Source organism: Humulus lupulus, chromosome 2 (assembly GCF_963169125.1).
Source record: "Humulus lupulus chromosome 2, drHumLupu1.1, whole genome shotgun sequence".
In the NCBI taxonomy this organism is placed as follows: domain Eukaryota; kingdom Viridiplantae; phylum Streptophyta; class Magnoliopsida; order Rosales; family Cannabaceae; genus Humulus; species Humulus lupulus.
Window position 1 is genome coordinate 3321919 of NC_084794.1, and position 72089 is coordinate 3394007.

The following is a 72089-nucleotide window of genomic DNA, read 5'->3' on the forward strand; positions in this document are numbered from 1 at the left end:
GGACGAAAAGCTCTATCGCGGGGATTTTTCCATGCCTTACCTCAGGTGTGTGTCCGGAACTGAACTAAGCGCCATCATGCACGAAGTGCACGAAGGTTTTTGTGGAGATCACACCGCCGGGCCCAGCCTGTCCAAGAAGATCTTGCGCCAAGGATACTTCTGGCCAACCATGAAGAAAGACTGTATTGACTACGTTCGCAAATGCGAACAGTGCCAGAGGTACGCAAAGGTCCCGCAGGCCCCCCCGACAGAAATAACCTTGATGACTAGCCCCTGGCCCTTTGCAGTATGGGGGATCGATCTCGTCGGATCCCTCCCGACCGGGAAGGGAGGGGTGAGGTATGCCATCGTGGTTGTGGACTATTACACGAAGTGGGTTGAGGCGGAGCCCATGAATACAATCACTTCCAAAAAGGCCTTAGATTTTGTCATCAATAACATAGTGTGTCGGTACGGCCTCCCCCACAAAATCGTGTCTGACAAAGGGAAGCAGTTCGACAGCATCCACTTCACGGATTTTTGTGAGAGGCACGGTATCATCAAGAGCTTCTCCACGGTTTCCAGGCCCCAGGCAAACGGGCAGGCAAAAGCCGTGAACAAAATCCTGAAGGGGACGCTGAAGAAAAAACTTCAGGCCTGTAAGAGAAAATGGCCCGAGGAACTGCCCCGCGTACTATGGGCTTACCGGACGACCGAGAGGATGTCAACCGGACATACCCCCTACTCCATGGTCTATGGATGCGAAGCCATCATCCCGATCGAAACGACCATCTTGTCCCACCGACGAGACACGTATGACCCCACCCAGAACCACGCCTTACTCCAAGAATCACTAGATCTCATCGAAGAGATCTGGGAAGAGTCACAGGTGCATCTGAAGATGTACCAAGGCAAGATCGCGCGGCACTTCAACTCCAAATTCAAAAGCCATAAGTTTGGAGCCAGCGACTTGGTCTTGCGAAGAGTCTTCCCTGTTACTCAAGATCCGGGAATGGGGGTTCTGGGCCCAAATTGGGAGGGCCGTACAAGATCCAGCACGAGGTGTGCCCCGGGACATACCGCTTAAAATGGCTCGATGGCTCGGAAGTCCCACGAGCCTGGAACGCGGAGCATCTCCGTAAATACTATCAGTAGTCGGGAGACCGCGTTTCAATTTAAGATTTTCGTTGTAAACAATGTACGCCTCAGGGCGACCACTTTTTCAAACAATGAAAATGGCGTGTGCAAAACGTCATAAAGGAATATTTTAAAACAATGGTAATATTTCTCAAGTGACCCCAGACCAGTCTCCGCCCACTTGCGGGGGGTATACCGGGTATAAGGGATTACCAGCGGGGCGCAAGCTCAGGCTAGCCCCGGTTCATAAGAAGACCGAGCCTAAGGTCGGTCCCACCCCGGACGAACGATGTCCGGGGGTATAAATATAAAGAGGACCGAGCCCAAGGCCGGTCCCACCCCGGACGAATGATGTCTGTGGCTATAATCTAAAGAGGACCGAGCACAATGCCGGTCCCACCCCGGATGAACAATGTCCGGGGGTATAAATATAAAGAGGATCGAGCCCAAGGCTGGTCCCACCCCGGATGAACGATGTCTGGGGGTATAATCTAAATAGGACCGAGCCCAAGGCCGGTCCCACCCCGGACGAACGATGTCTGGGGGTGTAATATAAATAGGACCGAGCCCAAGGCCAGTCCCACCCCGGACGAACGATGTCCGGGGGTGAAATCTAAATAGGACCAAGCCCAAGGCCGGTCCCACCCCGGACGAACAATGTCCGGGATATAATCTAAAGAGGATCGAGCCCAAGGCCGGTCCCACCCCTGATGAACGATGTCCGGGGGTATAATCTAAATAGGACCGAGCCCAAGGCCGGTCCCACCCAGGACGAACGATGTCCGGGGGGTATAATATAAATAGGACAGAGCCCAAGGCCGGTCCCACCTTGGACGAACGATGTCCGGGGGTATAAATATAAAGAGGACCGAGCCCAAGGCCGGTCCCACCCCGGACGAACGATGTTCGGGGGTATAAATATAAAGAGGACCGAGCCCAAGGCCGATCCCACCCTGGACGAGCAATGGCTGGGGGTATAATATAAATAGGACTGAGCCCAAGGCCGGTCCCACCCCGGACGAACGATGTCCGGGGGTATAATCTAAATAGGATCGAGCCCAAGGCCGGTCCCACCCCGGAAGAACGATGTCCGGGGATATAATATAAATAGGACCGAGCCCAAAGCCAGTCCCACCCCGGACGAACGATGTTCAGGGGTATAATCTAAAGATGACCGAGCCCAAGGCCGGTCCCACCCCGGACGAACGATGTTCGGGGGTATAATCTAAATAGGACCGAGCCCAAGGTCGGTCCCACCCCGGACGAACGATGTCCGAGGGTATAATCTAAAGAGGACCGAGCCCAAGGCCGGTCCCACCCCGGACGAATGATGTCTGGGGGTATAATCTAAATAGGACCGAGCCCAAGGCCGGCCCCACCCCGGATGAACGATGTTCAGGGGTATAATATAAATAGGACTGAGCTCAAGGCCGGTCCCGCCTCGGACGAGCGATGTCCGGGGATAAAAATATAAAGAGGATCGAGCCCAAGGCCGGTCCCACCCCGGACGAACGATGTCCGGGGGTATAATCTAAAGAGGACCGAGCCCAAGGCTCGTCCGTTCCAGACAATTGATATCCGGGAGATAGAAGCATACGGTCTGCCCCAGGGCAAAGCCATGGCCTAAAGCTGATAAAAGGAGAACAAAGCTCCAAGTTAAACTAAGCCCCGATGGCCCTGCCTTGGTGCCTGGATTAAAAACTCGGTGAGTTAAGTCGTTGGGTCTAGTCCAGGCCGTTGGAACCGGAACTAAACCCTCACAATCAATTAACCGAGGCAACAAAATGAAATTTCTACTCGAAATAACGAAAGGAAGCCTATATAAAAACCAAAGAAGGTAGCAGTGTTTTGAATTTAATTACAAGCCAAAAGTACTAATAAAAAATAAAAAGAAAAGGGGACAAGGCCGGGATTCGGGCCTACAACTCGTCCGCCCGGAGGTCCGCGTCCTCCTTCTCCTTGGCCTCGAACTTGGCCCGCTTCGACTCCGGATCAGGGAAGACAAGGAGGTTCATACTCTTGTCCTTGCACCAGGCCATGTAAATGGCCTCATCAAAGGTGACCTCCAGCAAGCCCTCGGCCTCCTCCTTTTCGCGGCGGGATATTTCGTGCGCCGCCTTCTCCTCAAGGAGAGAGTCGCCTAGTTCGCAAACCCGGTCCTTCAAGGCATGGATCTCCTCCTTATCCAAGACGGACTGAGCCGCGGCCGCCTCCAAGAGTGTCACCCGCTCATCGGCCTCCTTTGATTTCTGGGACAACTGCTCTCCAAATCCGGCCTTGGCGCGGTCGAACTCCTCGCGCTCCGTCTGAGCACGGGCCATCTCCCAGCCAAGGGCCTCCCTGGCGGCCTCTCTTTGATTCACGGCCGCCTCCAGCTCCAACTTGGCCGTCTCCATCTTCATGGCCAGCTCGGCCACCAGATCGGCACTCCGATGGGACAACAGGTCAACCTGGAACAAAGAAAAGTTAGAAAATAAAGTCCTCATCAGCAAGTAAGGGAAAGATTATAAGAAGACAAGTAAAAGTTACCGCAGTGGCCTGGTGGCGGAGAGCCTGGGAGATGAACAGTACGTCCGGGTTGGCTATCGTGGCGTACCTCTTGAGCTGGAGGTTGGACATGGTGTTCCCCACCTGGTCTCGCAGGTCAGCCACCAGGGGGGCCGTGTCTTGTCCAAGTTTGGGGCAGAAGACCGCTTCGGTGGCTGGCCAATCCATGATCGGCTGAGGAGTGCTGAACTCGCCAGGACGCTCCGCGAATTCAACCTGACGGCGAATCGTCAGGGCTCTGTAAGTTTCGTCCCTCCAGCCCCGACCGTTCTCCCAAGTCCGGTTGATCAGCCGGGACTACTCATCCCGTAAAGCAGACTCCACCTCCTCGAGAAGAGTCGGACGTACGGGGAGAACGGGTAGTGCAGGGACCTCCTTCGCCGCCAGCCGACTCTCACCATGTGACTCTTCAACCGAGCAAGTTTGCCTCGTCCGGGGCCTCTTCCCGGTGTTGCCCTCTTCGGCGCCAACGTCCGGGCCCCTTTTCCCAAAGCTTCTGATTACCGCTGCGCCCGCCTCCAAGTCAATTACGGGGTGCTGGGCGGGGGCGGAGACTGTAGGAGGCTCCACGGCTTGGATGGGGACCGCGGCCAAGGCTCCCCCACCAGGACGAGGCTCCACCCCGGATGCCTCCTTGTTGAGACTGGGCTCCGAGCCCATCGCCTCGCTATTCTTCCTGGCCGCCCTGTCCTTGAGGAGCCGCCTCATTTCGCTGGCAGGGGTTGACATATCGGAGTCCCCTGTAAAAGTACAGAAAAGGGAGTTAGGATGGTAAACCAAACAGAAACAAAAACACACATGTCAAAGCTAAAAATGACCCGGGACGAAGCCTCATCTATGCCCCGGGCGCGACTCAATTCCTCTAAAGCAAATGAATGGACTCGATCCCCCATGTCGTCCGGGTTCAGGAAATTCCCGTACTGGAGGAACCCGGATAGGAACATAAGGATCTCCGAGCCTACGAGGACGGGGGCTGAAGATAACTTGATGGCTCAGTACAAGGCCTTGTGTGGGCGGATTCCCCATGCAGCCGTACAGTGGGGTTATCTGCCAAGTCAGTAGAGTCATCGTGTTTTAGCGGAGTGTACCCCTTTGGTACGGGAGGTGAGGTTGCTCTGGGCCGTGGAGGCCACACTGGGATTAAAACCCCACAGATAACACGATGGCTCAGTTATATGTTTTCAGTATGTTACGCAACACTTTGACTTATGTGAATATGCTAGACGTGTTGCTCAGTTTGCATTTTCTAGATATGCATTTCTGTTATGAAAAGTTTGTTTTGAATAGTAGAATCATGAGTTGTAGCTAGCTTCCTTATTGAGCGTTATAGCTCATCAGTTACTCTGTGTGTGTAGGTAAGGGCAAGGCTTAAGGAGCAGTGCAATGAGCTGGAGGGGATTCTGTCTGAAGTATGCATACTGTGAAACAACCGACCTGCAGGGTTGTCAGGGTTCTCTTAAGTTTTCCGCTAAGTCTAGTAACAGTTTTATCAATTTCATGTTTACTAGTTCTACCTAAAGAAGGCCCTATGGCCACAAACTATTTCTTAAGTTACGTTTAAACTACATTTTGTTTTTAAAACTATGGGATCCCATCCAAATAATATTTTATTTCAAAGTACTTCAATGTAAAATTTTCTAAGGTTTACTCTAAAGTTTATTTAGTTTCTAACGTCCGATTTTTACCAAAGTTGACCGTAAGGGTCCAGTTGACCCCGGATAGTCATAGTCGTGTTCAGTGGGTCTAGTTAAGAAAAGTCGGGTCGTTACATATGACTTGCCTCCCGCTAAAAAATAAGGGAAGGTCATAAGTCAGAAAACTCAAACTTAAATAAGAAGACGATAGTAATAGATCTGAATCCAAAAACGGTAGTGATAGATTTCTGAAGCCATAGAAATAAGTAAGTACCTGATAGCCGTGTAGAGATGGAGCGATGGCAGAGAGAGAGAGACAGAGAATTTAAGGGTTTAAAGGGTTTTTGAGTGAGTTTGAGAAAGAAAGAACAACTGGAGAATAAGAAGACGAAACACTGTTTGGCTACGGCTTTGAGGAAATGATTGTTGAAGAAAGTGAAGACAATGGCGGCACTTAGGCCAACTCTAACCATCAAAGCTATCTTGATGGCCAAATAATGAATTTTGGCACTATTTTTTTTTCAATTCTAACCACAACAACAAAATTTACACCAAAAACATATTCTATATTATTATATTAATTTATTTTATAAATAAAATAATATACATAAAAATTTATTTATAAAAAATATTAATATAAAAATTAAAAAATAAATAAAAATTTGCGGAGTATGATGGGACAATGTAGCACTTAAGCAAAATGAGGTAATATTTGGAGTTTGATTGGGTTTTGGCCCAATTTTTCAATAATAACACTTTTTAAACAATGTTATTTTTTAATGTATAATAGAAACTCTAAATTGTTATAATCATGTGTTGTAGAAAGGGTTTTTTGTTGTAGTGCATACTTGTAGAAGACCACGTCAATTATGGTGTAGGTGACTTTTGGTGTGTTGCAACGCAAGTCGATTGTCCTACAAGCGACTTGTGGCATAACGATTGTTAATATTTATTTGACATAATTTTAAGTTTAAAAATATATTGATTTTTTCTATAAAAAATTATATTTGTTATAAGTTAATGTAAATGATAAATATATGTAATTTGTTTGTTTTATAAATTACCTTATAATTTTTTTTAAATATAAAATAAATTAAATATTTGTAATTTATAAAAAGATAATTTAATTTGATATATTCATATTTTATAACTAAGAAAATATATCAATTTAAAATTATTTACAATGTATTAACTTAATTTTACTAATGTATATAATTTTTTTGTGTATAATTAGTTTTAAAAAAATTGCAAAAACTCTGCCCACTAAGGACTTCGTGCCAAAGTCCCTAGCCTCCACAAATTAAAATTGTCGACGTTACTTGTTTCCATGACCTTAATTAACGCAATAAAAAAAAAATCATTTCTCTATATCTATCTTTATATTTTAATTAACTCTCATAATTTAATAACAAATATATGTGTACCATCGTTTAATTTATGTTTCGAGTGAAGGACAGCTAATTTGTAATATTATAAAATTTTCACTTTATGCTTGGATTAAGAAGGTAGAAAATCTAATAAGCTTGGCTCGGAAGGCTATTATAATAAATAATTTACAATATGTTGTATGTATACAAATTATTTAACTAACTTTAGGTAATAATAATTAATAAATTACACATTAATTAATTAATAATGTTAATTAAATCCCCACAACGTACTAAAAGCAATTGTATATATATTAGTTGTGTGAACCATACTAACAACACAAGAAGATTATAATATATTAATGATTGAAAGTAATTACAATCAACATTTATTGATAACACCAAACTGTATTTTTTTATTTATTTTTTTGAAGAGAACACCGACCAAACTGTATATAAGTGTATAAATATCACCCTTTTGGGGATTTATTTCGTACAAAATAAGGATTAAAAAAAGTTATATGGTAAATGAAAATGAACAGTAATAAATCTTCTTGAAAAGAATCATAGCTGCTAGAGGGTAATGACTTTATTAGCAGACCTTATTGCATTGCGAAATTGCTTCTCATCCCAAAGTAGTTTAGCAAACCTGAAAATTATTTTATAAGTATTTTATTGTATAAATATGTCGATCGAAGCAACTCTTAATAATTAATTAATAATGATCATAATCATCCTCATACATATTATTATTATTATTATTATTATTATAAAAACTCCAATAGATATAGGATTTTGTTGTAAATTTAAAAACAAATTGAAATATTCAAAATTTTATAAAAATATGGATATAAGATTTTGTAATAATTATGTTACTACTTGTTACAATTTTTTATTTAGTTTGTAAATATTGTTTATAAAATCGTAACATATGATTACAAACTTATAAACTTTGGTTACAAAATAATTGTATTATTACAAATTTGTAAACTTTGTTTACAAAAACAAAACTCTATATTTTTTATTATGCTTTTCTGTATTTTTACAATTTTTTCCTGATTTTGTATTTTTAGTATTTTCTAAAAAAAAAATCTTAAGTATTTTTGTAAACTTCCCTAATACAAATTTTATATGTATTTTGATTCTCTATATACTTAATTAGATTTGATGTAATTTATAATTTTTGTAGTGGATTAATATAATTATTCATCAGATGATTCAGAGTCAAACACAATTAACATGTATATATATAAGTATTTATGTATATATACAGAAACATATACCTTTTAAGAGCCTCTTTATTAGTCTCATGGACCTGCTTACAAATCTCATAGCGGCCTGTCTCTAAATTAACCCTAGAAACTGGTTTTTCCAATAATTCGTCCCCAACTTTGACAAGATCTTCCAAATTCTTCTTCGTTGCTATATCAACTGATGATACGTCATCATTCAGAGTATCATCCTACAAATATATATAATCTCATCTTAATTATATATAATACACATTAATCTCAAATAATTTAATTGAAAAAATCAGTATATATGCACTAATTATTTTACCACCAGTAGAAGATTAACCTGAATTCGAAGATAGTGCTCCTCTGAATTCAAGGCTTTGAAAACCACAGAGAGATGAAGATCGACCATATCAACACTTGCATGAGAAAACACATCAATAATTGGGGTAGAACAGCCATTGTTTAACCAACCAAGAAAACCCCACTTAGCAGCATCTGGGGCACTATATTTCATTTCAGCTTTTGCAGAGCCAGTTCCTAAAGATATCACCAGAAATCGAGCATAGTCCAATGGATTCATTGGAAAGAAAGCCTCACTCCCACGTATTATCTCCTTCGACACTTCACCAATTGCCACTAGAGTCTAATTAAATACAATTAATTAATTAAAAACAAAACTTAATTATACATATATATGATCGAGCTAGTAAAATTAATGATGTTTAGATTAATTAATACCGGATTATTTGCAGCAACACCACCATCAATATGGTGAAATTTTCTAATAACTTGGCCATTAGAATCCTTTGTTTCGAAGTAATGGGCTGGAAGATAAGTTGGAGCAGCTGAAGTTGCAATGCAAATGTCTGAGAGAAAGACATCGAGATCTGAGGATGGATTATTCTTAACCTGTTTGTTTCATCATATATATTAATATTATGTTCTATATATATGTACGTACGTAATATTCATTTGAATTAATTAAAATGATTGATTATTACGTACCTCGTAGCTGGAAAATATAGTTGGCTGGAGTTCTTTGATGTCAAAGGTTGGAATAACAACATTGGTCAAAGTCTGGCTCAACTTTGTGTCACGAAGCTTTTCTTTCACGAGTTTACGTAGATGCTTACCATCGTATTTGGGTCCTACTAAAGCTTTGATCAACTTCTTAAACCTCGGGAATACTGGACAACTGCATATATATATATAAATTCTAATTTTTTAATGTCACGGTATGTATTATCGTCGTCATTTAGAATATTTTACAAATTTTCAAAATATTCTAAATAATTTATGGTGCTGAAAATGAGGTTTAATCAGTCAAGTTTTACACGCGTATCTGTTTTTGAGTGCACGTATGCAACAAGTTATTATTATTTGAAATTTCTTGAAATTTTGTGGGTTATTCTAAATGACTACAATATATAATGATATAATGAAAAATTCAAATACTGATAATAACCGTAAACACCAATCGTTTCCATATATATTATATAAACTAACCTATTTTGTGGGAAGATTTTAGGACACTCGTTGAGATAGAATTCCTTAATATCTTTAGCAGCAAAGAGAGGACGGTTGTTTTCATTAGGGGCAGTTAACATGGCAGTAACAAGACCACCTGTGCTTGTTCCAGTAATCACATCAAAATAATCTGCAAGTCTTGCATCCTCATTTTTTTCCAGTTTCTGCAACAACATATATATATGTGTCCAATAACCATGTCACAACACAGTTATATAAAACGAATTTTTTCCTGAAATTCTAAATTTGGCGTACATGTGATGATGTATTGAAGAATTATTTTATATAGTATTACGTATACGTCTTTTAATTTTTTGAAGCAATTGGGTTTTCATGATGTGCAGCCTTTTGCCTTGAAAAATTAGGTAACTTTTTGGAGTGAGTAATGAATTATTTTTTCCAATTAGCTAAAAAGAAAACTACACCAAATGTGTGTACAAAATAAGAATACTATGGTATATATATACACGCGTGTATATATTACGTACGTATTATTAGTTATATATAATTTGTCATTGAAAACCGCTAAATCATTATCATTAAAAGTTTTTTTAGAAGATACACATATTTGAAATATATGACTTTGATAATTATTGTGATTCAAAATTTCTTTCTTTTATGTAAATGTAAATCAATGCTAAAAAAATGACATGCAACCAATATATATATATTTAAATTATTTAATTTTCTCAAAATAAAAATATACTATTTCTTAATATATTCCCATATATATAAATATATATATATATATATTTAAAAAAAAAAACAAATAAAAAGCATTCTTTTATATATATATAACAAGAGACTGGCCCCCATAATATATATTTGAGCATTCCCATATGAAAAATGGTCACTAGGGTTTCGGAAATAAATCTAGTAGTTTATATTATATATATGTAATATACATGTATAAATATATATATGTATATATTCGAACCTGTAATTCTTTTTCTAAGAAACCAAGACTGATTCCAGGGATAAGACCTCTGATTCCACCCCCATCAATGCTGAGAACGGTGATTAGATTTCTACTACAGGTAGCAGTGGTCGATGAAGTCTGCAAACTTGTTGGAATATTGGCATAGCTTCCTTCCATAACAAATATTTCTTAATTATACTTAATTATTAGTAAAGAGAAGTATTAATAATGGGGCTATTTAAAAGAGTTTCGAGAGCTCGATCTACAGCTAGAAAAACCTTTGGGATGATAAGTTTATATAACCCAACAAAGAAATGAATGATCTTGTTTCTTGAATTTCATGGTGAGGAAACTAATTAGGGTATATTTATAACCATGTGAAATTATATGAAGAAATAAGTGAAATTTTTTTCAATTAATGAATGAAATATTAATTTAATATTGAGGACCAGACCATGTTTTGCCTTCTTTACTTGACCCCAACTATATATAATTGACAATATTACTTGGTGAAACCATGAAGACCACGTGTGTTTTATATAGCTAGTTAGGTGAAAACCCTAATTAAGATCATAATTAACTTTGTGACTTCTTCTTCAAGTGGGGCCTGTGTATACAGTCTCTTTATTATGTTAATTAATTAATTAATTAATTAATAATCGAAACTTGTATAAGGCGACATAATAAACTGAAATGACATGATGAAAGAGATGCCTAACTTAACTCTAATTTTAGAAGATAAACAATGTATACACAATATTATAGTAGTTAATAATTTGATTCGTGGGAGGTTTGCATCTTATCTAAGGTATGAATAATGAAGAAGTAATTGTATAGGTCAATTAAGGTGACATTACTATCAAGTTTAAGAATATAATTATCAATATAAATCATGTAATTGGTATTAAGGTACAAAAATGCGCAAAAATTCAAAGCTAGGCCAATGTTGAATGTTTGATATATAATATTTGAATATTATTAAATAGGGCACCAATAATGTCAAATATCACTTAAATATATATGGGATTCAATATTAAACTGCACCAATTTATTAAAATAGTATTGGACATGATATGGTAACTCATAGAAATACTCGTAATGTAAGAGACATACAAATCACAAATATATATATATATACAAAACAACTTTGCACTATTATTTTTAATTTTGGGTTATACTAATAATTTATAGTTAAATTATTGACATCATTATGTATCATTCATCAATGATTTCTTCGGCAATTAGATGAAATTAACCATATATATGTGTAACTAATAACAATAATAATATATTTATATATATGAACTTGAGGCCAGCTCAAGTGGCAGGGTGTAAGTGTCTCAGAGAGTGAGTATTGTATAAAAAATACAAGTTTGGCTCCTGTGTTTTTTTTCTGAAAACGCAATCGTCTTTTGTCTTTTGTTAAATAATAAGCAAAATGGATCAAAATAGTATCATAGACTCAATTTCGATCAAAATATTTTCAAATATAGTTTTTACTTCTCAACTCCTCGATCACCTTCTCTGTTTCTCTAAACCTAAGAATTGATCTTATAATTGAAGATATTTTGACTAAAATTTGATTTAGGATATTATTTTTATCCATTTTGTAAAACACTATATTTGAATTGTCATTTAATAATAAAATACAAGGGATACATATTCGAAAAAAAATACTGATATTTTTCCAAATATATATATATATATGTTTTGTCAAATAATAATAAATAGTTGTGTTAGTTTATAATGATGTTAGATGTCTAAATTATATTCCTTTAAAAAATAATCCGGTGGTTAGGTTTGTTCAAAAGATGAGTAATAAATCTCTAGATATGGGGATCAAATGAATACAAAACGTTTTACAGCTTTCATTTGATTATAGCATACTCAAACGAAAGAGTAAGGACAAAGAAAACTAATAAGATATAATTCTTTAATAATCAATTCTCATTTGTCAGCCAATAAAAATGCAGAAGGAAACAAAAACACTTAAAATATGTTATACATAGTGATGAGAAGATAATCAAGAGTCCTTAGTATGATTTTCAAAAAGAAAAAGTCCTTACTTGAGCAACGTACTTTGTGTAATTTACTATAATATTATGAGGAAATTACATTTGTATTATAATATCAAAAAGGAAACATTTTACACCGTAAGAAGTTACTGCTCGAATGTAATTGTCTGTTAAAAGAAAAAGTTGTCCGTGCAACAATAAAAATAATTGTCTTGACATCATGAACCGTGGTTCACGTGTCTTAAATTGCAAAAATAAAAGTGCAGAGAAAAATAATTATGAGGCAGGAGGGTCTTGAGGATTTTCTTGGTCGACGGTGGCTTCAGCTTCATTCTCCACGCCTTCAACACCCGTGGCCAAAGAGATCTCGGGGGAGGCTGGGATTCTTGCTCTCTCCTCTTCCTCTAAACGAGCAATGCATCGGGCTATTTCAATTCGCCTCATGTGCTCTGAGAGATAGTTGAAATTGGCCCCTTGGTTATGTTTCCAGAAGTCATAGAAGCACTTGGAGGTGGCACCCTTGTACCTCTCCAAATTGCTGGCGTTGGTCTCTTCGAGCTCCTTGACGTGAGCCTCCAACCCATCAGCCTCTTTCCTGCTCGTGACCAGGTCCTCCTCGAGTCTTTTGGTTTCATGGAAATTATCGATGTTGGCGCTCTTGTACTTCTCCTTTTCTTCGAGGGCTTTGAGCAGAGCAACTTGTTGCTTTTTCATCTCCTCGACCAACTTGGTTTTCTCCTTGAGTAGTTGGGCCAGCAGATCATCATCAATTGGCCTCTCACCTCCCCACGGATCTTGCATGAAAATCTGCGAACAGGAAAGGGGAGATGAGAATCTACGGCCAAAAAATTAAGATGTTTAAAATTTGGAATAATGTTGCTCGTGTATAAAAGCTAAGCTTTTATACGACCAGCAGCATTCTAACAAAAAACACTACATTTTAAGCGAACAATTCAGAAAATAGATTAAAAAGCAGACGTGAAAAGTTTTTCAGAAAAAACTTTTCGACTCTGAAAGGGCGGGAAAACCCAGTTTTTTCTACAAACTTAAAAATTGAAATTTTACTTCGATTTTATGCCCTAAATTTACAATCCCAACTACCCACCTCACCCCAGCAAAGTGTTATTTTCCTACCATATTTAGCGAAAATCAACGTACCCATTTACCCTGAAACAATTTTGCAAAAACAGACAAAAATGTTCAAGAACTCAAAACTTAAAGTAAAGGGAAAATAGGCATAGCACAACATGGCAGAGAGGAATCAATCAGAAAAACTTACTTGGCTAAAAGATTGAAGTGAAGATTCATACTTTGATTCAAGCGATTGGGCAGGCACACCTTGGATCAGCGAATTTTTCTGAGTTTGTTTTGTTTTGTTCTTCAAAGTTCTTGAGGAAAACAGGACTGGTAAAAAGTTAAAAGTGAAAAGAATGGGTTATTTATAATTGATTGTGGTGTTGTAAAAGAGGTAATGATGAGATTAACTTTTCAAGGCATGGGGAAGCACGATAGCCGTCAAACAACTTTTGGAAAACTGAAAAGATATGATTAGTTGCCTTTTTCAAGAGGGCATGGACGACTCTGACAGATTTGATGGGATATGTGAAGTGTCAGTCTCTTAAGTTTACTTTATGCTGATCACAGTAAAATAAACTTGGGAAGCAAATGTTTACCTAAAAATAGCCCTGTTGCACTTTTTTTCTGATGCGCAAGTATACGCAATCAAATACACAAATAATAGTAGTGGAAGTACAATATCGTTCCTTCAAGGAATTAATCCACTAATTACCAAAAGCAAACTTTTATTCCTATTTGACTAATGAAAATCGAATGACAAATTAACAACTAACAATAAACTAGAAAAATGAAACCTAATTAACGAGATTTAATATAAGAGAAATATTAGAGCATTTTAATTTCATCAACCTTCAATTCTAATCAATCTATAATACCACTAATATGATTCTTAAAACTATGATTATAGCAGGTTTACTATTGACAATTCTATTCTTTCTCAAGATATAAAATATTCAGTTTATCTGTGAATTTTCTACATGTCTGTGATAATTCTATACATAAACTGCATTAAGAGCAAAAATCTAATTGCTACACAAACCAATTTGATACTTTCGTCCTAAATTGAAATCTATGTCAATTGCCTAAAGCTATTCCAATTCTCACTTTTCAGATATTGAATTAAAACCAATAATCATGCAAAAGATGGCCAATCAATTACAAGCGTTAAACACAAGAACAATAGATAAACATAAACTCAAAGAATCATAGAAATTGCATTAAAGATGAATAAAAAATCCAGTGACTACATTAAAATACCCTAAATAAGAATTTAGTTTATAATATTAAACATCATTGCATAATCTAAAATTCAAAAGTATAAAGAATAGAAAATTAAAAAAAACTAAAGAATCCTTCTTTGTTTCTCTCCTTCGCCGTCAGAACCTCCTTCTTTTCCCTCTCTCTAAATCTTCTTTTTATTTTCCCAAAAACAAAACCTACAAATTTCCATAAAAATTCCAATAATACCCTTGTGTCGGTATATCACCTAGATATATCGCCTGTCGACTGTACTCGATAAAAATTCAATATCTGTTGTCGTTTCTGCTTCAGCCAAAATTGAAATTCCTCATGTGGCGATATATCGCCCAAGACAGGCGATATATCGCATGTGCCAAATTTCCAAATATTAACCAATTTCGACTATATAAACAAATATTTATTTGAATTCTCGTACCAATCAGAATTATAGCGACACACTGCACAAGTTCACCAAACAGATCAAATACAAACTTTCTCTTGAGAAAAACAACCAAATAAAACTGAAAAAGTTATGAATAAATGTATATTTTGTATGCTTATCACACCCTCAAACTTGACTGGTTGCTTGTCCTCAAGCAAACAAAAGAAAGAACAAAGATACAATCCAAAACTAAAAAACTATTAGATGACTTAACTTCACAGAAAAATTTAAACTTAGACTAGGGGCATAACTTTTCTCAAAAATTCCAATTCTTCTTCAATCGTTCAACCAATGCTTCAGACCATGTAACTAGAATTTCAACATATCAATAATTTCTCCAAATACTGTCATTCATGCAAATACACATTTCATTTACAAATACTGTACAAAACATAATTTTACAAGTATCAACATTCATTCATACCACAAACCCATCAAAATTCACCATAAGCTTGCTCAATTAACTTGTCTCCACTAATATAAAATCTGTATCACGTAGATGAAAAGGACTTTGAAAGGCTCATAACATTAGGCTTAGGTAAAGGTAGATCAATAGTCATTTAGGCTCATAAATACCATAAGCATATAAACCTCAAAACCAGCCAAATTTCTATCCATCAGCACACCAAAAATCACCATTTTATACAATTAGAGAGATTACAACACTTGCATCATTTTTTTTAAACTCAAATATTAATAATAATTATTATTATTTATTTTTTTTAATTTTTTAATTTATTTTTTTTAAATATAACAAATACAGGCGTTCAATAATTACCTCCATTTGTTGAGTGGAAGGCATAAGAGTACTGATGACGAACCTGTTCCAAAGCCGCCCATATGGACTTAAACAAGTAGCCTTGATAGATCGTGGAGTGACCATGTCACTCCCCATTTTGTAAGTAGAGCCGGGTTTAGTCATTTCTCTTAAGAGCAAATCATAATCCTTGTCATTGACTCCTGCGCGATAATCATCATCTCATGGATCATTAAGGTCATAGAACCTGTTTATAATTTAAGGAGAATAACAAACATTTTTACTCCGAACTAAAACTGTATGATCCTCCATCTCCACAAAAGCATTTCCATAAAATTCTCATACCAAACCGGTATTGGGCAAAAGTTTGGGCTCACACAATTGCTGCCAATTTCTATTAATAATCATCTGTGGAAGAATGTCATCCATTTCACCTGGGCAAAAGTGAAACTCCACAATCACTGTTTTATTTTTTACAATCCATTTCTCAAATTTGTTTTGAGCAGTGGGTTAACAAACGTATGAGGAATAGTGACATTTGCTCGCTGGACAGTGAATATGGTCTTCGCTTTCTTAGGTGGCATGGGGTTATTTAATCACAAACACACAAACAAAAGTCTCTTGCAAAACACACAATCCCAAATCAACTCAGAAACACACAAGATTCCCCCAAAATATGTCAAAATCGTTCATTGAGTACCTTTATCAAACACTTAGTGTGCAATCTTGAAAAAATGTCCAAATATACTCAAATAATCCCACAATCTCTCCCAAATATATAGAATAAGCTCACAATATATCAATAGCAAGAACCACAAACCAATCACACAATAACTCCCACAAATCTGTCCATTACCCAAAAGAAAACCTAAATTCTTCAAATTTCTCAATATTTCAATATAAACATCAAAATTCCACAATGTCCTTGCAAAACTTGAAAAGGATGCGACACAAGTTCTTGAGTCACAGCAAAATTCGGATCCTTGATGCTTGATGTAGGTACTTGGAGAAAACAATGGAAGAAAATGAGGAACTTTTCGGGTCTGGAATGTTTGGACATGTTGATGACTTTAGTAGTATTGACGTACAATGTTGGAAAAAAATTGGCATTTCATGACTCTTAGCTTATATATGCCTTAAAAAAAAACCTAGAACAGTTTTATATATTTTCCATTTGATAATCCATAGCGCTTAAAAACTGAAATTGAGTCAGTTTAACTCAATTTCAACTAATTGAATCCCCTACCCCATAGTCTCTATAATTATCACGATTGCTTATTATTGGGAACTAAATCCTATTTATATATATATATATATGTCAACTAAAATATGGAAACAAAATAAATGGTGGATATAGAATTCAATTAAAGTTGAAAACAAAACCCCCATATTAGGAATATAAGTTTGGTAGTTTGGTTAAGATGGTAGTTTACCATGTTTATATTATGTTTAGGGTCGGACCCTAGATATAGGCAGGCCAGGCCTGTGCTTAGGGCTCCCAAATAAAAAGGCCTAATTTTTTTAAAAATGTTATTTTTTTTCTATATCTCATAATTTTATAAAAAATATCATTTTATATATAAATATTGTAAAAATATTAAAAAAATTCTTGGGCCCACAATGCTAACGGGCCAGCCCTAATTATGTTAGCAATTGTAACCGACTATACCCTTTGAGTCTCAGCTCTCTATATAAGAAGCTCAACTTGATAATCAATTACAACAAACACTCTTTTGTTTTATTCTCTCGTTTACAATACAGAGAAAACAAACGTCCCTATTTAATGTCGTACAATATAGCCATAAGACATTAAAACCTTTTCTACAAAGCCTATTAGAAATTATTTGGAGGGATGATGTCACGTCTCCTAGCCTTGTTTATATTTATGTGGGTCCCAAAGTCAACCAAATACTATATATTCAATTTTATTTTTTTGACAATGTTGTCCACCGTTAGCAACTTTACTTTTTTTTTTCTTTCTTATTTTTAGTTAAGATTATGTTAATTAAATAAAATATTATATTTGGCATTTCTCCTAAAATTAGCAACAATCGACACTTGTCCATTTTATTTATTTCACGTTAGTAGTTATTTCTGTTTGTATGAATCTGTTAGCTTGGTACTGACTTGCAAAAAGTAAATTCTCATTATATAGTTGTAGAAATATTCAATGTTTAATTTTTTTTTTAAAATGGTCATGTCATATTTAAATAAATTATTTTATTGAACGATTTAAAAAAATTTAATTTATTTTTTATTGTAATTTTTTCAACAAAATAATTCCTCTTTTTTGGGAATTATTATTTTATATTTCTAATATGTCAGCAACGATTTAAACATACTATTCCCTAAAACAAAACTATTTAAATATATTTTTTATTAAAATTATATTACTCTAACTTTTTTTGTTTATTTATTTACAAAGACTAGAAAATAATGTTACTTTTGTTTAAAATTTGTAATCATTTTTATGTTTTATTTTTCTTCCAATAATTGGTATGTTCTATTATAAGATTTTAATTATATTTTTTTATTAAAATTGAAAATAATTTAGACTCACGCTTTCTTTTTATTATTGGTATAAAAAATGAAAATTAAAATTGTTGACGCCGTTTTTCGTCAACAGATAAAAGAAGAGCACAAAAACAATGAATAATGATGGCCAAACGGTACAAACAAATCAAACACACGGTTTTTTACGTGGTTCAGCAGTTAAATCTGCCTAGTCCACGAGTCTCTGTTATTAATCTTAAGATTATCTCTGAAAAATTCTTTAGCCTGAATTCTCCAGAGTTTTCTCTCAAGGATCAGAATTTCGATCCTCTACAATGGTGCATGGCTTCTCTATTTATAGAGAAGGATGCAGAATACTATCCCACATATTTTGGGTAGTTACCTTTTGTGAATAAAATAAATGGCGTTAAATGCCTATAATCAGATAAAAAAAGAAACGTCCCTGAAGACCAGGAAACGCATAACTGATTAAATAATATCTCACGATTCTTGGGGATTTACACTAATAAATGAGGATTACATCTCATGTTTATAATACTTGTTGATATTCAAAGCGGGGATCGCGTATCTCTAAGGCTTTTGCCTTCCAAGTTTCCCATCATTGCCCGAGCCAGTGACATCTCCCGAGCTAACGTGGCTTTCAAGATAGTACATCGAGCTCAAGACCCATGCTCTGAAGTTGTTCCTAAAGAAGAGAGTGCTCTCAGAGCTCCCTTTCGAGCTCGAGATCATTTCGAGGTCACGATACTCGGGGTCGTGTATCGTACTCTGGAGGCTCGATTTACAATCCTAGAGCATACCCTAACCCACACGAGACCATTTATTGCGAACTCGACTTTCGAGGTCATATTTACTATAGCTCGAAATCTGGGTATAACATCTTGCCCCCTCAAAAGTATTTGTTCGAATCCTAAGAGAAGGAAACTTTTGAACTACTTTCTCTGAGAACTGTACTGTCACACCTTTGAAAATGGACACGCGTCAGCTGGGTATTGCTCACTTTAGGCACTTGAGTACCTTGGAAACATGCCCACGATCGTCCATCTGACAACTTTTCGGCGCCTTCTTGTCATTGATCCCCATCCGTTCGATCTAGTGAGGATTTCATTCGACGCTCCCGATTAATTCCATTTTTCCACCTATATATACAAGACCCCCCCCCCCCCCCCCCCCCCTCTTCATCTTCTTCTTCACGTTTGTTCATCATAAGCAAGAAAAGAAAAACAACCAGAAAACCAGACTCTCCTAAGAAGCTTCTGTCCTGCGCATGTTTTCTCGACCCAAGAAACAAAGAAATCCTGGTCTGTTCGAGTCAATGAGTTCTTTCTTGCAACCTCTTCTTCAGTCGACGATTTTTCTGCAATCACCATCACTGTGTAAGTATGCCATTTCTGTTGTTTTTTCTTTTTATATTGTTTTTGCTGTGTATGCTAGTTTACGCTCTTAGCACAATAAGATAGGGGGTTTCATTTCGATAGGCTTTCAAGTTTTCTAGACTTCTCCTGCTAGACTTCGCATCACTGGTATGTATCCAGTTTTAACGTTTGAGCAAAGTCTCAATTTTCTGGGTTTTGAAAATTTTAGGCCATGTTCCTTGCCTAATAAGTTTTCGGGTAAAAACCCTTGTCCTTGACAAATGCACGAAAACTGAGAATGCCCTTCCTGGCTAACCGCCACCTTTCTTTCCCTTGAATTTCGGGATTTTCAAAATATCTTCCACGCTCCCTTTTCTCTCCCGTGGGACACACGCTCTGACTCTTTAGTAAGGGTCTTAACATTTAATTTCTTGTTCCTAAATCCCCGAGCTCACACCATCGAGCTCGTGATTCTTGCATGCATGGCCCTCACCATTTTTTCTTTCTCGTTAGATGTCACAGAATCTGGAAAGACGGTGGGGGTCATTGCGAGCCATCCCTTACGAGCCTAAATCTCCGAGCCCAGAATCACTGTTCGTCCGGAATCAGCGTCGGATACAAGAATACGAGCTTGCGCGCGAGCAAGAGGACACTCGAGCTCACTATCGCCGTCAGATAGACGAGGTCATTGAAAGGAAGAGAAGAGTTCTTCAGGAGGCCATCTATCCGGAGCCCAACCCAGGACCTAGGCCAATTCCCCTCGACCCTGCGTTAAAAGTCACGGTTGCATATCTTCCAGGGGAACTCCAATTTTCTTTAATGGCGGAACCTTCGTCCTCGCAGCCTCGGAGGGAGATGTTCGAAGCCGAGCACTACCAGAGCTCGGTTACCACCACCGACCAAATAACTGACATTTTGGCCCTCCATGGCCTTAGTTCGTTGGACACCCTGAAGTGTCGAGCTCCAGCTAGTCATGAACGGAGCTGTTTTGCCCCTGGGGGCCGCGACGTCAGTGTGAAGTACTCAGCCTCGAGCCAGGAACATATGAGGGCAGGAGCTCTGCTGCCCTTGAAGTCCTTTTTCAGAGACTTCGCTGATTTCGTTGGGTTGGCTCCATTCCAACTCAACACCAATTCATACAGGGTGCTGTCTGCCCTGAGGTCCTTGTTCCACGAGCTGGGGTGGGAAGGACCTTCACCTCAAGAGATCTTATATCTCTTTTGTTTGAAAAGTAACCCCTCCCGAGCTCGGGGAGGAGATGGTTTTTATTATCTTTCGAGCTACCCCAAAGAGACGAAGATTTTTGAAGATCTTCCAAACCACCCTCCTGACTCCAAAAAGGCTTTTTTCTGGACAGACGGTTTGTCCCTGTCTCGACATCGTTCGTTCAGGCGGATTCGTAAGTACTCTTGTTACTTTAATTATTATATTTTTTGAGCTCGGAATTTTAGCCCTTAAGACCGTACTTAGCTGAAATGTGTTTCACTTTTCAGCTAATTTTAAGCGTCCCTCCCCCACCAAGGCAATGGGGGAGCACAGAGAGGCCTTGCTCCGACTTTCTTATGGCAGGAGGTCCCTTTTGTATCTTCTTCAAGAGGGCAAGCTCCGAGCCTGTGGGTTGTTGGGAGAAGTCCAGTCAACCTCTGACTGGTCTAATAAAAAATACGAACGTTGGGAGGAGGTGCCCCTGCCCACAGGCGCTCTTCCTCCGAGGAGAGAGAGAAAGCCAACACTCCCAGTTCGTCTGAGGAGTCCGCGGTCCGGAAATGAGGCCAACGATGAAGCCTCGAGCTCGGACTCAGATGAAGGTAAAGTCCTCCCTACCTCGAGGATGTGGTCCCCCACACTACTAGAACACAGGCCCAATAGGTTAGTCTCGTGCCCACAGGATAGATACCACTTCTACATATGGAGTTGGGTAGACGACTGTGTCCATAGGTTCGATAGTGGGCTCGGGAAATATGATACCATGTACACCACGGACGAGGTGTGGAATGGGATAGCGGTGCAGTACGGGACCAATGACTATAGGGACCTCTCGAGGTTATCCCCTACTTATAGGGAAGGCACTCCCCCCCCCGCCTCCTCTGAAGACGGGGGAATTTCATGGTCCCCAAGTTCGAGCTCGGGGGAGAGTTCCAGTTAGGTTTCCTTCATATCACTCTGTGTCTGATACCGAAATTACTTGCTGTAAATTTCTCTTTTACTGACTCAGTGTTGTGACTTGTGCAGGCGAGATGGACTCCGACCTCGACACCCTTATCGACAATGCAGGAGCCAAGAGGAGCAAACGCCCCAGGGCAGGGTCGGTGAAGACCAGCCAGCCGGGGAAAGGCTCCAAGAGATCTAAGAAAACGCCTCCTCCTCCCCCGCCGGCTTCGAGCTCTGCTGCTACGTCGACTGGCCGGATCAGCGCCCCCACGACCTCACAGGCTGTCGTCTCTGCGGTGGCACCGGCCTCGCTGGCTGGTATCCCTGTCGTGGTCGAATCCCAACCTCCTGTGGCAGGTCAAACGTCTTCTGCTCAGCTCGCCAAGAGACCCTCTGCTTCTCGAGCTCAGAAGCTAACCATCTCCACCCATATGGACTCAAATGTGGTGGATAACGCTGCCGGACCTCATGGATCTACGCTGATTTCGGATGTCATGTCCCAGATCGGCCAGAGCTACGGCAGTTTCGAGGCTCCTCAGTGGCAGTGCCTAACTGGCACCCGAGACCGCACTGTCCTGTACGAGAAGAGTATTGAACATACTGCCGCGGTAAGTATCCTTCTTTATTCCTTTTGCTTACATTCATACTGTCCTGAGACTAATGGTGGTTTCTTCCTTTTTTCAGGCTCTTGCCTTCACTGCCCAGCTCAATTACGAGCTGACCAACGAGATCCATTCGAGCAAGACTCATGCTCAAGAGGAGAGAGACCTCCACCTTAGAGCGAACGATGATCTGAAGGCGGCGAATGCTAAGCTCGACGCAGTGGTTAAGGAGTGTGAGGATATGGCCAAGGAGCTCAGAAAGCTGAAAACTGAACTCGAGGAGCAAAAGAAAGATAACACCCAACTTCGGGAGACCAATAAGAATCTCGAGGAGGACAAGACCGCCACCTTCGACCTTATAGAGGATGTCAAAGCTCGCCTTACTACCGAGTACAAAGAAAAGAAGGAAACGGCGGTTGACTCAGCCATGTACCGAATGTGGGCTTATAACGAAGAGCTTGACACCAGCTTCTTGGATCCCCACGAGGCGCCGTTTCTTGAACGATGGAACGCTCGGCTCGAGAAGGAGGAGGCCGAACGGCTTGAGAAGGAGAAGGCTGAGCAGCTCGAGAAGGAAAAAGCTGCTCCGGGAACCGTTTCGGAGGAAGCTCAGGAGGGTAGCCATGCTATTCGTCCTGAGGGGTCCGGTGCCACTGATGCTGAGAAGGCCACGGATACTCCTCTCTCTTGAATCTGACCTCGGGGAGATCAGTTATCGGGGCTGCGTCCCCTTATTTCTGTAATTATTTTAATTTATGCCCACAGGGCTGATACAAATCCCTTTACTATTCTTTTATATGCTTACATTTCTTGGCTCGAAATATTTTGCACATTTTTTCATTGATGAACCGGTTATGTTTATTTATTCATACAAACATAGTTTGGATTTTTAGGTTCGAAATTCGATGCATTCATGCATAGTTTATTCGAATTATCCGCTTCCGACCTCGTTACTTATCAAGGTCGGATATTACTTTTACCATGAACTCAAGAGTACTTATATGGTGTGTAATATGAATGATCTGGTTATATCTTTTTTTGTTTAGTCACTTTTCCTCATCCTCAGTTCTTGCTCCGAGGTTAAGAGTTCGAAACTATTTTTCTTTAAGATATTCCAGCCTCGATCTCGACTTATCTCGAAATAGGTTTAGTTTCCTACTTATCATCGACTAATTTTTTGGCTGGTTTGTTCCAAACCTGTTGTGTTTGCACATCTGGTTAACTCCAAATGTTTTAGGTTCTTGATGGTCGGTTATATCCGATCTATCTAAGCTCGCGTATTTGGTCATGTCCAAATACTTTGTTTTTTATAATTCAGTTATGTCCGATCTATCTAAACCGCGTACTTGGTTACATCCAAATACTTTGTCTTTGATAATTCGGTTATGTCCGAACTATCTAAATCGCGTACTTGGTTACATCCAAATACTTTATGTTTTTGATAATTCGGTTATGTCCGAACTATCTAAATCGCGTACTTGGTTACATCCAAATACTTTATATATATTTATTATTTTTTAAGCTCGTGGTATGTATACCAATGATGCCCCCTTAATATCCTATGAGTGTGACCATAGGTTATTAAATTAAGGGAGATTGCAAAAATAAAAATACATTACATGTGAAACAAAGCTGACCTTTTATTTGATGAAATTCAAAAACAAACAAACAAACAAACAAACTAGTACAGATAGAAATTCATGGTTACAGGCAACACCTCCTACACTATTGATAATATGGTCTAAGGTGTTCGCCATTCCATGCTCGTGGTATCAGGCTCCCATCTAATCTCGCAAGTTTGTATACGCCAGGTCGGATGACTGATTCTATCTGGTATGGTCCTTCCCAGTTTGGCCCGAGCACTCCAGCTGCTGGATCTTGGGTTGCTAAGAATACGCGTCTCAAAATCAAGTCTCCTACTCCGAATTTTCGATCTCGGACCCTTTTATTGAAATATCTCGTGGTTCGTTGCTGGTAAGCAGCATTTCTCAGCTGAGCCTCTTCTCTTTTTTCTTCGATCAAGTCTAGGGTTTCTTCGAGCTGAGTATGATTGGAACTTTGACCATAAATCTGAGTTCGGATCGTCGGAATTTCGACCTCGATGGGCAACATCGCCTCGCAGCCGTACACTAGAGAGAACGGAGTATGTCCTATTGAAGTCCGAGATGTAGTCCTATATCCCCAAAGGACTTGAGGCAATTCCTCGGGCCATCGTCCCTTTGCCTCCTCCAACTTATTCTTTAGAGAGCTCTTGAGAGTTTTGTTAACGGCTTCGACCTGACCATTCGCTTGAGGGTGAGCCACTGACGAAAAACTCTTTATTATACAGTTCTTGTTACAAAAGTTGGTGAATAAGTCGCAATCGAACTGGGTTCCGTTATCAGATACAATCTTTCTTGGTACTCCATATCGGCATACGATGTTCTTTACCACGAAATCAAGGATCTTTTTCGAAGTTATGGTCGCCAATGGTTCAGCCTCCGTCCATTTCGTGAAGTAATCAACGGCGACCACAGCATATTTAACTCCGCCTTTGCCAGTTGGGAGTGAGCCTATGAGGTCGATGCCCCATACCGCGAAAGGCCATGGGGGTGTCAACATGGTTAGTTCGGAAGGTGGAGCTCGGGGTATCGTGGCGAATCTCTGGCATTTGTCGCACTTTTTCACGTACTCGAAAGAGTCCGTTTTAATGGTTGACCAGAAATATCCTTGGCGTATAATCTTCTTGGACAGGCTATGCCCCCCGGTATGGTCTCCGCAGAACCCTTCATGAATTTCTTCAATGATCTTCTTAGCCTCGGGAGGAGTTACACATCTAAGCAACGGCATGGAGTACCCTCTTCTGTATAACTTTCCGTCCAGAATGGTGTAACGAGGAAGTTGATACATCAACCTTCGAGCTTGATTTCGATCTCTTGGAAGAATTCCATTTTCGAGATAATCAACTATCGGACTCATCCAGGTTGGTTCTGTTTCAATCATACACACATCTTCCTCGTCTGGCTCAATAATGCTGGGTGTTGATAGGTGTTCTACGGGTATAACATTCAGCTCTTCATTTTCGGCGGAAGTGGCGAGCCGAGCTAAGGCATCTGCATTTGAGTTTTGTTCTCGGGGAACCTGTTCGATTGCATAAAACTCGAAATACTCCAATGCGGATTTTGCCTTCTCCAGATAAGCTGCCATTCTTGTGCCACGAGCCTGGTATTCTCCCAAGATTTGATTAACCACGAGCTGGGAGTCGCTGTAGCAATGTATAGCTTTGGCCTTGAGCTCTTTTGCTATTCGTAGTCCCGCAAGTAAAGCCTCGTACTCAGCTTCGTTATTAGATGCTTTAAATCCAAATCTTAAAGCAGAGTGAAATTTGCTCCCTGCAGGAGTGATCAGAATAACTCCTGCCCCCGCTCCATTTTCATTTGACGAGCCGTCGACGTAAAGTTTCCACAGCTCGTGGGCCGTGGTTATTACCTCGTTGTCGGCTATATCAGTGCACTCCACTATGAAGTCTGCCAAGGCTTGTGCCTTAATGGTCGTTCTTGGATGGTAAGTGATCTCGAACTATCCGAGCTCAACATCCCATTTAAGGAGCCGACCTGACGCCTCTGGTTTAGACAGGACTTGCCTAAGTGGTTGATCTGTCAGTACATGGATGGGATGTGCTTGAAAGTAGGGGCGGAGCTTGCGAGATGAATGGATTAGGCTGAGGGCAAGCTTTTCCATCAATGGATATCTTGACTCTGCCCCCTGTAATCTTTTACTGATGTAATAGACGGGTTTCTGCACCCTCTCTTCTTCCCAAACGAGCACCGTGCTTATCGCGTGTTCGGTGGTTGAGAGGTACAGGAACAATACTTCTCCCGTCTCAGGCTTCGAGAGGATAGGTGGTTCGGCTAAGTGCTTTTTGAGCTCCTGAAAGGCCAGCTCGCACTCCTCTATCCATTCAAACTTCTTACTTCCTTTCAATAAGTTGAAGAATGGAAGGCCACGATCCGTTGACTTTGAGATGAATCTGCTCAGAGCAGCCATCCTCCCAGTCAAGCTTTGGACATCTTTATGCTTCCGAGGTGAAGGCATATCAATCAGGGCCTTTATTTTGTCGGGATTAGCCTCGATCCCTCGAGAGTTGACAATAAAGCCTAGAAATTTTCCCGAAGACACCCCAAAAGTGCACTTCATAGGATTTAGCTTCATGTGTATTTCCTGAGTACGCCGAAGCACTCTTCGAGATCGTCAACATGGTTCTTGTTAAGTTGAGACTTTACAAGCATGTCATCAACGTAAACTTCCATGTTGTTACCTATTTGCTCTGAAAACATCATGTTTACAAGCCGCTGGTACGTGGCTCCAGCATTCTTGAGTCCGAATGGCATGACATTGTAGCAGTAGAGCCCTTTATCTGTGATGAAACTTGTATGCTCTTGGTCGGGGGCATGCATGGGAATCTGGTTATATCCAGAATAGGCATCCATGAACGACATCAGGCCATGCCCCGCCGTGGCATCCACGAGCTGGTCAATTCTTGGCAGCGGAAAACAGTCTTTCGGGCAGGCCTTGTTGAGGTCCGAGTAGTCAATGCAGGTTCTCCACGTCCCATTGGGCTTCGGGACCAACACTGGATTGGCTACCCAATCAGGGTAAAAAGCGTCCCTGATGAAATTGTTTGCTTTCAGCCTATCAACTTCCTCCTTTAGTGCTTTCTTTCTATCCTCGTCCAGCTGTCTTCGCTTTTGTTGCTTCGGGGGAAAGCTTTTGTCTATATTCAATGCGTGGCTCGCAACATTTGGGCTTATCCCCACCATGTCTGAGTGTGACCATGCGAAGACGTCCTGGTTTTTCTTGAGAAAGCAAATTAATTGCTATTTTGCTTCGCCTTGGAGGTGTTTTCCGACCTTTACCTTCTTCGAGGGTTCAGCTTCGTCGAGCTGAACTTCTTCGAGCTCTTCCAATGGTTCGAGGTCAAATTTCTCCTCAATCCTTGGATCGATTTCCTCGTCAATTTCTAAAACCGTCCCGTCCTTATTTTGTACGATAACGAGTGCTTGAGCGCTCGTTTGTTTCTTTCCCCTCAAAGAGATGTTGTAACACTCTCTCCCTGCCAATTGATCTCCCCTTAATGTTCCGACCCCGCTCGGAGTTGGGAACTTAAGGGCTAGATGCCTTACAGATGAAACTGCCCCCAGCCCGACCAGGGCGGGTCTCCCGAGCAGTACATTGTAGGCAGATGGTAACTCTACCACCACGAACTCCATCATCTTGGTCACCGAGACTGGATAGTCTCCCAAGGTCACAGGGAGTTCGATGGACCCCATACAGGCGGTTCCTTCTCCAGAAAAGCCGTACAAAGTGGTTGCACAAGCCTTCAGGTCGCGAAGGGAGAGTCCCATTTTCTCTAGTGTTGCTTTATAAAGAATGTTAACTGAGCTCCCATTATCTATGAGAACTCGGCGCACTCTTTTGTTGGCAAGCTGTAGGGTGATAACTAGTGGATCATGATGAGGGAACTGGACATGGGAGGCATCTTCCTCGGTGAAGGTTATAGGTTGAGTTTCTACTCTTTGGCTCTTTGGTGCCCTTGGTTCGGGTTCATAAGGAGACCCGTCCCCCGTCTTCAGCTCATTCACGTATCGCTTTTGAGCATTTCTACCTCCTCCCGCGAGATGAGGCCCTCCCGAGATGGTTATTACGTCCTCTCCATCAATCGGCGGGGGCCTATCTTCTTCCCGAGATCGGGAGTTATTATTCTGTGCCACCGAAGGCGCGGCTATTCTCTGGCTTGCAGTAGTCTGTCCAGTATTCTGGTTTTTGACGTACTGCCGGAAATAGCCTCTCGAGATCAACCCTTCGATCTCGTCCTTCAGCTGTCGGCACTCATCAGTTGTGTGTCCGGTGTCTCTGTGGAACCGGCAATACTTACTAGAATCCCTCTTGGATTTTTGATTCCTCATTGGGTCCGGACGCCTGAAGGGGACCTGGTTTTCATTAGCCAGGTATATGTTTTCCCGAGACTCGTTGAGCTCGGTGTGCACTTTATATACGGAGAAATACCTTTCTCCTTTCTTCTTCTTTCCTCCTTCAGCCTCGGGGTTATCCCTCGCTCTTCTTCCTCTTGGAGGGATTCTCCTAGGTAGGCTGTGGAGCTGCTGGGTCAGCCGAGGCTGAGGCGGAGTTAATGTTTATCGTTGTAGTTTCGGTCTGCGAGGTCGCCTTCAGCGTTGACCTCGCCTCCTCTACATTGACAAACCTCTGCGCCCGTCTGTTAAATTCGGTTATTGACCTCACCGGTTTCCCTTGCATGTCATCCCAAAGGGCACTTCCGGGTAAAACACCAGCTCGGATAGCCATCAGGTGCCCACTGTCATCCACATCTCGAGCTCGGGCGACCTCTAGATTAAATCTTGTCAGGTAGCTTTTCAGTGTTTCGCCCGGCTGTTGTCTGACGTTAGTCAAAGTGGATGCCTCTGGTCTGACTCCCATCATAGCTCGGAACTGCTTCTTGAAGTCCCTAGACAACTGATCCCATGAAGTTATCGAGTGTCTCTTGTACTTCTCGAACCAACTCTTGGCAGGTCCGGCCAATGATGTTGGAAACAACATACACCTGAGCTCGTAACCCACGTTACTAGCTCTCATAATAGTGTTGAATGTACTCAGGTGACTGCATGGGTCGGTTTTTCCCTCAAATGCTGGGACGTGAGGAATCCGGAACCCTTGAGGAAATTGCGTGTTAGAAATATTTGGAGCAAACGGCTCGAGATCCTCGTCAGAGTCCTCATATCGACCGTTCCCTCGTTCATTCTTTAAAAGCCTAAAGGCTTTTTCGAGCTGATCAATCATTTCTTGGACTGGGTCCTTAGGTGGTGTCTGGAATTGACAATCATTGATCATGATTCCAGGCTCGCGTCTCCGTGAGGGATCTCTACGCCCATTCAGGTGATTCCTTAGGTCCGGATTTGTCTGATCTCCCTTCCCCCTGCTCTGATTCAGATGATTCCGCAGGTCAGGACGGGTCTTGCGGCTTCCAGTATTTTTACGACCTCGGTCGCGTTTACTGACGGACCTGGTCTCTCCGGACTCGTCACTGGTGAAACTCATTGATCGGTCGTTTCGAGATGGGTTCTTCCCATGTCGCCTTGTCTCCGCAGTGTGAGACCGGGACGTCTGACTTCTCTCGGATTGTGCGCCTCTCCGCTCCTGGAAAGTCTCCCTGTGCCCTTGTCTATCCCCCGTACGCCCTTGATCCTGATTTCGAATTGGTTGAGCGTTTCTACGGGGAGGTGAAGGATATCTTACGGGAGACGGAGGGAACCGTATGGGCGACGGTGGTGGTCGCTCTTGCCTCGGCCTAGAGGGTCCAGAATTTGCCCGAGATGGGTCAGTCGCGTTCGGTGCACTACCAGGAACCTGAGTCCGAGCCTCGGCAGAAGCTCGGTTATTCTCAGTTCCTGCAGGCACTTCCACAGGCGGATTAAGCGGGACCCGAGCTCGGGTACTCCTCTGGGGCCTAGAAGGAGCGGATGGCTCTGCTGGTGCCGGAGGTTGAGTCGGCCTCCTTGTGGCAGCATCTTTCCGTGGACGTCCACGGGGCCTCCGGGGAGGAACATGCACGTCCCTTGGAGGAGGGACTTGGTTTTCGCGCGGAGGCAGGGGTTGAGCCACCTGTGCCTCTGCGGCCATCCTAGTCAACTCCTCATTCTGTTTGTTGGCTTCTGCCAGCAGCTGTTTCAATTGCCGATTTTCTAGTTCTACAATAGGAACATAACGCTCAGGATTGTAGTACATGTCCTCATCCCTTGGTTGTGGAGGTGGTCCCTGGGAATCAGAGGACCCACTTCTTTCATCAGCATCCGGGTTCTCCATTGGTTGTTTTCCAGGACGCCTTGGGTAATTTTCTTCAGGAGTGTTCTGATTGTTTGCGGCCATGAATCTCTCAGGGATGAATGCTTAAGGCTCTCAATGAAAGCACCAAACTGTTGACGCCGTTTTTCGTCAACAGATAAAAGAAGAGCACAAAAACAATGAATAACGATGGCCAAACGGTACAAACAAATCAAACACACGGTTTTTTACGTGGTTCAGCAGTTAAATCTGCCTAGTCCACGAGTCTCTGTTATTAATCTTAAGATTATCTCTGAAAAATTCTTTAGCCTGAATTCTCCAGAGTTTTCTCTCAAGGATCAGAATTTCGGTCCTCTACAATGGTGCATGGCTTCTCTATTTATAGAGAAGGATGCAGAATACTATCCCACATATTTTGGGTAGTTACCTTTTGTGAATAAAATAAATGGCGTTAAATGCCTATAATCAGATAAAAAAGGAAACGTCCCTGAAGACCAGGAAACGCATAACTGATTAAATAATATCTCACGATTCTTGGGGATTTACACTAATAAATGAGGATTACATCTCATGTTTATAATACTTGTTGATATTCAAAGCGGCGATCGCGTATCTCTAAGGCTTTTGCCTTCCAAGTTTCCCATCATTGCCCGAGCCAGTGACATCTCCCGAGCTAACGTGGCTTTCAAGATAGTACGTCGAGCTCAAGACCCCTGCTCCGAAGTTGTTCCTAAAGAAGAGAGTGCTCTCAGAGCTCCCTTTCGAGCTCGAGATCATTTCGAGGTCACGATACTCGGGGTCGTGTATCGTACTCTGCAGGCTCGAATCCTAGAGCATACCCTAACCCACACAAGACCATTTATTACGAACTCGGCTTTCGAGGTCATATTTACTATAGCTCGAAATCTGGGTATAACAAAAATCTTGACAACAAATTATATAACATAATGTTTTCTTCAATACGTTTTACTAAGAAAACAAATTATTATTTTTACAAATAAAAAGGAAAGAAAGAAGGTTATCCAAAAAATATATATAATTATAAAATTAAAACAAAATTCTATTATAAGTTGCATATACAAAAAAAATAAATATATTTTTTCGCTGACAGGACATTATGTAAATTAATAAAAATTAATCAACAATATATTTTAATAAAATATTAAAATAATTCATTTAAATATGTATAAGGCATGATTTTTTTAAAATAAATATAAAATATTTCTATTGCAATATACTGATAATTTACTTTTCTCAATAAATGAATTAACAGATTCATATAAACGGAACTAGTGTACTAACGTAGGATAAATAAAAATTGATACACATGTCAATTGTTTACTGGTGAGCAGTTCGGAGATTACGACTGTACGTGTTTTATGTATCTATCAGTGTAAAATTACGTACATAACTCGTTTAATGTTTCCACAGGACTTTAATTTTGAATTGACCAATCCAGCCAACAACCCAAATAAATGAGCGACCAATCCAAATTATCCAACTCCGAGAGGCTCTCACACTCAGAAATTTCCTTTTGAATTTATAGTACTAATGTTAAATAAAAATAGTTGGGAATTTTCCTAGCATTATATATTCTCTCGCTCTTTCACTAAATTTGTCTAAAAATATTTCACTTTTAATTTCTTCAATTCCCCAATCAATTCCATTTTTTTCTCTTCTAACACATATATATATGATATGAAGAGAACCAAATCGTTTCTACCGTCCCCGCTGTATGGAAATGTGATCACTGTTCTTAGCATCGACGGTGGTGGAGTAAGAGGAATTATTCCGGCGACTATCCTTGCCTTCTTAGAATCTGAGCTTCAGGTAGTATAAATATATATATATATATATATTTAATTAGAGACCATTATGCTAGAATTATATAACCATTATATAAAAGATGGATATTTGGTACAGAAAGTGGAGGATGACAAGAATGCTAGAATTGCAGACTATTTTGATGTAATTGCGGGAACAAGCACAGGTGGACTCATTACTGCCATGATTACAGCCCCAGACCAAAACAAAAGGCCATTATTTGCTGCCAAAGATATCATCGACTTCTACCTCCAACACTGTCCTCTTATCTTTCCTCAACATCATACCAGGTTAAATATATATATATAGAGAACACTGTCCTCATACCTTCTCTCAAACTAATATGCTTTGAATTTTATCTCATTTAATTAGAAACAAATTTTATTATTGTATTTGAATTTAGTTTTATCTACTTTAATTTAAATTTAATGTTTCATGATCTTAATTTTATATGATTAAAAATCATTCGATTAAACTAATAATTGTTCCGACAGTTGTAGATGGAACGAGACTTATCCTAAGTAGAACTAAATCTGGGCCATATATATATATATATATATATATATGAGTGTTGTTATTGGGTACCTTAAGGTGTCCAACATAAATGAAGTGATACTCCACAATTAGTTAGCGATACCCCATAATATTTACTAATTTCAAGACTCGATATTAAATTGCACCAATAGCGATATGTCACCCCCTTTTAGTATTGGACACTAATATTGTCCCTTAGCAATTAAAAAAATAAAAAATTATTAAAATAGAAGAGATATATATATATATATATATATTGAATGTTGATATTTGGTGGTATCTAATATATTGAAGTGACATCTTATTTAGATATTAGATTATACGAATATGTCACTTTCCAGCCCATGGCAATTCTGATACATATTACTCATAAATGCCCAACTACATAACTTTATTGACTAACAGTAAATTAATATATATGTATATATATATATATACCTATATGTATAGGCATAAGCATACAGGTCATCTTATTAGTAAGGTTAAGTCTCTGACTGGACCAAAATACGACGGGAAGTATTTGCATAATCTGCTGAGAGAAAAATTAGGTGATGTGAGGTTGAACCAAACGCTTGCTAATGTCATAATTCCAACATTTGACATCAACCGTCTCCAACCTACTGTCTTCTCTACCTATGAGGTATACTAATTAATTAATTGTAAATACATAACAACATTATTTATTTAAAATTTTGAGTAACATTGTTAGATACACGTCTATTCTACACGCTGAAATGATATATAATTAATCTTAATTATATAACTAAATATGATCATAATGTGTATTTTTAGTGTGTGAATTGAGAAAGTATCTAGCATTACTCCTAAATTTATTTACAATTTTACTTTTTCCAAGTGATTTAGCTTGTTAATTTCTCTATTATATATGATTTGGTTTAGGGAAAAAGGAACTCCAGCCTAAATGCTTTGTTGTCAGATGTATGTATTGGAACCTCAGCTGCTCCAACCTATCTCCCACCTCATTCTTTTGAAACCAAAGCCTCCAATGGTCAAGTTAAAGAATTCCATCTCATTGATGGTGGTGTTGTGGCCAATAATCCGGTAATTAATTAAGAACATTATTCATAATTATTTAGCATATATATATATATAGTGAATCTTTTTATAGTCATAATGCATGTTAAGAAGATAAATACTAAAAACAGTTTATAAAAAGGATATCTTCACAAAAAAAAAAAAAAGTGTTCATGTTAGTTAGTGAATTATTTATTTATTTTTATTTTTTTGGATGAACCAGCAGAAATTCATTACTCCACAAACAAATTTACAGCCTAAAAGCACCTTTTTCAAATAAGGCCGGTATGCAATCTATACAAGAAAGTATTAGTAACTAATTACAATAAGTCAAACCATGCCATATCTCCTTGAGCTACATGCCTAGGCATAACACAAGTTATTCTAGTTTTGATTTGCCATTTTGCTTCCTGGACTAATAGCTTAGGAGACACAATGCTTGATTGCCAAAGTTTGTTATTCCTAGCCTGCCATAAATGATAAACCAGAGCTGCAACAGAGGCAGCTAAAACATTCTTCTGAAACTTGCTCTTCTTGGACCTTTCTATCCATCTAAGCAGGCCTTGTAATGATTCTGTGTGAGCTCTCCATCCAAGCCATTTTTTCAACTGTTGTAAGCAGTCCTGAGAGAAAGAGCAATCAAAAAACAGATGTTCAACTGTTTCATCTGCTCCATTGCAGAGGATACAAGTTGAATCTTCAGTTATGTTGAATCTATGAAGCCTCTCTCTTGTTTTTAGCCTATTTTGAATTGCAATCCAGAGCACAAAGCTGTGCTTTGGGATATTAAGCCTGCACCAGACCTCTTTACTCCAGTGGAATCTCTCCTGTACCTGATTAAGCAACTTGTAGCCAGAGGAAATTTGATAGGTATCTAATGTAAATTGCACAGGATTTATTAGATGTTTAACTTCATCTTTAATGTTCACCATTTTCCTCCAGTACCAGCTGCTTTGAGATGGGGCATTGTAACCCCACAACTCCTCATGTTTTATATACACATTATGCACCCACTTAACCCATAGGTTATCTTTCTTTGTTGCAATTGACCAGACATTTTTAATCAAAGCAACTCAGTTCCAATCTGAAATGTTCATAAGGCCAATTCCTCCAGCCTTCTTAGGCTTACATAGCTTCTCACAGGCCACACTTCCTGACCCAACCATATTGCTCTGCCCCTGCCAGAGAAAGCTTCTACAAATGCTTTCAATTTCATATACAAGCTTCTTGGGTAGAATCATGATTTGACTCCAGTAGGCATGAATAGTCAGAAGCACAGAATTAATCAATATTGTTCTACCTGCAAAGGATAAGTTCTTGGAACTCCAGGTCTTGATTCGAGCTGTCATCTTCTCAACCAAGATTTTGCATTCAGCAGCTGAGATTCTCTTGGCACAGATGGGAATGCCAAGACACTTAAAAGGGATGTCATTTCTACTGAAACCTGATACATCAAGAACTCTTCTAATCTCCTCTTCACTCATTCCACTGCAGTAAATAGCTGTTTTTTTTATGTTTGGTTTCAAACCAGAGGTGTTTGAGAACAACTTTAACCCCTGCAGCATTAAATATATGCTCTTAAAGTCACCTTTGCAGAACAGCAACACATCATCAGCAAAGCTTAGATGATTAAGTTTTAAATCACTGCACCTTTCATGAAACTGAAAATATTTCTTCTCCCCAACTTTCTGCATAATTCTACTCAAGTATTCCATCCCAAGAACAAAGAGTAAGGAAGACATTGGCTCCCCTTGTCTCAAGCCTCTCTTTGCTGCAAAGAATCCATGCATAGATCTATTAAACATTAGAGAGTACCTAGGTGTGGTTACACAATTCATTATGAGTTTAATGAATTTAGCAGGAAATTGAAAAGCATGTAACATCTCCTCTAAGAATCCCCATTCCATAGTATCATAGGCCTTTTGTAAATCTAGCTTTATCATGCAATTGGGTCTAGTTGATTTTCTTCCATAATGTCTTATTAGATCCTGACAGATCATAATATTATGAGCTATGAACCTGCCTTTAATGAACCCCCCTGATTTTGAGCCACAAGCTCTGGAAGGATGACTTTAAGTCTACTGCAAATAAGTTTTGTAGCTACTTTGTATAGGACATTGCAACAAGCTATGGGGCGATAATCACTTACAGTGTTTGGACATTTGCACTTAGGAATAAGGGTAAGAACTGTAGAATTAAGTTATTTTAGCAAGTGCCCTGTATGCAGGGAAGATGCTACAGCTTCAAAGATTTCATTTCCAACCAACTCCCAATTGTCCTGAAAGAAATAGCTGCAGTATCCATCAGGACCTAGAGCTTTGATTCCAGGAATGCTAAACACAGCATTTTTAACTTCATCTTTAGAAAATTCTGCTAACAACAGATCTGCCTGCTGACTAGAGATCACAGGGCCTTGAGCCATTATTGAAGCTTTAACTGGCTGTCTATTCTCCATTTGAGTGCTCAATAGAGACTGATAATAGGATAGAAAGGCTTCAGTAACACCAGCAGGATCCTCCACTATGTTCCCTTCTGCATTAGTAATAGAAAATATCCTATTTTGACATCTTCTTTCCTTGATGCTGGAGTGAAAAAGAGCAGAATTTTCATCACCTTCTTTTACCCAGGTTATCTTAGACTTTTGGGACATGAATGAACACTAATCTTTATGCACCCCAGCATAATGTCTTCTAGCTTCCAACTCCTGATGTTGTAGTTCCACATTCAAAGGGTCTCTATGCAGCTTGTTCTGGCATTCATTAAGATTCTCTCTAGCTTGCAAATCTGCAATGTGAATCGCTGAAAAACCCTGCTTGTTCAGGTCTTTAAGCTTAGTCACAACTTGGAACATTTTAGTCCCTTTAACAGTCTGATGCCACACCCTACTCACTTCCTGGTGGTACTGAGGATGGGAAGACCACATTCTAAAGTACTTGAAAGGCTTCTTACCACTTGGAATATCAGGATACACAGTTAAAATTGCTGGAGTGTGATCAAAAAGACCTTCATTAAGAAAAATAGCTTCAGCAGTTGTAAAGCTATCCATCCAAGCTTGATTTGCCAGAACTCTATCAATCTTGGAGTAAATTCTATCCGATCCCTGCTGTTTATTACTCCAAGTAAAGAAATTCCCACTGAATTTAACATCTTCCAGTTGGCAATATGTGACACAGTTCATAAAAGCATTAGTAGAGCTATGTCTTACTCTATCACCAACTCTTTCATCTCTGTTCAGGATGTCATTAAAGTCCCCAAGCACTACCCAGGGATCTGCTCTTGCCAATTCCTGTAAACTTTTCCACAAACTTTTCCTTCCTTCTTCATCATTAAAGCCATAGACAAATGTAATGAAAAATCTATGCTTATTATCCACAGTAGCAACAAACAAGTGAATAAGCTTATTTGAGCAACTGAGAATACTTACATTGAATCTCAAAGGATTCCAAGCAACTATAATTATTCCTCCTTTGTGCCACGCACTATTAGATGTGAAGCACCAACCTGAGAACATATGTACATACAAGGCTCCAAGCTTCGGAGCCTTAACCCTCGTCTCAAGAAGACCAACTAAATTAGCTTTCTGGTTGACAATAAATTGCCTTACTGCATTCTGCTTTTGCTGGCTATTGATCCCTCAGACGTTCCAACATATGATCTTATCCATTGGAAAGAGGAGGCTCCCCCCCCCCCCCCTCCTGTATTCGCCAATTCTTCCACAGTTAGCTTCTGATCTCCTTGAATTGTGGATTCATTCTGGTTCTCCCCTGACACAGCACTTGTTGAGGCATTAGGATCTGATAAAGCCTGGAAAGAATTCGTAGTGGAAGGGCAGGCCATAGGTTCTTTGGCTTTGACCCTCCACCCTTTTGTAACAGGCTGAAACTCATCAACAGCAGGTTTAACTGCCTCTGCCTTTTCTACCCTCTCTGGTTTCTTACTCTCTTCTTTAACAATCCATTGCTGCTTCCTGCCCTCTTTCCTTCTACAATCATTAGTAGCATGCCCCATACCTTTGCAATGACCACAAATGATCGGTTTCCATTCATACGTAACTCCTACAGAGACATTAAAACCAAATTCATCCTCAAATTCAATGAAACATGGAAATTCCTGTTGAAGAGAGACTTCAATAAGAACACGAGGACAGCTGAGTTTATCTCTCTCTTTTGTAACCGCATCAACCATCAGTGGCTTCCCCACTTGGCCTATAATCTTGAAAAGAGACTTTTGACCCCAGTATTTCAATTCCAGATCATCCAACTGAACCCAAATTGGAACTGTTCGAATGTCTTCTTTCTTGAAATTAGTATTTGGATCCCAAGCCTTCATAATGACAGGCCTCTTATTGAAGAAAATGTATCCTCCCGTGAGTATAGCATCTCTATCCTCAATACAATCAAATCTAATCAAGAAAATTACATATGAAAGCATACCAACCTTATCCACCTTGTCTTTCCATAAACGCCTTGCAAAACCTTCCAAAACAGAGAGAGACGGATTGGCTCCCAGTACATAACATACTATCGAAGAATTCCAGTAAGCAATCTCCTCTTCAATATCCTCCATATTGATTTTAATCTTGTTAGCCTGTTCCGACTTCGCAAAAGATATTTCCAAGTTCCTAACCACACTCCCAGATCTGAGGACATGAGGTGTAGCAGGAAGACCTTTTGATAAAGCATTCGAACATTTCTGATTATCTTCCAGGAAGAAAGCAAAATCAGAGCGAATATCTTCTTGCTGTTGAATTACTTTCAGAGAGGACCTCGGGGACAAAGGTGCCTGAAACACATCCTGTAAGCCAGGATCTTCACAATGTTCCTCCGCACCTTCATCATCGTCTGTGAACTCAAGAGGCTCAATTCCTAAAACTTCTTCCATAGATTTAGCTTTTTTCACATCCGCAGTGGAATTAGGACCTCTTTTCTTCTTCTTCTTAGCAGAAACTTTCAGCTTCCCCTTCACCTTTGCTCTTGTTTTCGCCATGGCACCAGCCCACGAGAGAGCTGCAAGAAGCTAGGAGGTATTGTTCTTTTTTTTTTTAATCAATTACAAATTTGTAACTCCCTTTTTGTGCATATTTTGAGTGCTAGTTAGTGAATTATTACGTATACCTGAGTTCAAAGATTCGATAACATACGTAAGAGAACAAATCATTGTCTCAAATAATAATTTTGATATATATATTTTTTTTTTTTGGAAAAGTGATTGAATGAGCTTAAGATGAAGAAATAATCTCTTTCATCCAAAAAAAAAATTATTATTTTATTATCATTTGCGAATAATGTGAATTAAAGATGTCCAATAAAGTTAAACAATAAAGCTTTAATAACCCAAAACAATACCAACTCGTTTTTTGAAGAAAGAGTTATTATTAATGGTTGAAAAGGGCTTGAACTTGTAAAACCACAAATTTGAACCCAAATAATGGATAAGCTATAGTAGAAACAGGTAATTTCTTAATTATGGATCTAAATTAAGATCGATGGCTTCTAAGAGGTATTAATAGATAGTATTAATAAGGATAACTCTAGAGTGAAATTTAGCATGTTCTTCGAGATATGTGTAGCAAAGGTTTATACTTCTTTATACGTAGTTTTCATTGCAGTAACATATAGTATTATTTTTTTGCAATTTTCAAATAATATTTACCATGTATTAGTAAATGTGTAAAGGCGTTATGACTTTATAACCATATTAATTTCATCTTCAATTATTTTAGGCTTTGGTTGCTATAAATGAAGTGTCGAAAGAAATTCACCAAAATAATCCTGACTTCTTTCAAATAAAGCCGATGGAGTTCGGCCGTTTCTTGGTTCTATCGATAGGAACTGGTTCGGTAAAAATAGAGGACAAATATAGAGCTGATGAGGCTGCAAAATGGGGTCTGTTGGGATGGTTGAAAAGTCACAACTCTGTTCCCTTGCTTGATATTTTTACTCAAGCTAGTAGTGACATGACTGATTTATTTCTCTCTACTGTTTTTCAAGCTCTCAACTCCGACAAAAACTACCTTCGAATCCAGGTTACTTTGTTTACATATATATAATTTTAGGGGAATTCTCTTGTAGGGGCTTCACTTTAAACTCTACCAGTGGGGCTCTCAGTGTTCTTGACTCGTGAATAGTTTTCGGCGCGATTTTTTTTATGACTGTGTATATTGTAGCTATTTAGAGCATCTTGCAAATTTTCAGAAAATTCTGAATAGTTTACAGTACCGAAAACTAAATTCAAACATGTTGTTGCACGCGTGACTAATTTTTTTTATCCACATGAAAATCAACATGTTTGAACCTAGTTTTCAGTACTGTAAACTATTTGGAATTTTCTGAAAATTTGCAGGATGCTCTAAATAGCTACAATATACACGGTCATAAAAAAAATCGCTCCGAAAACTGTTCACGAGTCGAGAAACACTGAGAGTCTCACTGATAGGGCTTAAAGTGAAGCCCCTATAGAAGAATTGTCCCATATTTTTAATGCCAAATTATAAAGTTAATATGTATGTATATATATTAATTATTTTGATTATGTAGGATGACACATTAAGTGATAAAGAATCTTCGGTGGATATTGCTACTAAAGAAAACCTAAACAACCTTGTGGGAATTGGAGAAAAGCTGTTGAAGAAACCTGTTTCAATGGTTAACTTAGAAACTGGTATCTATTCTCCTAAACATGGAACTACGACAAATGGAGAAGCTCTTACACGGTATATAATAAATATCCATCCATATATAATAAAATAGAAAATTACACTAAATATGATGTTATATTTATTAAGTTTTTTTTTTATAAGTATATTAATTTATTAAGTTTTGACATGTTTTAATAAATTGTGTGAATATGTATAGATACTATTATTTTGGCATAATTCATTTTTAAATTTCATATATTTATTATGGTCTTAATAATTAGTATATATATTTTGATTATTAGTATTATTTTGGTGTAAATATTATAATTCTATACATTTTGATCTTTTCTTCAACAGTTTCTATTCTTCCCCCAACCTTATAATTTTTTTTTTCATTTAATCCTTATTAATTATTATTGATAGACAGTTTTAAAAATTATATATATATATACTCTAATAATATGGTTAATATATTGTGTATAACTATATAATATTAATATATATAATTTGTTTGTAATTAAGCAGTTTTGCTGAAATGCTTTCCCTGGAGAGAAAGACTCGTGAAAGTAGACCAACTATAGAAGAGGCAAAGACTACCGTTACTGTAGAAGTTTCTATTCCACGAGATAATAGATATAATCTGGAAGTTGGTGCTCATCAGGGCTCAAAATCATTCCCCCCCAGCTGTTATAATAAGAATCATCATCAATCACAGTCTCAACAATCATCATCATCATCATCATCATCAGTTTCAATGAGCGAGTTCAATGTAATGGTAGAAAAAATGGTCACGCTTATCAAGTCTTATGAAGCAGACTTTAGGAATGCGCCTCCTAATAATTCTCAAAGGCATGCAACTATCCAAGAACTGATACAGATTATGCTTAGCACTAGGCTACCACAACCTCAGCCATTGTCATTTAGAGACTTTATACATGATCAGGACAACGGCGATCGATGACAGTACTACCAACCTAAGATAGCTAGAGTGTCGTAGTAAGATATATTGTCTTTCATAATATTTTAGATATATATATATCTAAAATAATCACTTATTTCTAGTATTTTCATTTGACAATATTAGTAAATAAGTATGTGCTTTAAGGATATTATTATTTATTTGTGATAAATATTATTTAGGATGCGTTTGGAAATAAAGTCACTCTGTAATTGGAATTGAGTGTAATTCGGGGTAATCGCTCAATATGACATGTTTGTGGTCTCAATTACACTCTCTAATTCTATAACTTCCCATGAGAGTGTAATTACACTGCGTAATTACTAATTACTATCAATTTTTAAATGATTAATGATATGTGCACCCAAACATTACACACAGTGACGTGTCACTGCTTTTTAAAATAGTGGGTCCCAGTCTTAATAAATGTGATTGGTTAGGTTAAACTGGCACGTCACTGTGTGTAACTTTTGGGTGTATATTTTGAGTGCATATCTCATTACTCATTTTAAATAGTATTTATTATATAATATTATTTTTATATGTAATTATTAACTGTTTTATCAAACATGACAATAGAAATTCATAAATAATTATCACTTGACATCCAAACACAATTTGCATTTTAAAATACAGTGTAATTACTCATATGTAATTACTACCACGGTTGTTTTCAAACACGCCCTTATTAATTAAATTATAATCTATTTTGTTTATTTTTATAATAAATCACGGAATTCTCGCCTAAAAAAAAAAGTTAAGCTATTTTTTCAACATTTAAAGTACTATTTTGCAGCGACAATTTCAAACAAATTATTTCAGAGCCCACTCATCATCTTACCAGATCCTCCACAAAATCGTCGATGTTACCTGTTGCCATGACCTTAACGTTTAATATATATACTTCGAATGAAGGACAATATTATAAAATTTTCACTTTATGCTTTACATGTTTTGAAGTGTGATTAAGAAGGTAGTAAATCTAATTAAGCTTGACTGGGAAGACACTATAAAGTATAATAAATAATTTACAAGATGTTGTAGACAAATTATTTAACTAACTTTAGGTAATAATAATAAATTATATATTAATTAATTAACAATGGTAAATCCCCACTAACCAGAGTTGCCGTTTCTAGTACACACAAGAAGAAGAATAATATAATAATAATATTTGAATGATTATTGAAAGTAATTACGTACCCAATATTTATATGGTAACTGTTGTGTTCGTCTTCATGAAAAGAATCATAGCTGCTAGATGGTATTAACATTGAGAGCGTGTTTAGAAATAATTGTGTAATTACTAGAGTAGTAATTATATATTTGAGTAATTACTTCATATATTAAAATACAATATGTGTTTGGATGTCAAATGGTAATTATTTATGAATTACTATTGTTATATTTAGCAAAATAGTTAGTAATTACACAAAAAAAGCATATTATGTAATAAATATTATTTTAAAACGACAGTAATAAGTAATTATACAGTGTAATTTCACCCAATTCTCATGTGGGGCTATGAGAATTGGAGAATTAATGTAATTGAGATTCTTCAATTACCTCAAATTACATGATTACTGTGTAATTACATGGTCAAACAAATACGCCAAATTAAGTAATTATTTCGAGTTACACCCAATTCCAATTACAGGGTGACTTTCCAAATGCACCCAGAGACCATATTGCATTACTAAATTGCTTCTCTTCCCAAAGTAGAATATCCCACGCTGACCACCCATCTCTACTTTGGATTTCCTGAAGAGTTTTCGAGTCGGCATGTGATAAACGAGTTTTAAACTCGTTTTAGTGTGTATTTTTAGGTAGTATTTTAGTTAATTAGAGTTATTGTGTTCTATTTTATGCTTGTTTTGAAGGACTCATGACGCTTTGGAACAAAAAAGATGAAAAATCAACAAAATGATAAAATTCAGGCGAAAACTGGCTTTGCAATGAGGTAGCGTGATCGCATTACTATGCTAAAAAAGGATTTCTGCAAAATGTTCAATAAGGGCATTTTTGTCATTTCACCTTGGGAAACGTAGGGTTTTATATTTGATTGTGATTTTCATTAAAATAACCAAGATTATCAGAGCCCTAGACTTGGAGAGGACGGCTGGAATCTCATTGGTGAGGATTGGATCGCTTTTTAGAGTTTTTTTTCTTTCTTCGTTCATTTTTTAATTATGTTTGATTTTAGTTTAATGGATGTTAACATTATGATTATGAACCAAGTTAGTTTCTAGGGTTTTTAATGTAGTATCTTGAAACTTTATTATTAGTTAATGCAATTTCGATGATTTCTTTTTTTTTTCTTCATTGTGATCTATTTAATTTGTGTTTAATAGATGTGAATAATTTGACGTCGTTATTTGCATTATTTATTAATTAATTTAAAATCTGAGAGGTGAGAGTTAAATATGATATAATTTAATACACATAAATTTCGATATAGGACGAGAGTCCCTGTATAGTTTGTGTAGTTTTTAGGATTTATATTCTTAATGTTTGTTTTATGTTTGGAATTTATCCCAAAGATCGATGTAGAAAGTTCGTATATAGGTTTAGAGATTTATATATCCTAATACGAATATAAATTGTTTTTGTGTTCCGCTATCACAATACAAGAAAGAACAATGGAAATTGTATTGGAAAGATGATGAAATTAAATATCCTAACTTTACATCCATTGAATTAATTCGCTTTTATTGGTTTTTGTTATTTTTTAATTGCTAGTTTTTTGTTAATTCTTTCTTTTGTTCTTGATATTCTTGAATCCAAGTTTTAGTGGCTAAATAAAATTAGGAAGTTAATTATTGGTAATTAATAAACAATCTATGTGGGACGATACTATATTTATTAACTATATTATTACTTGTCTACAATTGTGTATACTTGCACATTGAAAATCTCACAACAGCTTGAGGGAGTAGCTATCCCCTAGCTATAAAAGGGGACGATCCAACTCTGGACAAGGGTTCGAATTTTAGCCATTTGAGAGAGAGCATAAGCATTTTTTGAGTAATCTCTGTAATCTCAAGATCGGAAAAAGCATCGAGCTCTCTGTGTAACTGTTCTTGTGTGTTCTTCAACATAAAATCAATTGTAGTGAACGTAGGTCTCATTAAAGTCAAACCACTATAATTATTGTCTTTATTTACTTATTTACCAGTCATTCGCAATAGTTATGGTAATATCCCATTTGTTTTACGGACATAAAACTCCTTAATTATTTTGATAATAGTTGACGAAAAATCGAGTCAACTATGTGCAATTAGCATAGAAGTGCAAATATCAAATAAGTAGTCTCTTAAAGTCTCTCTACAGGTGGGCGGTGCTTGACTTGGAGTGTCAACATAATATAATTAGTAGTGAATTGAAATGTATCTAATTATATATATAAGTAATGTTTAAAAAAAATACCAATAAAAGCTGCTAAATATTTAACTTACTAATACTACTAAAACTTATTTATAATAAAAAAAATTAGTATTATTATTATTATCAATGGTTTTTCATCCACTCACAATTTGTTGTAAAAATAATAATTGATCGATGTACTGTGTTTTTAAGTGGGTTAAGTTTTCATTATTAATGATGGTGACTTTTTATTAATCATTGCAAATTGTTGATTCACTTGATAAAATACAAAATTAGGATTAACTATTATAAACTTTTCTTAACATGCTATTTGTTTGAATTTAATATTAAAGAGTAGTTGAGTGTTATCATGTGATTTAAAAGGTGTAATGTAACGAGTCTCAAGTTTTACATCTTCAGCCAAAAAAAAAAAAAGTCTCAATTTTTTTCATTGCAGTAGGTGATCCATATGGCATGTTGGATTATAAAATGTTAGATATTATTTCCATTTTTCATTTAATCACAAGTTATTTGTCAATTCATAAGAAAGTAAGTTGCCAAACAATTATTTTGGGTTTATACCTTTTTAGACTTTGTGTTTTTTTCTATTATCTGTTTGAACTCTGTGTTTTGACAAATTATTTTTTAGACCCTATATTTCGTAAAATTGTTAAAATAGAACCCTAAACTCAATTTTGATAAAGAAAAAAATTGAATATAACAATACAGTTTTTAAGCATAATGGTTTTATTTTTGTTCTGAATTGTTAGTTTGGTAAATTATTTGTGATTTTAGTTGAAAAAACATTGACCAAAATCGAGTTTAGGGTTCTATTTTAACCATTTTACAAAATATAGGGTCTAAAAAATAATTTATCAAAACACAGGGTCTAAAACAGGTAATGGAAAAAAAATACAGAGTCCAAACAAATATAAACCCTTTTGGAAATTGTTTGAAACCCAAAATAAAGTAACTAATTATAATTTAGAGGATTCTCCCTTATTATCATTATTTTTTTAAGATTTATTCTATTACTAAATTAATCCACAATTATTACATTAAATACTCTTTATGTTAATTTCCCAAAAAAATTAAAAGTTCGTGCATCGATCCCCATTAGAAAGATAGTATCTCCTCCATATTCAATGAGCAATTTATTTTTGTCAATAGTTTTTAATATCATTATAGTGTGGCCCAAATGGGCCTGCTAATTCATGATCAGCCAATAAGACAGCCCAATTCAAAGCCCACATGTCAAAATTGAGCATGAGCAGACTATCTAGTATATATATATATATCAGTCTCACCATTTATGCTGAACTATATCATAAGCATTAATTCTCAAATCACTTGTACAATATAGTATCAATAATTAATTGATACTACTTTTTATCTTTTTTTTTCTTTTATATACAAATTTTTAGGGGGAAATAATAAAATAAAAGCAGAATCTTAAAATGCACAAGCAGTTATAAAATCCTTTGTTAGCTTGAGCCAATCTAACAGCACATTGGTAATTTGTTCATATATAGAAAATTACAAATAAAAAAAACCAACTGAATTGCTAGCTAGAGTGAAATACTTGTGCCTTTCTATTCTCATACTCTGATCACTTTGAACACTTGTTTTTTCTCTTCTGAGCAGCATAGCAGCAGCCTCATTATTAGCAGCCTCAAAGTCCATTGGAACTTCTTTCACTCCCTCCTCAAACTTCATCATCATCTTCTAGTGATGATTATCATTCATAATAATCACAGCTGAAGATTTATTCTCTGAGACATTTTCATGATATCCGAATGTATGCGGTCGCCTCCAATATCTTTGCCACTGGCTCCAGCAGCCACCCTCAAAACATCTTCAATCAAAGCAACATTTCCCATGATGTCAACATGTGCACCACTCTCCAAACCCCTGCCCTGCAGCAGGCTCGATGGCGCTTTGTGTCGGTACTCTCTTATGTAAGTAGCTATGCCGGACGGGTTGAATCTAGTCTTTCCTCGCCACCCTTTGGCACACATGAAGCCTGCACTCAAAACCGGAACACTCTCATCGCCATCCACAAAGTATACTCCATTCTTTAGGCAGCTGTCTGCTTGGCCATCGGCCGAGCTATCTATTCGAAATGGAATGCTCTTGCACTTGCTTGAAGGAGACATTTTATACACGTATGATCTTTCTGTAGGGATTCCAACTCCATAGAGAGAGTAAATCTCCATATCAGGAGCATGAGGTAACCTGTAACAGACATTTATAAGGTTTTGTGCTTCAATTGATTTCAAAATGGTTATGATAGGTAATGTGAACTTACTTGGTTTCAAGTGGATTTGACCAGTACTTGTAGTGTGTGTACTTAGGATCATCAAGATTATCAGCTATTCCATGAGAGAAGTGAGCCTCGGCCCGTTGCATAATATTGAGGACCAGACCATGTTTTGCCTTCTTTATTTAACACCAACTATATATAATTGACAATATTACTTGGTGAAACCATGAAGACTACCACGTGTGTTTTATATAGCTAGTTAGGTGAAAACCCTAATTAAGATCATAATTAACTTTGTGACTTCTTCTTCAAGTGGGGCCTGTGTATACAGTCTCTTTATTATGTTAATTAATTAATTAATAATCGAAACTTGTATAAGGCGACATAATAAACTGAAATGACATGATGAAAGAGATGCCTAACTTAACTCTAATTTTAGAAGATAAACAATGTAATACACAATATTATAGTTGTAAATAATTTGATTCGTAAGAGGTTTGCATCTTATCTAAGGTATGAATAATGAAGAAGTAATTGTATAGGTCAATTAAGGTGACATTACTATCAAGTTTAAGAATATAATTATCAATCTAAATCATGTAATTGGTATTAAGGTACAAAAATGCGCAAAAATTCAAAGCTAGGCCAATGTTGAATGTTTGATATATAATATTAGAATATTATTAAATAGGGCACCAATAATGTCAAATATCACTTAAATATATATGGGATGAAATATTAAACTGCACCAATTAATTTATTAAAATAGTATTGGACACCATATGGCAACTCATAGAAATACTCGTAATAAGAGACATATACAAATCACAAATATGTATATATATATATATGCACACAATAACTTTGCACTATTATTTTTAATTTTGGGTTATACTAATAATTTATAGTCCATCTTATTTGTGTCAATATATATCAACTAAGTATAATTTTAGCCAAATTTATAGTTAAATTATTGATCATTCATCAATGATTTCTTTGGCAATTAGATGAAATTAACCATATATATGTGTAACTAATAACAATAATAATATATTTATATATATGAACTTGAGGCAAACTCAAGTGGCTGGGTGTAAGTGTCTGAGAGAGTGAGTGGTTAAATCCTTATTGTATAAAAAATACAAGCTTGGCTCCTGTGTTTTTTTTCGAATATGCAATCGTCTTTTGTGTTTTGTTAAATGACAAGTAAAATTAATCAAAATAGTATCATGGACCCAATTTTGGTCAAAATATTTTCAAATATAGTATTTATTTCTCAACTCCTCGACCACCTTCCCCGCTTCTCTGAACCTAAGAATTGATCTTTGTAATTGAAGATATTTTTACTAAAATTTGGTTTAGGGTATTATTTTTATCCATTTTGTAAAACACTATGTTTGAATTGTCATTTAATAATAATACAATACAGGGGATACATATTCAAAAAAAAATACAAGACTAAACTTGCCTTTTTCCAAATATATATATACATATATGGGTGCACTCTTAATGGTTACTACCCATGAATGGTTACTTTAATATTAATCATTAGATTAAGATCAATATGGTCCATATTTATAGTTGTTAATTAATATTTCTAAAAATAAATTTTGACTTTTTTCAAGTTTTTTAAAGGGTTACCTGATAGAAAACGTGCATTTATTATGAAAATATAATATTGTAAACTTTTTATTTTTCAAATGCATGTCAATTTCTAAATATAGATATTATATCTCTTTTTTTTTTTTATGAATCAGCAGCTATTCATTACTCCATTACAAATTTACAACCTAAAGGCACCTATTGAAATAAGGCCCGTTCTCTATACAATGTAGAAACAAATCTATAAAAACTCAAAGCTATAAAAATTCAAACCATTCCCTATCAACTTGATCTATTTGCTTAGGCATTATACATGTTATCCTAGTTTTAAGTTGCCATTTGGCTTCCTGAACTAACAACGTGGGGGAAATAATGCTTGAATGCCAGAGTTTGGAATTTCTAGCCTGCCATAAGTGATAAACCAACGAGGCAACTGAGGCAGCCAGAACTTTCTTCTGAAATCTGCTTCTCCTGGACCTGTCTATCCATCGAAGTAGTCCTTGAGATATTATCTCTCATTGGTTGCAAAACAACATTAATTATGGCAAAAAAAATAACTAAATTCGAAATTAATGTAGAAAAAAATATGTATCTATTGGTGACTTGTTATACCAACCATTGAGAAGTCTTCCATATATATATATATATATATAAGTTTTGTCAAATAATAATAAATAGTTGTGTTAGTTTATAATGATGTTAGATGTCTAAATTATATTCCTTTAAAATATAATCCGGTGGTTAGGTTTGTTCAAAAGATGAGTAATTAATCTCTAGATATGGGGATCAAATGAATACAAAACAAAACGTTTTACAGCTTTCATTTGATTATAACATACTCAAACGAAAGAGTAAGGACAAGGAAAACTAATAAGATATAATTCTTTAATAATCAATTTCTCATTTGTCAGCCAATAAAAATGCAGAAGGAAACAATAAAACTTAAAATATGTTATGCATAGTGATGAGAAGATAATCAAGAGTCCTTAGTATGATTTTCAAAAAGAAAAAGTCCTTACTTGAGCAACGTACTTTGTGTAATTTACTATAATATTATTTGCCCTTTGTGATATATATAAGTATCTTCGTATCCTTCTTCATCCCAAACAGTTTACTCTTTTAGAGAGAATCAACGAAAAAAACAGTTGAGTGACCCACAGTTGGAAAAAGTAAAAGGGATGTCCTAGCTGGAATGGTTAAGGACTATACAGTGTTAGACATGAGTTTATTGAGGCATAAGTGTGATTAATAATTTAGGGTTAAAAATTTTGGTCAAAGGACTACAAGAATGAAGACTATTAGCGGCATAAGTATTAGCGCCGGACCAAGTCCGCCTGTATTGTACAGTCTATTAGAGGCGGACTTGGGAGTCCGCCACTAATAATGAGTGAGTATTTAAAAAAATATAAAAAAAATATATTAGCAACGGACTTTACCACTATTAGTGGCGTACTCCGCCGCAAATATACCAAATTAAATGCCCGGGAAAAGTTTTTAAGATTTATTAGCAACGGATAATCACCTGTATTAGAGGCAGACTATCCGCCGCTAATAGTGTTAGCGGCGGGTAATTGCCTTTATTAAAGGTGGGCTACCAGCTGCTAATTGTTATTTATAAATAATATTATGAGCATAAATTCATAAATCTGATTTAAATCAACATAGCATGCTCATACAATAATCCAGGAACACTTTTTATTTAGAGCATTGAATTGAATATATAGAGATGAAACATACCTGACATTGAGTCTCCAATGTTCATCCTTGAATCTCTCACGATCTACACAAGACAATATTAGAAAACAATACAAGAGAGATCTTATGGAGAGCAACCCTTACCAAACCATATGCCACAGTATTTTTTCCCAACAACATATATATTCAATATATATGTCTCATATGCCTTCTTACCCTAAGGGGTATATTGGGCCTATTGGGCTTATATTATCAGATATGGTGGACTATGATTTAATGGGCCAACCTATAGTCTTTAGGGTGCTACCATGTGCCTCAATTGCAATTAGATTAATATTTAACCATCCCATTATGGTCTTTAACTATTCGTAGGCACTCTAGAAAATGATTGTGATAATGGAATTATGTTTGTAATTATATTAGTCCATATAAAATTCTAACATTCTCCCACTTGGACAATATAATCAAACCACCATAATGTTGTCCATTACAAAAGACAGTCTAATAAATCATATATAATATCATATCGATAGGATACATATATTATTTATGATTCGGTCTTGAAGACATTCAAAGAACAATAACAATCATTAAACCAAACATGCATGTGGTACATTAATTTTGAGACTATGCGCATTCATCTCCTTTTGTACCTGTCACTTCGGTGAACAATAGTATATATTTATATAAACATATATACGTAACAGCAACAATAAGAAGTGACTTCAATTATCATTATGCATGTTCATAACAAAACACAAGCTATAAGCAATCCATACAAAATACTAGCATGTTTGATACATAATAACAAAACTCCCACCGAGCTCAACAAGCTAGGCTCCTAACAATCCCATCCGAGCAACATGCTCCAAAAAAACACATATGGGTAAGCCTTTCGTTAGTGGGTCTGCCAACATGCTAGTGGTAGGCGTGTACTCAATAGAAATAAGAGACTCAGCGACTTTCTCTTTAACAAAATAGTACTTTATATCAATATGCTTTGAGCGAGAAGTACTCCTAGTGTTCTTAGAGAAAGCTACTGCTGCGGAGTTGTCACAATACAATTTCAGTGGCCTCGAAATAGAGTCTACAACATTCAAAGCTGAAATGAAATTCCGCAGCCATATTGCTTGACAAGTAGCCTCATAACACGCCATATATTCAGCCTCCATCGTAGAAGAAGCTGTGAGTGTCTGCTTGACACTTTTCCCTGAAACAGCTCCTCCAGCCATCATATAAATGTAGCCTGAAGTGGACTTTTTATCATCCACGCATCCAGCATAATCGGCGTCACTGAACCCAACTATATCAAGAGTGTCAGCTCGCCGATAAGTCAACATATGATCCTTTGTACCCTGAAGATACCTCATGACTTTCTTAGCCGCTTTCCAATGGCTAAGACCAGGATCACTCAAGTATCTACCCAACACGCTGACAACAAAAGCAATATCAGGGCGTGTGCATACTTGAGCATACATCAAGCTACCAACCAATGACGCATAAGGAATGACTTTCATTTCATCTCTCTCTTTATCATTTTGTGGACATTGGGCCTTTGAGAACTTATCACCCTTCACTATCGGTGCCTTCCCAGGAGAACATGTATGCATATTGAATCTTTTCAAGATCCGATCAATGTAAGTCTTCTGAGACAAACGAAGAATACCATTAGCCCTATCTCGAAGAATCTGAATCCCAAGCACATAGGAAGCCTCGCCAAGATCCTTCATATCAAAATGGCTAGACAAAAGTTGTTTTGTCTCAGACAACAGATAAGAATTATTAGATGCAAGCAGGATGTCATCAACATACAATACTAGAAAAATATAGCTGCTCCCACTGACCTTCATGTATATACATTGATCTACTACATTCTCCTTGAAGCCATTTGCAGAGACAATCATATCGAACTTGAGATACCACTGCCTTGATGCTTGTTTAAGCCCATAGATAGACTTTTTGAGCTTGCAAACCATGTGTTTTTTGCCAGACTTCTCAAAACCAATAGGTTGAGTCATGTAAACATCTTCAAATAAATCTCCATTCAAGAAGGCAGTCCTCACATCCATTTGATTGAGTTCTAGATCAAAATAAGCAACTATAGCCATAATGATTCGCAACGAATCTTTGGTGGAAACAGGTGAAAATGTTTCTTTGAAATCAATACCTTCTCTATGGCTATAGCCCTTAGCCACAAGCCTAGCCTTATACCTTTCCACTTGCCCATTGGAGTCACGTTTAATCTTATACACCCATTTGCATCCAATGGGTCTGCAACCTTTGGGTAATTCAACCAACTCCCAAACTTCATTTTGTGACATAGAATTCAACTCATCTTTCATTGCATCCATCCACAACACAGATTGAGGACTATTCATAGCTTCTTGATAGGTGACTGGCTCAAAAGTGTCTCCGACATCAAACTCGTGTTCCTGTAAATAGACAAGGTAGTCATTAGGAATAGCAGACCTGCGGGTTCTCTGTGATCTTCTCATCATAGCTTCATCATCCCCAATATCAAGATTTTCACCTTGTTCTTGATTTTGAGGTTCATCATGAGTTTCTGCCGGAATCTGTTCAATCACAGGGTCATCAATAGAAGCGGAAGCGACAGGTACAGGGACAAAAATACGTTCTTCCCTGAAAACAATTTCTCTTGACCCTTGACTTGAACCAAATTCATCCTCAAAATAGACAGCCCTATCTGATTCTATAACCCTGGTGGTGTGAGATGGGCAATAAAATCTGGAACCCCTTGATCCAATGGTGTAGCCCACAAAATATCCACTAATGGTCTTCGGATCAAGTTTCTTAGATTGTGGATTATAGGGCCTCACTTCTACTTTGCAACCCCAAACATGAAAATGACGCAAGCTTGGTTTCTTACTTGACCATAGCTCATAAGGCGTCTTTGGGACAGACTTGCTAAGCACTTGATTCAAGATATAAGCTGCAGTTTTTAATGCCTCACCCCATAAAAAATCTGGCAAGCTAGAATGAATCAACATACATCGCACCATGTCAAGAAGAGTGCGATTTCTCCTTTCAGCAATTCCATTCTGTTGGGATGTCCCTGGCATTGTATATCTTGCATCAATACCACATTCCTGCAAGTATTTGGCAAAAGGCCCGGGGTTCCTTCCAGTTTCATCATAACGTCCATAATACTCTCCACCTCTATCAGAGTTGACAATTTTAATCTTCTTTCCCTTTTGAAGCTCAACATTCGTCTTGAAAATCTTAAAAGCATCCAAAGATTCAGATTTTTCACGAATGAGCTCAACATGACCATACCGGGAAAAATCATCAATGAAGGTGATAAAGTATCTATAACCACCCATAGCAGGTGGAACAAAAGGCCCACAAATATCAGTATGAATAGTGTCCAATACATCTGTGCACCTGTCTGACTTGCTCTTTCTAACCTTGGCAGTCAACTTTCCTTTTATACAATCAACACAGGCAGTGAAATCAGAGAAATCAAGATCCTGAAGTACACCATCCTTCACCAATCTCTCCATTCTATCTCTAGAAATATGGCCTAAACGTTTATGCCAAAGCATAGAAGATTTCAAATCTGATCTTGCACGTTTTGACCCAACAATAGCATTAAGAGAAGAAGAACAAGAAGAAGTAGAAGTAACGGGAACAACATCATGTAAATCAAGCTTATATAAGTTTCCACATAAAGTTCCATTTCCAACCAACATAGAGTCACAATACAAAGTCAGTTTTCCAGATCCAAAATGAAGACTATAACCTAGTCTATCCAAAATAGATACAGAAATCAAATTCCTCCTAATAGAGGGTAAATAAGCAACATCATGCAACTCCAAAAAATGCCCAGTATTTAGTTGCAGTCTGACAGTCCCAAAAAATTCAACTCTGACTTTAGTATCGTCTCCCATGTATACATGCTCCTCCAACCTACTCAGTCTTCTTTGGTTTGTCACTGCTTGCAAGGAATTAGTAACATGAATTGTAGCTCCAGTATCTAACCACCAAGTGTTTGAGGGCACATCAATAATATTGGACTCTAAACAAACCATCACAAGACAATTACCTTTCTTCTCTAAGTGACCTTTGAGCTTTCGACAATCAGCTTTCTTATGCCCAAAGCATTGACAAAAGTTGCACTTCCCTTTGAAAAACCCATTCTTATGACCAGTTGAAGATGAGCTAGCTTGCCCATTTCCCTTAGGATGGTTGGCTTTCTTCTTAGGATGCTTTTGGTCACTAGAGTTGTTGGAAGTGAACTTTCTCTTGTGAGGATTGTTTGGGTTCGTCACCATGGAGATACTTCTTGCCCTACCTTTTCTCATGTCCTCCTCTTCCTTGGCAAGAATAGCAGACATCTCCCCAACAGTCCATTGCTCCTTCTGAGCATTGTAGCTTGATCTGATTGAATCAAACTGAGATGGAATATTCTCCATCACTAACCACACCATGTAATCCTCACCAAGGTCCATATCCATGGCCTTAAGTTTATGATAGTGGCCCATGAGCTTGTCAATGTGAGCCCTGATGTCACCTGAACCATCGTAAACAGTGTGATGCAGCATGTTCAAGTGTTCACTCTTCTCATTCTTTGAGAATTTCTTATACTTTTCCTTAATGGCAGCAAGAAAATCCTTTGCATTCTCAGACTTGGGAATACTATCACGAATGGATTCTTCCATGTGATATCTCATAAGCATCAAGCAACAACGATTGGAGTGTTCCCAGTCCTCGTAAGATTTCTTATCCTTCTCAGTAGCATCATCAGCAGGCTTAGATGGTGCATCAATTCTCAAGACCAAGTCCACTTTCATGAAGGTCAAGTTCATCGTGATATTTTCAATCCACTGCTTGTGGTTGGTTGCATTCAGCGTCAAGACGGCAGGAGATCTAGGAATGCTTACAGCTGAATGAGAAACAAGAGCAATAACTATTAAATACATGTTATGATAAACCATGTCATTTGTGCTCTTTTCTCATCAATATATGATCGCAAAATAACAAATGATCATTATGTATGCTAGAGTTCTTAGACAAACACACAAAATAGAACTCATACACAGGTAAGAACAATCTATTAAACATTATAATCAAATACATTAATTTACTATCGAAAGGATAGATAAATGGTGATTCATAATATTTAATAAATTTTATTCACCATATTAAGCATCCTTAGCAAGCAATTATTATCGATAGGATAAGTAATTACTTGTATGGATCTTAATGCAAATTTGGAGGATGATACAAAATTTAAATAAATTAATATTTAAATGTTCCTCATTACCAAACAATTCACATGCTTATTCTTACGACAGGCAAGAAAATAAATAATAATTGTTGACAATATATAATAAGATTTATGCCACAAAAGATTAAATACAAATACAATTATGAATAGAATTCATGGGTTAATCTTGTGCATAAACATATATAAAATAGGGTGTAAGAATAGGAGTGAAATGGTAAAAATTTGGCCAAAAAGGACACCTCACGCGCCCCCACGCGCCCCAATTTTTTTTTTTTTTTAATTTCGAAAAACGACATGTAGTTTACCAAAAAACGACATGTAGTTTAACAAAAAACGACATGTAGTTTAACAAAAACGACATGTAGTTTACCAAAAACGACTTGTAGTTTACCAAAAACGACTTGTCGTTTGTCACTATAAAAATCGACCTTCGCACGTCAAAACGACGTGTCGTCCGTACGAACGACATGTCGTTTTTGCCTGACAGAGGCAAAACGACATGTCGTTTTTATCGTCCCTGTCACCCAGTTTTGACCCGTGGGTCTGCATCTCGGGTCTACGCGACCCGGTTCGTGACCCGGTCGTATAGACCATCTCCGGCCACCAAATCCGACTCTTTTTTAGGGGTTTTGCTCCACATCTCATCCTCTTTCAATTTCCGGCCTCCATTTGGGTTAAAAAACTCTCAAAATCAACAATTATATATACTTTTATCTATGAAATTTTTTTTTTTTTTTTGGAAAAAATTGGTATCCATGGCCGAAAACACTCAAAAAATTTCCCCAAAATTTTGTAAAAAAATAGTCTGAACCCATTGATGATTAATATACTAATTTTCTTCACAGCCCAATTCAAAATTTCATTGTAAAAAAAAATTGACAAAAAATTGGGGTATTTGACAATAAGCTCTAAAATCAAAAGACCTGGCTCTTGATACCAATTGTTATTTATAAATAATATTATGAGCATAAATTCATAAATCTGATTTAAATCAACATAGCATGCTCATACAATAATCCAGGAACACTTTTTATTTAGAGCATTGAATTGAATATATAGAGATGAAACATACCTGACATTGAGTCTCCAATGTTCATCCTTGAATCTCTCACGATCTACACAAGACAATATTAGAAAACAATACAAGAGAGATCTTATGGAGAGCAACCCTTACCAAACCATATGCCACAGTATTTTTTCCCAACAACATATATATTCAATATATATGTCTCATATGCCTTCTTACCCTAAGGGGTATATTGGGCCTATTGGGCTTATATTATCAGATATGGTGGACTATGATTTAATGGGCCAACCTATAGTCTTTAGGGTGCTACCATGTGCCTCAATTGCAATTAGATTAATATTAACCATCCCATTATGGTCTTTAACTATTCGTAGGCACTCTAGAAAATGATTGTGATAATGGAATTATGTTTGTAATTATATTAGTCCATATAAAATTCTAACACTAATAATATTATTATCGGCGGGTCCCGCCGCTAATGCTTATGCAGAGGTTAAAACTTGGCACCGCACCTTTCTTCTTCGCGTCTGTTCTGTTCTTTTCTTCTCTGTCTTCTCTTCTACACAGTAAACCTTCGACTGCACAGCAAACCTCTGTCTCTTCTCCATTCCACATGTTTGTTTTTGGTTATATATATGTATATATATATATATCTTAGAGCGGTTTTATTATCAGTCGGGATTGGGGAAGAAAATTCTGAATGTATCGTATGTTTAATAAATTAATGTCACAAAAGAGTCACTGATTTCTTATTTTCTTCAAAGATATCAAATTCTATTGCCTGCCGAGTATATATTATTATTATTATTATTATTATTATTATTATATTTAATTCTATTTCTTAAAGTAGTGAAAACTGAAAACTAGTAAGCAATTATAATTCTTCATGCATTAGAAATATATTGTGCTTAGACTAATAAGAAAAGAACCCAAACCAGTAGTGATTTTTTCATTTCTGTGCTTGGAGGTTACAGAAGATTATAGGCTATAACCCCAAATTACCAATTCATATCATTTGATATGTATGATGATATTTTTCTGATTCTTTGAGTCATGTAGCATAATTGGTTTTAAGCTATTCAGAGATTTATTTTGAGGTTAGGAGAATCCCTGGCAAGCAAATGGATTTAGAGATGTACTGAGTCAAACTGAAGAATATATATGTTGATAAATATATGCAAAGACCACCAAAATTTTTCCTCATTTGTTTGTAAATATAGTCCATAATTTCTAATAAATACATTGGAACTTGTGAATTCAGGAGTTCGGTTTTAATAAAGTCTACCTAATTGAACTGTTTAGATTTGCATACCATTTAAATTAAGCACCACCATTATCTATCTTAACAACTCACTTTTCTAATAGATTCTTGTTCCTAATGTAGGAACTATAGACAAGTAAAAATAACAGAGAAATGTACTATAGCTTCTCATCTATATGCTGATTGCTAATACTATATCTATATGGCTTATCACTTGGCTAAGTTTGCTTGGAACTTTTGGTAATTACATTGGAGAAAGAGAAGCATTAAAGTTGATAAACGATATTGGAATTACTTTGGACCTTTAATTGTGTGTTTTCTGGTCTTCTTATGTCTTGATTTATTTCCTTCAAACTGATTTTTCTTTGCTCATCAGCAACAATTATTTTTCCTCCATTTTGATGGCCTACACTAATCATGTTCTGCGCTTTGAGTTACTGATTTTCTTATTCCCAATGTATCTTGAAATAAGAAATCAGTGACATATATAACTTTGGTTTTGGCAGTGACTCTTTTGTGATTGGTCCTGGTGGCTATCATTTTCGGATTACACTTGGTGGCATTAGAAATTTCGGACTATTGGCTTGGTGGCTCAGAGGTATTTTTTATGATTTATGTTGATATCGATATTTCGGACTACTGTCATTGATTGTTGATGTATTTTGATTTTAGATTTTATATTTGGTACTTTGTTGCTGAATTATTGTTACTTGTTAGTATTTTTTAATGATGAATTTGTCTTTTTTGCATCATGTGGACAATTCTCTGTTTTGGCTTTGTGTTCTTAGTCTCTATTTATTTGGAATAGTTTTTTTAATGCTGATAATGATCTCTGTTTGTTTGGATTTATTGAAAATTTAGAAGGCTTCTTTACAAAAACAATGTCACATATTTCTAAAACATTTTCTTTTTAAAATTTGGTATTTTATTTACAACATTTTAAAATCGAAAAAAAATTATGTCACATTTCTTGTGATTAATGTTTAAAGTCCATCATTATTTTTTTTTTAAAAAACTTTTTTGCTTTTGAAATAAAAACTTTAGCAAAAAGACTAATATTTGAGAGGATTGACACAAAGATTTTAGATTTTGTCCTCTACTACCTGAAAAAAAAAAAAAAAAAAAAAAAACCTCTTGCATTGAACATGCTTCACAAAAATAGAACAATAATTAATTTTTTAAATTATTATAATTATAATTTGTAAAAATAGAACAAAAAAATTAATTAGAAGTTAATTTATTTTCTTTTTCCCGGTATGCTTATGATTGATGGTTGTTGACTACAACCATCAATTATAGGGATATCGACACAGAAATGATAAGTTTAAAATATTATTAATAAAATAATGAATGATAAAGATTAATAAAATTTATCTAATTATTTTAAAAAAAATTAGTCTAAAAGTCAAATAATAATTCATTTGTAAAATTATTATTATTATTATTACAAATTAAAAAATTATGAATAAATAATTAAATAAATAATCATTTATTTTTTATTAATTTAATTAATTAAATAATAAAAGTTTGATATAATATTATCTAATTAAATAATTTTGTTGACCCTCGATTTGGCCAACGACACGGAGTCAAAGATACGATAAGAAATGAGATGATGATTAAGAGTTTAATTTAATGGAGAAGAAGAAGAAGACAACAACGATTTATAGTGGTTCGGCCCCAAAGAACGGTAATGACCTACTTCCACTTAGTGCTATTATTAATATTGAGTCTTAATGCCGTGATCAAAGAACTCGGGTTCTTGAGTTTCATAAACCTTGGGAGAAATACAATAAGATGATCAATAATCACACTACAGTTCTCTCTCAATATTCGGGAAAAAGATGCCAAGATCATAAATCAAAAAACCAAAAGTCCCTTCCTTGAGCTATCTCACGCATATGTATAGGCTCAAGGGAGGTTACATGGGCCATTGGGCTTTAATCCTCCTTAATATCTGTGTATCAAGGTAATAAAGAGGAAATAAATAATATAATTATTACAAGATACAATCCCATAAGGGAATAATTCGAACTATATGACCAGACTGGTCATACCTAAACGTGAGATAGGGAGAAGCAATACGTAGTTGGTCAATCATCGAACAGCAGTTCCTTATTTGACTCTGCCACGCGTCAATCACATGCAAGAAATAATTGCCACGTCATCAGCAGTCGTTTTTGGGTAAACATTTGCCCCCCAAGTTTACTTTACTGCGACCAGCATAAAGTAAACTTAGGTGTCTAACCCTTCGCATGCCCCATAAAACTTGTCAGAGTCGTCATGCCTCTTCGAAAAAAGTAACCAATCATGTCCAATCAAGTCTTTTCGGTTTCCCAAAAACTTGTCTCATGGCTATTATACTTCCCCATACTTTGAAAATAGTACTTCATGATTACCTCTTTTATAGTGTCACAGTCCCTATAACGAAAACTATACATAGACCCTAATCTTTAATAGAACTTACAAGTGAAAAAGATCATACTTTATTAAAAACTTGTAAAAAGCAATGTATAAACTTACATAAACTCAAAGCAGGATATGGGATCCCATTGTTTTAAAAAGAAAACATATCTTAATTGAAATGAAAAGAGATTACATAAATAGGTGCGGAAAAATACACATAAACCATAAATAAAAGACTACATCCTCGAAATCGAACTCTCGACTCCTTGAATCCATTCATTACCGATACACATTCCCCAAGCATCCATGAATCTTACCCGCCACTATAGCTATTTTCCTGCACATATAAACAAAAAGGAATGAGCCTAATGTCCAGCAAGGAAAATCTACCACATAGTTCATTGTTATACCCAGATTTCGAGCTATGTTAAATATGACCTCGAAAGTTGGATTCGCAACGAATGGACTCGTAAAGTTTGAAGTATGCTCCAGGACTAAGTACCGAGCCTGCAAGACTCGATATGGCCTCGAAATATTCACGATCTCGAAGGGTAGCTCCCGAGATGCATCTCTCCTCAGGAATGACCTCGGATCAGGGGCTCCGAGCCTGACATACGTACGATCTCGAAGCCATGTGACCTCGGGAGATGTCATTGGCTCGAAAGCTTATGAGAAATCTGGGAGATTAAGGCCTTGGAGATATATGATAACGACTTAGAATATCTATAAGTGTTGATTATAAGGGGCGTGTTCTGCGTTTATTATTGTAAAACCCATAAAATCATGGGATATTATTCGATTAGTTATTAGCCCCTGGTCTTCAGAGGACGTTTCCTTTTTATATCGGATAGCAGGCATTTAAAGCCATTTTATTTTATTTACATCAAAAAGAGTAACTACCCAAAATATGTGGGAGAGTATTCTGCATCCTTCTCTATAAATAGAGAGGTCATGCACCATTGTAATGGACCGAAATTCTGAACCTTGAGAAAAAACTCTGAAATATTCATTCTTAAGAATTTTTAGAGATAATCTTGAGTTTAATAACAGAGACTCGTGGACTAGGCAGATTTAACTGCTAAACCACGTAAAAATCGTGTTTTGTGTTGTTATAATTTACTTGGTCATTACTGTTTGTTGTTTACGTGCTCTTCTTTCACTGTTGACGAAAAACGGCGTCAACAGTTTGGTGCTTTCATTGAGAGCCTTAAGCATTCATCCCTGAAAAGTCATTGCCACTAACAATCAGAACACACCTGAAGAAAATTACCCAAGACGTCCTGGAAAACAGCCAATGGAGAACCCGGATGTTGAAGAGAGAAGTGGGTCTTCTGATTCCCGGGGACCACCTCCTCCACCAAGGGATGAGGATATGTATTACAATCCTGAGCGGTATGTTCCTATTGTGGAACTTGAGAACCGGCAATTGAAGCAACAGTTGGCAGAGGCCAACAAACAGAATGAGGAATTGGCAAGGATAGCTGCAGAGGCACAGGTGGCTCAGCCCTTTGTGGCTTCAATCGCCGCCTCTGCTGCCCTCTGTAAAACCAAAAACATTATGAAATCAACACACGTGTTTTATGGGCCCATTAATTTTCTAATACATCAATAACAAAAGAAGAGTCGCATACCTCTGCCATCTCCTCCAACTGCTTCTTGGCTTCGGTCACCGCCTCTTCTGCTTTCTTCAACTTCTTCCCTAGATGAAGTTCAGCCTCCAATTTCTGCTTCCTGGCGTCCGCTGCGCTGGCCTCAAGCTCATTTGACTTTCGCTCCAGCTCTTTTTTTCTCTTTTTATAAGATCTCCTTATCAGTCTGCAACGACACTATATCATCTTCAAGGTCGTTCATCATACTGCTAAGCTTCTCCATGCGGGCTTCATGCTGAACGCAGACTTGATTTTTCTCCATCCACTTATTGGTCATATCCACCAAGTCAGCTTTCAGTTTGTCTCGCTCTACTTCGAGTCTAACAGTGCCCACCAGCTTCTCCTCTGTGGCAGTCACCCTCCTTTTTGCCTCTGCCATCTCTGCCTCCAACTTCTTGATGGCTTCCACAAGCACGTCCCGATTTGCCTCGGCCATCATTCTCCCTGCCCGCTCTTCTTCTAATTTCGCCATCTGCTCCGCTAGTTTAGAGCCATTCTGTATAGCTGCCGCATATTCCCGCCTTGCAGCAAACGCGCATACATAGCTCTGTGACAAAACACTTATTAAATATAACATCATACATATATCACGAGATATAACAAGGCCTGATTTTTTTTACCAACTTACCATCCAGATGTGGTCTGATACCTGCTGCAGCAAATCACCTTGCCCGCTCAAGGATCCAACTGCTTCTGTAGGTAGATGGGGTCTGCTTATGCGTAGCATTTCCTCCATAACTTCAATAGACGCAGAAGGGCCATATTCCGACACTACTCCTGCTCTGTCACTTGCTTCTCCCCCTGCAGATGCAGCCGCAGAAGCAACGGGGGCAGCTGGCTTCCCACCTTCTGCTAACGTCGATACCATAATGCTATCAGACGCCAGCACAATTGTCCCCACGCTAGAAGAATACGTCTTCGAAGGGCATATAAATAAGTTATCATCTTCACCCAAATCACTTGGGAGGTACACCGGCGTCTGCACGGCAGAAGACGTTAGCTGCTCCAAGAAAGCGCTAGGAGATTCAAAAGTGCTAGTACCCTTCGGGGATACAACAATGACATCTCCTGAATGAGACTCAGAAGCGGCAGGCGGTAATAAGGAAACATCAACACTGAGAGTGTCAACACCTGTTACTTCGACAGCCCCTGATTCCTGACACCCAGGGGTAGTTTCTAATACAACGGTCTTACTTGGCTCAACTGGCAGAGGATGGGTATCCGCAGACTCAAAACCCTCTCCGAAGGAATCCTCTAGAAGCTTGTTCTTACGAGAGGCAAAAGAAGGGTGTCTCCCCTCTCAGCCACGCTTATGACCAATGTCAGACCGTTCAGCCAAAGCAGAAGCAGTGGGTAATGCCTCTGACGGATTCATACAGACAACAGGAGACTTCACCGCAACTAGTAAGCCACCCTGCACTCCATCTCCAGTCACCACTCCTGATAATTCGGACGGAGAAGAGGAAACGCCCTCTGCATGAGCCACCCCTTCTGAGCCTACCGCCAAGGAAGACCCAATTGCGTGTGAAGTAGGAGACGCCCTAGGTAAATGCCCAACGCGGGCAGATCCTCGTGGCTTCTTGCACAACGAGAGAGCCTGGCCCGTTGGTAATTTACCTGGGGTAAGTTTGGGGATTGGAAAGGGAGATCCTTGAGCAATGGAGACAGAACCTTTCGGGATCCGAAGCTTGGACGAAATGCACTTCGCGTCGTCTGAATCTTCGCCAGAGGATTCCTCACGCTCCTTTCTTTTTCCTAAAGCCTCTACAGGCAAAGGCACTTGTTGGAGAGGCTGAATTGGGAGAGCATCAGAAGGCGTGGACGATCGCCCTTGAATGCAAGAAGATCTACACGATAAGCTGGACTTATCAGGGGATGACTCTGCAGCAGGAGCTAGACCAGAACCCTCTTTGTTTTTGCCTTCTGGGACCCCTTGACGTTTGGTGCATGCGGCGTAAGTCTCAGAACACGCCCTTTCACACTCGGTCTTCGACAGAGACAGAGTTGAGGGAGTGGGAGGAGATTTCTTCATAAAAGCCCCCACTGCTTCGCACATGCTGTTGTGATTTTGCTAAGGGTCATATCCCCCTTTTGCGATCTAACTCGCACAGCGCCAGGATCAACTCGATCCACGAAGCAAAGCCGAGTCATAATTTGCATGCAGTAGGGGTTCAGCACACCCCTGATACTAATGGCGTTCTCATTATATTCATGCAGAAGCCCCTTCTCTGTCAGCATTCTCTGCCGTTCAGGACTCATACTAACCTGAGGCCAAGAAAAATCTGATGCAAAGAACCAAAACAGTAATACACAGAGTTAAACTAGCAGATAATCATCCAGATATGATTAGTTCACATTAAAATCAATAAGGAACAAAATGAAAAATGTGACTCACCTTTTATAAACACCCTGGCCAAAGGAAAAATTTCCTGAGGCAGGAATTCAGGATACCACGCTCCTCCAACAGCAAAGAAGTATTTATCCCAATTTCGATGGGAGCTATCAAAATCGGTGAAGATTGTCCGATCCTTTTTGGGAGAGAGGTAGAAGGTTTTCCAAGGCTTTCCCTCTATCACCTTGTTCGTAGACTTGGTGAAGCACGCGTAAATGTCGTCCGATTGGATGTTGACATTCTTGAGGCTCCCTATCATCTGAGCCCCAACTATAGACTGAATAGCATTTGGGAGAAATTGCGAAATGTGAGCCCCGGAGTTTGAAATTATCTGAACAAGCAGAGCCGGGAGAGGGAAGCGGAGCCATTCGACATGTCTCAGACTCATGACGATCTCGGAAGGCTTCACTACGTCCTTAAATCGCCATTCTTGAAGCTCAGCATCCTCACCGTGACATTGTCAGGAATGTCGAACGATTTGCGCATGCGTTCGAACGCATTCTTGTATCCATCGCGATCCAGAGGCTTGGGAGATGAACGAGAAGACATTATTACGCAGAATGAGACGATTGTCGAAGGGTTGAACTGAAGGAAATCTCTAGGGTTTCTTCGGAGCTTCTCTCTGGAAATTGGAATAAAGTTTGGAGATTTGAATGAGAATTATTATAAAATAAAAACTATTTAAATGAATGGTAAAATTCAAAACCAAACGCTTCACTCGATAACTGTGTTTACATTAAGTGTAACTTTTCAGGTAATCAAATGATCATGCACCTACGGATTACCTCGGTTTACGGAGAATGACGGCTCTAGGTGAGCTTTTTGGTGTTGAAGAGTCGGCCAAAGATTCTAACAGATTAGCACGCCTCGCCTGTCCGAAGCTTGGGCCAGGGGGCATCTGTTGGGCCCAAAATATTCAGCCCAAAAACCCTTTCCTCATTTATCAAATATTCAAAACGGAACGTTTTGGCATGTAGAAGTTCCGAAGGCAGAAGATGTGGATCAGAGGCGATCCTCGCCTCTGACCCCTGAGCGAGACATTCAAAGTCGGTATTTTTGGAGGGAAATTCAGTTATTTCTTCCCCCCCCCCCCCCCCCAATTCCAGGGTTCGCTTGAACCAACTAACTGCTTTACATATTTTGTCCTATAAATATAAGATTCATAGAAGGGAAATGGGATCGAATTTTGAATTGACTTAAGCATCAGAGTGTCTTTCTTGCAGGTGATCTCGACGAGTCAAAGGCAAATTTCATCACCGGAATAGTGACCGAGCATCGTCTATTGTTGGGAGAAGCCTCCAGATATAGAAAGACAAATTGTTGCTCTAACAATAAATATTAACAAGAAAAAATAAGCAAATACATATAAAGCATTAAAATAAAATAAAATACATATTCAAATCTGTTTTTTAATTTTATAAAAAATAATTAATAAATACAAAAAACATATATTATAAAAAAAAACTTAAAATTAGTTATTATTAAGATATAAACAAATACATATAAAGCATTACAATAAAAATTAATGTTAACAGCTATATTTTTTGTAATTAATGTTAATTTTCCTAAGACTACAAAATTTGGGCAGTATAACAACTATATTTTAAACTATCCCAAAATTTTATAAAACCTTCAAACTACACACAAAAATATACATAATATTACTAGAGCAATATACAGAATATTCCCAAAGCATGCACAACATAAACCAAGATTAATAACATATATCAAATATTTTTATACCAGTAACATCAAATCAATCTTTAATCTAAAAAAATAAAGTATAATGCAAATATATAATATAATATAATAATCTAATATATTTTTTTAATATACATATAAAGCATTAAAATTTAAAAAAAAAATACATACTCAAATCAGTTTTTTTTAATTTTTTAATAAATACTGAAAACATATTTCTTTTTTCTTTTTCATTATTAATCTCATTTTTCTAAAACTACACAGATTCATTTGTTTTTTTTTAACACAAAAATATAACTATAATACAAAATATCACACACGAACATATATATTAATAGTTCACAATTAATTAATCAATTTTCTAAAAAAAATTAACATTAAATAAACATATGTACACACATTTACATATTTAATTAACATTAAATAAACATATGTACACACACATTCACATATTTAAGAATAAAATTTCTTAAACAATAAAAATTAATTTAATTACCTAAAAAAAAACTAACCCTTGGAGTTGTTCTACCGAGAGATTGGAGTTGCACACACTTTGGTGGACCTGTTTATAGAGAGAGAACAATAAAAAAAATACAATTAGAAACCGAGATAGAGAGAAAGAAAGAGAGAGGCATTGGGATTTACTAACCTTGAGAGAGAAGAGATTTACTAACTGAGCTGCTCAACCACAGTGGAACTATGGGCTGGGGTGGTCGGACATCAAACCAAAGAGAAGAAAGAAGAAAGAGAGAAAAAGTCTAAAAATGGGGAAGAAGGGCTCATGGCTAGTGTAAATCGCTATGACTTTTGCCGACGTGTTTCGTTGCGCCGGCAAAAGTCAATATTAAAACCTAGTTCAAAACAGCACTATTTTAATAAGTCTACCTTTTGCCGACACAAATTAGACTTTTGCTGGCGCAACGAAACGCGCCGGCAAAAGTCTAGCTGCCTACCTTGTTGTAAACGTGCACTAAGTTAATATACAAGTTTTGTCTTTTGACGGCGCATTAGGTGAAATGCACGTGGCAAAAGTGTATGATATTTTATTTATTAAATTCCATAGATCTTTGCCGGCGAAAATTAATGTCGACAAAAGGCCTTGTTTTTGCCGGCGCGTATCACTAAATGTGCCGGTAAAGGTTTTTTTTGCCAACGCAATTCTGAATTGCGCCGGCAAAAGCCTTCTTTCTTGTAGTGTGTTATCAAAAAAATTTATTTAAAAAATACTTTTACTGACACAAAATTATGTTTGTAAAAGCTTCAACCTTTGCCGACGCAAAAATGCGCCACTACAGATATTCATCTTTTGCCGGCACAATATAGCGCCACTAAAAAGAAACATCTTTGCCAGCGCAATTTTGTGTCGCTAAAAGTGTTTTCCACAATCCCGCGACAAATTTTTTCCCCAGCGCATCCTTATTTTTCCCAGCGCATTTTTTCGTCGCCAAAAGATACAATTGCCGGTGCAGTACATTTTGCATCAGCAAAAGTGCCATTATCGACGGATGTACGTCGTCACTTTTTGCCGACGCAAAAGCACATCGGTAAAAACCATATGACTTTTGCAACGCAAAACCTGACTTTTGCCAAGTTTTTTGTAGTGTCTCTATAATTGTCACTATTGCTTATTGGGAACTAAATCTTATTTATATATATATATATATGGAAGACTTTTTAATGGTTACTATCTATAGATGGGTACTAACAATTATGATGATACGGCAACATAGTGACTTGGTATAGCAAGTCACCAACAAGTAAATATGTTTTTTCTACAATTAGTTCGAATTTTCATATATGATGCTTAAATAATATTTTTTAAAATTATTTAATTTAATAAATATGTGATCGTTATGTAATCAGGTAGCATTTCTAAAAAAATTTAAAAATCAAAGTTTATTTTTAAAAATATTAATTAACAACTATAAATATGGATTATTGATCGTAATCTAATAGTTAATATTAAAGTAATCATCCACAGGTAGTAACCATTAAAAGTGTCCCCATATATATATCTCAACTAAAATATGGAAACAAAATAAACGGGGATATAGAATTCAATTAAAGTTGAAAATAAAAAACCCATGTTAGGAATATAAGTTTGGTAGTTTGGTTAAGATGGTTAGTTTACGAATAAAATTCAGCTGTCCCGAAAATGATGTCCCAAGCCTATCCTACGTATAATATGTTAACATGTGGCAAAAAAAATTAATTAAAAGAGCTTATTAAAAAAAATTAACGGACATTTGTTAGGTTATTAAAGAGCTTATTAAAAATTTGCTAACAAACATTTATTAGGATATTTTATCTCCATCTTTCTCTCTCTCTACTTTGCTCCATAAATGCTTGATACCCCACTAACAAACTTTAATTATTTATATGTCTTGGTTTAAATAGTCTCATTCTTTTTTTTAAAAAAAACTCTATAATCCATTAATCATATATAATATTTAAATATATACTCCATCTCTATGCATACATATTTGAATATAAATATATATATATATATTATTCTATCTTTTTCCTTACTTTTTTATATCTCTTTTTTATAATATAATATTATATTATATTATATATTTTTTAAATTAAATAAAGTTAATATATATTTCTTTTTTAAGTTCATATGAGATTTTTGTCATTTTGTTACTTTCTACTAATTTTTAAACAACACTTAATAACATATATGTATTTGATACAGAGGAAAATCCAACAAATTTTAATAATAACTAACAAATTTTAATATAGTTCTAATGTACAACATATCTCACAAAATTGAGAGAAGTTTAATACAATCAAATTTAATGATTCAATATAGTATATTATTATCCTAAACTATTGTCACATTTAAAATAATAATATACTATTGTCAACGTTTTGGTATTATCAATACAAAATATCACTAAATTTAATTTATTTTATTTTTCACTCTTAACATTCATAGCCACTTATGGAATTTAATTTATTAAAAGTTGTTAATGCACTACAACAATTACAAGTATTAGCGGCGAGTCTATTAGCGGCGGGCTAAGTCTGCCTGTACTGCATATACTATTAGCGGCAGACTACGGGGGTCCGCCGCTAATAAGGTTCGAGTATTTAACAATTAATAAAATATATATTAGCGGCAGACTTTACCACTATTTACGGCGGATAGTCCGTTGCAAATACACATAATAAAAAGCCCGGGAACTTTTTAAGTTTTATTAAAGGCGGGGTATTAGCGGCGGACTACCCGCCGCTAATAGTATTAGCGGCGGGTAATAACTTAATTTAGCAACGGACAACCCGCCGCTAATACTATTATTAGCGGCGGACTCAATTAAATAGCAGCAGGGCCTGCCGCTAATACTTTTGCAAATTAAAACCGCAACGTCTCCTTCTCCGAACTCCCACAAACCCATTTTTCCTCCTCCATCATCGTCTCCATCGTCTTCTTCGTCGTCTCCTCCACATCAGGTTCGTCGCAAACTCGGCCTCTCAATGGAAACGTGGGTAAAGACAAAGGTGCATTCAGTGGCAGCGTGGGCAAGGTCACGGACCCGTACGGCTTTGTCTGGCTCATTTCTTCTCCGCCTAAGAAGCAGAGCACTGGGTATTCTACTGATTAGATATTTTAGTATTCATATTTATTATTTTTTTCTGGGGTTTTTGTTTTTGTTTTGTGGATTATAGAGAATGAAATTTTCTGGGTTTTTTTTTTCTTGTTTGAGAATAGCTTTCGTTTATGTTGAGAATGGTGGGCCCAATGTTGTTGCCTTTTCACTTTAGTATATATTACATAACAAGGAAAATAGAAGAACTCTTTGGGCTCTTTTTTTTTTCTTTTTTCCCTCTAATCAAATTTGAAGATTTTTATTTAAATATCTGTTTATCATATTTGTCAGAGGAAAAATTATATTTGTTTATATCTGCGAGTTTAAAGCACAACACATTAAAACGTTTTTTTTTTTAATCGAAGCATATTATGCACAGAGGCAAGATCTTGCTTCCTAATTAACCACATTACCTTTGCCATTGTTTGTATCTTAGTTATCTGATCTTGGACTCAATAGGGAGTAGGGACAGTATGATACTCAGTGTCACTGGCACAGCGATATTAGCTCAGTATGATACTTGGACCTCACGCTCGGACGATCATCACAGGCACCTTATATTCCTTCACCGCCACAGCCACAGCCACAGCCGTCACCCTCACTGCCACAGCCACCACCACAGCCGTCGTCCTCACAGCCACACCAAAATGTTGAAGATGAGGACAATTTCAATATTAATCTTAATGATTTTATTTAGTTACTAGTTTATGTATTTTGACTGAATTAATACTGTATTATACTGTATTTATTTTTAATGACAATAGCTATATTAGCTAGGTTGATAAATATTAAAATTATTCACATTAATTTTAATGTTAGTTATGTTTAAATTAATTAAATGCTTATTTTTGTTAAATTATATTATGAATTATTTTTATAAATAATTAAATTTAATAAATATTAATTTATTTCAAATAAATTTTAAAATATATTATAAAAACAATATTAGCAGCGAACCCCACGGCTAATAAAACTGAATCTGACATATGTATTAGCAGCGGGTGTGTCAGTCCACCGCTAATAATGATTATTAGCGATAAACAATTAGACGCGGGGTATTAGCGGCGGAGTCCCCCGCCGCTAATACATGAAATTCTTGTAGTGTTGGGATATCAAACATTTATGGAACAAAAAACACACAGAAAGAAAGAGGGAGCTAAAACAACCGAACAAACGTCCGTTAATTTTTTTTAATAAGCTCTTTTAATTAAATTTTTTTGCCACATGTTAACATATTATACGTGGGACGGGCTTGGGACATCATTTTCAGAGGACAGCTGAATTTTATTCGTTAGTTTATTATGTTAGCACTTGTAACCGACTATACCCTTTGAGTCTCAGCTCTCTATATAAGAAGCTCAACTTGTATTCTTTAATAATCAATCACAACAAACACTCTTTTGTTTTATTCTCTCGTGTACAATATAGAGAAAACAAACGTCCCTATTTAATGTCGTAATATATAGGTGCATCACAATATAGCCATAAGACATTAAAACTTTTTCTACAAAGCCTTTTAGAAATTATTTCGAGGGATGATGCCACGTCTCCTACTTAAGGAGATTATGAGTGTAGCTTTATGTAGAGAAATTGGTGGAAATAGACCCCATTTATAGTGCATTTTGCACAATAACCTACTTTCAAAACATTTTAGCTAAATGACCTCTTTTATTAATGAATTTTTTATATTACCCATCTTACTCTTAAAATAAAATAATAATAAATTAAAATTAAAAACTCTAAACTATCATCTTCCTCCTCTCACTCATCCACCCACACCCATCCACAACCACCCACTATCATCCCCCGCCGCCACCGCCACCACCACCACCGGCGACCACCAGCCCCTACCGCCGGCGAACACTGCTCATCACCAGCTGCCACCATTTCTCCACAAATCTGGTCACCACTCATTCAAAAGGTTGGTTTATAAATCTTTTTTTTTTTTTTATAAAATATGAGATTTTTTATATTGTTTTTGTAGATTTAAAATGCAAAATGATTGTTTTAGTATGTTGAAAGTATAAGTAAGAATTTAGGTTTATTTCTGGAGTTTATGGAGATTAAACCTTGAAAATCTGAAAAAATTAATGGTGGTTTCGGTTATTTTCGAGATTGAAAAATCCAGAATTTTTTGACAGCTTGTCTAATTTTTCGACAAGGAGTCTAAATTTTAGACCAGTAGTCGTAATTTTAGATCAGTAGTCGTATTTTTTCGACCACCTGTCTAAAAATTTAGACAACTGATCTAAAATTTAGACAGGTGGTCGAAAAAATACGACTACTGGTCTAAAATTACGACTACTGGTCTAAAATTTAGACTCCTTGTCGAAAAATTAGACAAGCTGTCAAAAAATTCTGGATTTTTCAATCTCGAAAATAACCGAAACCACCATTAATTTTTTCAGATTTTCAAGGTTTAACCTCCATAAAACTCAAGAAATAAACCTAAATTCTTACTTATACTTTCAACATACTAAAACAATCATTTTGCATTTTAAATCTGATATTTTATACAAATAAAAAAAGCTTTATAAACCAATATTTTGAATGAGTGGTGGCCGG

At 37.1% G+C, this 72089-nt stretch overlaps 2 protein-coding genes across 2 annotated transcripts; one reads left to right on the top strand and one right to left on the bottom strand.

The window, feature by feature from the left end:
* Positions 1-7052: 7052 nt before the first annotated feature.
* LOC133815782 (patatin-like protein 2) lies at positions 7053-10654 on the bottom strand. The gene is made up of 7 exons (XM_062248583.1): positions 10367-10654; positions 9409-9593; positions 8908-9097; positions 8641-8811; positions 8243-8545; positions 7948-8126; positions 7053-7313 (listed from the first exon to the last, which is right to left on the bottom strand). The coding sequence occupies exons 1-7, from the start codon at positions 10523-10525 to the stop codon at positions 7238-7240; spliced, it is 1263 nt and encodes a 420-aa protein (XP_062104567.1). The 5' UTR covers positions 10526-10654; the 3' UTR covers positions 7053-7237.
* A 21276-nt stretch (positions 10655-31930) lies between these two features.
* LOC133816904 (patatin-like protein 2) lies at positions 31931-41592 on the top strand. The gene is made up of 7 exons (XM_062249226.1): positions 31931-32166; positions 32260-32450; positions 33145-33334; positions 33595-33756; positions 39452-39754; positions 40266-40441; positions 40892-41592. Exons 1-7 carry the CDS (start codon positions 32035-32037, stop codon positions 41325-41327), a joined length of 1590 nt encoding a protein of 529 aa, XP_062105210.1. The 5' UTR covers positions 31931-32034; the 3' UTR covers positions 41328-41592.
* Positions 41593-72089: the final 30497 nt, after the last annotated feature.

Bases quoted from the DNA above. Each gene is read 5' to 3' on its own strand.
- LOC133815782 (XM_062248583.1), bottom strand. From the start codon at position 10,525: ATGGAAGGAAGCTATGCCAATATTCCAACAAGTTTGCAGACTTCATCG. The intron at 8,127-8,242 runs GTTAATCTTCTA...ATATATTTGTAG, and splicing joins AGCACTATCTTCGAATTCAG to GATGATACTCTGAATGATGA. The intron at 7,314-7,947 runs GTATATGTTTCT...AATAATTTTCAG, and splicing joins AATAAAGAGGCTCTTAAAAG to GTTTGCTAAACTACTTTGGG.
- LOC133816904 (XM_062249226.1), top strand. From the start codon at position 32,035: ATGAAGAGAACCAAATCGTTTCTACCGTCCCCGCTGTATGGAAATGTG. The intron at 32,167-32,259 runs GTAGTATAAATA...TATTTGGTACAG, and splicing joins TCTTAGAATCTGAGCTTCAG to AAAGTGGAGGATGACAAGAA. The intron at 33,757-39,451 runs GTAATTAATTAA...CAATTATTTTAG, and splicing joins GTGTTGTGGCCAATAATCCG to GCTTTGGTTGCTATAAATGA.